The sequence below is a fragment of the Chaetodon auriga genome, chromosome 16 (assembly GCF_051107435.1).
Source record: "Chaetodon auriga isolate fChaAug3 chromosome 16, fChaAug3.hap1, whole genome shotgun sequence".
NCBI classification, from domain to species: Eukaryota; Metazoa; Chordata; class Actinopteri; order Chaetodontiformes; family Chaetodontidae; genus Chaetodon; species Chaetodon auriga.
The window spans coordinates 2,139,673-2,206,489 of NC_135089.1; the positions used below are offsets into that span (position 1 = coordinate 2,139,673).

The window sequence follows — 66,817 nt, forward strand, 5'->3', positions numbered from 1 at the left end:
TCAATCTGCAGGAGGCAGGAGGCACTAGCACCATGTCGCTCTCTTTCTCACTCACACACACACATCGCTCCGCAGAGATCAAAGATGTGGTCACACACACACCCACACACACCCACAGCATCTCTTATCGAAGATCACAAGGACTTTCCGCGGCACAGACTTCTACAAACTTGCCGTCACGCACGTAAACTTGCTGCGAATCGCCCCCTCGTCTTAAATCACAAAAGTACATTCCTATAACGCGTCTGCTAACGGACTGTGTCGTAGTCACACTCAAGACTTTTCAAGGGAGGTGTGAAGGAGCTCATGAATTGCCAGCCAGCAGTCCTGCAAGAGCAGACAGACTATTATCATTTTCATGCCGGCACCCATTTTAACAAATTTTATGTAATTAACATAAAATGAGTAAACGTGTCAGCAAGAGTGCCAGTGAGAATAACAGATGGAATAAATGGAAAATGACTAAATTAACACGTACTTTTAAAGAAGAGGACTAATGAGACAGAACTGCTTTGACTGTTGAGTCACACTGATGGCACCAGGTGCTGAGATAAAGATATAATGGCTTGCTCAGGGGTGCTACCTACATATGCAAAAACAAAGATGGGAGGCAGATAGCTGGAGCTCGCTGAGCAGGATGAAAGTGGGTGTAGGTGGGTAACGAGAGAGGGTAAAGGAGGTGGAGGTCGTCTGGCCGGTGATTAGCGAGCTCCCATGCTGGTTGAGCCTGACTTGTCACAGGTTGACATGGGATGCAATTATAGAGGGGAAGTTTCCCAGCCCCTCAGGCATGTGCCAGCCATGCTGTCAATGCCGGCTGATGTGTGGGCTCTTGGCACTGCCAAAGGTGTCACAGGCGCTTATGTGTGCTCAAAACTGCTACCCTCCCATGAAAATTGGCCTCAGCCTTCCCAGATGCACTGGATGACGACTGTGTGAGAGCTCGTGCCTGTGCACACATGCTCGGTTACCTTTGTTTGAGTATTAGTTAAACCCTACTCCACTCCCAGCCTTCCCTCGCTCTCACTCTTTCTTATTTCCTCTGAAGCTACAAGGTAAAGCCACAACACTTGTGATTCTGCTGGCTTCTCATGCTGTTCACACATCTTCTCCTTTTCCCGTATCAGCCCGCATATGACTCTGCCAGCAGTGCGAGTAAGCTCTATAAGACCCAAGGCAAATTACCTCAGCGGGACACTACACTTCTGTTCCCCATGCTTCCTCTTCCTCTTCCTCATCGTCTTCTCTTTTCCCCCTTCTCTGCATGTCACAAATCAAAGTGTGTACCTCAGCACTGGCTGCACATCGTGGGAGTGTAGCTTGAAACAAATTCAATATCCTCCACTCTCAGATTCATGTCTATCCTACAGTGTGAGAAAAAAAACGCTCTTCGCTACGAGGGAAGAAACGAGAACACGGTCTTTTACCAAAGGACACAGATGGTCATCTGGACTTTTGTCCGACCTTTCTTTTTTTATCATAACCCCTTTTTCAGAAAAGTGATTTGTACAAAGACTTCCGTACGACCATCTAGTGGCTTGAAAGCCGCCATCAGGTGTGATTTTCCACTTCAGATAATTTTTTAGTGGAGGAAATGGCCTGAAAATGGATCCTCCGGCAGCTTGCGGTTCCTCTAAACTAGCTTGGGCGACACAATACTTCAATGCACCCCTGCTTCTCTGCTATCATTTCCTGAAAGATGCCAGCTCTAAGGATGCTAACTAATCCTAAGAAACCGGGTGCAGGGAGGGTTCCGGGTCTCACCAACACACATCTGTGCACAATCCCACACACAGATAATTGTATATCATGTTCAGAGGAGCGTAATTAGGAGGCTAACTCTTGGTAAGTGAAGCCAAGAAAGGTGTTAGACGTCAACCTGTTAGCAGGCCTATAGGAGTCACTGGGGTCTGCTGCTGTGCCCTGTTAGTGTTGTTAGCAATAACTGTAGTCAGCTGGCAGGACGTGTCCCCGTGTCCTCTACCTGAGGCCCCGCTGTGATCACACAGCAGGCGAACATATGACTCTTCTTCGCCCCTCACAGTTCAGAGCCCAACACCCCAACCAAGAGGGCCTGATTAAATCGGCGGAACAAGGGCTAATTAAATAGGGTCTGATCAGGGAGGAGTAAATTATTTAACACTGCCCACACATACTGATGTCTCATCTTCAGATCCTGAACCACAGACTTCTTCTGTCGCATTTGTCTCCTCTGTTTCATTCTCTCTCTTTGTCTGTCTCCTTCTCTGCTGGTTTTACGTCATTTGCACCACTTTCATCTCTTAAATGGTGCCACTCAGTGGCAGCAGCACAGTCTCCAAACAGCCACAGAAACAGATGCAGGCCGGCGATGGAGGAGGATAACACTGTGTGTTGATTAAAGACGTGAAGGGAAACACCTACAGCATCCTTTCGAATGAACACTGAAGGGGTGACAGAAATATCCCCCTGTGGACAAATATAACAATGGGACAAGTGAAGATGTTAACTGTCGCTTCCTCCTGCTCTCACACTGACATTTGTTATGAGAGGAATACCCCCTCCTGCTCCTTCCTCACCCTAACCTATGCATTCTGAAATAAATAACCCTTCCTGTTTTATTATACCCTTTAGAAACCTGTAGACTGTTCAGAGTGCTTTTTGCTGATGCTGTGATCCAAGCAGTATGACCAGAAGTTCACACAGAAACTCATGTATTCATTCACTCAGCAGGGGATGGCATTTTCCATTTCTTTCCTTCAATGCTGTGGTCTTTTTCTGACAGCGGTGCTCTCACTGGGCCAATTTCAGACTTTCTGATCACCCACAGCACCATGCACATCTTTCAACTGCTACAGCGGTGCTAACTACAAAACCTAGAGCCTGCAGAAAAGCACTGACCCATGGCAATGTGAACTGGAGGAAAAAAATGGAGTCCATTTCCTTGTAAACATTGCATTTTGCATTTACAATCCGTTGTCATGAAACAATTAACCTTGAGGAAAGCTGCAAACTACCGCAGCAAGGGAACGTTCAAAGGCAGCACTCCATATCTGCCATCATTACAAAGCTTCTACCCAACAAACCGAACGGATCAATTAGTTTACACACCAGGCCGACTGTAACTCCAAAGAGGGAAACTGTGCAAACTTCACAGAGGAAACTAAGGATACACATTTGTTAGTTTCTATAAAAAAGGACTGCATTACAGAAACACAAAGGGCTGTGTATTTGTTGCTTTAAGTACCAGACAGATGAAGAGATACGACCCAGGAAGGCTAGACTGAGTCGTAGATCCATGAACTTGAAGGCTTCTCCGTTGCAGAAAAACACTGGATTTTACAACTGCTCATTCACCGTTATCACAGCATCAATTGATTTACCCTCCATTGTAAGGATTACCCTGCTCATGTAACACAGTAATAACCAGCACAGTGTGTTTCCACACAACGACACATTGTGTTGCTGCCACCTTTTTTTTTTGACCTGCATGTTTTTGCTGGAGCTTTCTGCATCAGCACCCGCGCTGCATCCATGCAGTAATGTACTGTCTGTCTGTCTGAAGGCTTTACTGCGCTTACTTTTACTCTCTGTGGTCTCTGCGGAGCAACTACATGAGAACTGGGAGAACACTGGGATGTCAGTTTTTTTTAGAGGATAGCTTATAGGCAAACTGGTGGGGGAAGGAGGGGTGTTCAGCATCAGTTACTCCGGGCACTTTGTAATTATTTATGTTAACGCAGCTGTTCTGTTGCTGCTGAGTTCTGTAGATTGGGGATTCTTTCTTGTGAAATGGGAGTGAAGACCTGGGGACAGCTCCATGCCACTGCCTGCCATCACCAGTGCCTGAATGCCACTGGGACTTGGAGCCTTGCCCAGTTTGCTTGTTTTCAGTTGACAGTATTCAGTACATCCTCCTGCATACAGCGTGCAGGGCTCTGTGGTCCGAGCAGCTCCTCATACTGGTGTTAACAGTTGAGGGTGCTGAGAGATGCATATAAAGTTTTTCGGTCTTTAGGGAGGCCAGACTCCACCCGGTGCACTCTGTCTGCAAACGGTCAACGATGCATCCAAAGGTGCTAATCGTCACCATTCTAGACAATGTGTGCAATTCCACCGTGCACGTTCTGTCTCCGTTTCAGAGGTGTCCTGGAAGCGGCTCTGCAGAGAACAACAAAACTGAGCAGGCAAAAACGCTCTGCTCTGAAACGCAACCAGCTTGTGTTGCAGCAACATGGAGGACGGAACGAAAACACGTCACGATGCACCTGGTGGAATCTCTGGGTTATGGCAGGATAGCTTGTTTTGGGTGATTAATGTTTTAAAATAATATTGCACTAATACTACTTTTAGGGACTCAAAGTAGAAGAACAATATGAGGAAAAGTCCGGAGTAATCCCAGAGGAACTGCTGACTTTGTCTGGGTTTCATTAAGGATGTTGTAGGTTAACATACTTTGGTCTAAAGAAGTACAGGTACATGAAAAACATCTTTAGAACAACCTCTGCAACTCAGCGTTGCTTTGATTATTAATGGGTTTTATAGCAGCCAAAGGAATAACACAGTTTGCAGTAAAATATGACAGAAAACTATAAAAGGGAGCAACTTTGAAGGTTCTGTTAAAAAAAAAGCATGCAATCGCTTTCTAATGTGCTTTTGTTCTCTGTGCTTCAATGCACTGCACTGACACTGTATGGGCTGTGCTGGCTCTGTGTATAATCTAGGGCATATTCATTATGAAAACAACACTTTACTCCAGTGGCAAAATGATGTTGACCTTTGCAAAATCGAATACTAGCAAACCGTGTCTCATTGTTCAAAGATAATAGCTGGGCAACATTCCTTGTAAGGCAGATGATGTTGCTGGCATGCTGAGTGCCAGCCTCGCTGTTGGGTGGGAGTCGGACTGCTGATGACTCATTCTTCATCTGCTTTAGAGAGACCTGGGTGACAGGTTTCTGTTTTAGCAGCTGTAACAAAGTGTTTCCTGTCGTCGCTGAATTTTACTTCTCTTAGATAAGTGATTGAGCAAAATCTCCTTTCGTCTCTGCAACACCTACCTGAGGTTTACTCAGCATAGCATATAAAAGAGGAGGAGGAGGCAGGAGAGAGGAGGAGAATGAGAATGAAAAAGAGGGGGAGACAGTGGGCCCAGGCACCCTAAAGAAGCCTCGTGCATTCCCCGGGGAAATTGCATCACATATTGATCCATGCTCCCTGCATCTAATGGACACAGAGGGTGGAATTGCTGGTGGCAATTGGGAAATAGCTATGAGAGTAACAAGGAGTCATTAAGGCATAAGAGCCAGGTTAGTCACCTGAGGACCTCTCACCTGCCTTCACACAGTCTTCTCGGTGCAGGCAGCCTCAACAGCGACATAAAGCAAGGAGTTAGATTGCCAAAGCAGCAGGTTCACAGGCTCAGACGAGCATTTGTCTCCATTACAGCCCTTACACTGGCAAATAAACAGGGGAGACAGACAATCATTCTACATTACATCCATGACTATAGCACTTTACATTTTCTATCAGCGTAACAGACTCCCTGGGCCATCTCACAATCCTCACATTCATTTTTTACTGCGTCGCGCGAATTCTGCCGCTCGTGTGCACAGATGGAGCTTTAACCAGGCAGGGATTTCCGCTCCTGCTATAACATTTATGGCCATTTCTCCAAGGCAAAAATGCCAAGATTCAAAACAAGGTCCGGATCCTAACCCAAATCTGTCACACCATTAGTGTTGTCGTACTACTTCAAAACACAAGACTGAATGCAAAACATAGCCTTCAGCACCAATCTGCACCTACATTATTCTTTCTCCTTCAAGCTCAATGTCCGACCCGTCCACAGAAAGGGCAGCAGCTACATTTCACCCCACCGTGGCTTAGCTTCCCTCAGCGACAAATGTATTCAAAAGGATTTTTCAGCATCGTGCTAAAGCAGCAAAAACAAAATTGAAGGCTAAAGCAAGAAAAAAGCAAGACTGGAGCAGCCTGTAGAGAGGGAATCTGTGATTATCATTGAAGTAGAAGGAAGTGGGAGGACCAGCTTCACAGTGATTTTAGTTTGTGGGTCTCACAGTCTGATGTAATGCAGAACATTCGGGCTGCACAAAAGGAAGACTCTTCATTTTTTTGTCCACTATTCTCTGGCTTTTTCACACCTAAACACGCAAAACTAAATATTCCAACGACATATTTTCTAAACTTAATCATGCACCTCTTAGCCATAAATGCACAACAAAAGGACTCGCTGCCCTGTACGATTTCAATTTGATTTTTAATCAATTTTTATGGCTCTTTGCAGCCAATAACAACTCTCACCATCTGCACTGCAATGCAAATACTTCTCCATTATTCTTAGAGGCATGTGGACAATTTCACAGATATAAGGCCCTTACCTGCAAGTAAATTATTGATCACCTTTCAACCACTAAAAACACGAATGGCGTCTGTGCATGTAAATAAGGTGCTGCACTGAGCCAAGGTGTTTCACCCCGGTGTCAGACAGGCGGTGATTTTGATTTGGTGCCATTTGGATATTAAGTGCAGTGGATATTGAGTGCTGTTGCAGCCAGGGACGGGCAGCACATCAATCTCTGTCAAAGAAGTGGAAATCCGTATCCAGACAGGAGAAGCCAGGAAGGAGCTACAGTAGCGAACACCAGCTGCATAAAAACTGGAATCCCAGGAGTGATGGGCAAACTAGTTCGGTATAATGAACTGTGTACAAGCTCAGATACAGCATCTTATCTCGGTCTTGGACAATGAACTGTGTACAATCCGAGCTACAGTACCTCATCTTAGCCCTTGGGCTCTAACAACATGTCAGTTAGGACAGCAGGTTGAACACGGACTCGGCTCATTTGAACATATCACATGTCACTTTAACATCTGTCAGGATACGTGTCACATGCACATATTTCAACAACATTCTTTCACGTCTGCAAGCTTGCCTATTTCCACTGTTTGTCAGCTGAGCTGCAGCATCTGTGCTGAAGGCTGTTTTACGGATATTTGTTAAACAACTATGAGGAGCTTTCATTATGTGTTGATTTTGGTGGCCCTTGTGGACAAAAGCGGTACTGTTTCCACCACCTCGTGTCTTAAAGGTCTTTATCTGCTAGCGCATGCATTTGTTCTGGAAGTGAGTTAAAAAAGATGCAGCCTATGTTTTTTTAAACAGCTGTTTGCAGGATGCACAATGATGAGGTAATATATCATTTGTAGTTATGTACAATTAATAACTGTAACATCACGATGGTGAAACTTCACCGAGCGTTCATACTTCACGTCGAACGTAAGCCCACAACTAACAGATCAGTAACATACTCACTGTCAAACGTTGCCTGGAAAATGTCAACAGACGTTAATTTTGGTGTGTGTGCCATAAATCATTTCGTCTGATTTTGCAGGGAATCGAACTCGGTGACAAATACTGAGAATAGTTTTATAGGTCAGATAGAGGCATCATATTAAACTGGGACTGTTCCATAGCCAGATACAAACAGCTTCTCGTACTTTTAAAGATCTACAATGCTCTGGCCCTCCTCTTGCAGAGCTACTTTTGGCTTCGAGCTGCCTCTCACGGGATCCCCCCCTAAAAAGTTACCTGAAGAGCCACCGTCCTCACAGGAAACAGGAGCAGGAGAGGGGGGGAGGTGGAAACAGAGACAGAGAGAAAGAGAAAGCTCTCATTATTTCTCCCTAATTGCCCACGAGTGACCCTCCTGATTCCCCCCTCTGCAACCAGGTACGGTGCCTCATTACAGGCAGCCTCCTCAGTTCTCCCAGGAGAAACCCATGAAAAGGCCATGAAAGGCCTCGTCTGACAGGGGCCAGCCAGACTGGACCAATTAACAGGGTTTTTCTGTGCTCTGACTCGCCACACTGCAGTTTGCAACTCATCTATGGTGTGAGACTTGCAGACGTCCGAGGTCAGGTTGGGATGGTTTGTTCAGAAGGTAGAGGGGATAAGGGCGGCGCCATCTCGCCGGCGCCTCTGTTTCATTTACATGTTTCTCACGCCTCCGTCACGTTCTTTTGGGAAACATGGCTGACTGTAACGAACTGGCACTTTGAGGAGGAAAATTAACTGAGAATTAATTAAAGTTGAGAGCAGAGCCATTTTTAATTTTCTAAGCAGAGCAAAAAAAATCTTGTTTATTAATTCTGGATTACCACTCAAACTGTGACAGGTCATTGAAAGTTTAAAATATAGATGCTTTCTGGTGCCCTGGCATCATCGCTCCATGAAGGCTAAATGCAATTGTCTCTCAGCCACCCAGTGCCAGGTGACTTAGAGTGCGTCTGAATAAATGGCCCAGTCAAGGTGAGTCCTCGTGTCAAGCCAGGAGCATCAAAGACAAACCACGCAACCTTGCCAGAGGGCCTGCTTTCCTTTCACCTGGAGAACTCCATTTTCACTCTCCAAGGCTTGATGCATTCAAGCCCATCCTGATCTTTGTAATGACTGGCCAAAAAAAAAAGGTAATTCAGACAGCCTTCTGTCTATTAGTGACATGAAAGACAAGACTTTCAAAGAGCGTTCTCCTTCCTCTTCAGCTTTTAAAGGCACAGACATTCTCTTCAAGGTCACATCAGTTTCCGCTGGAGTGATTCAAAGCAGAAATCACCTGAACGTAAACAGCGCTGACTGATAGAGTGGAGGACAATGATGGGGCCAGAGACAACGATACCACTCAGCGAAAGAGTCTATGACAGTTGCAGCCAGTTTATTTGGGCAGAGGAAAAAGAGAATGAGGCAAAGAGGAAGGGTTGTGAGGGGTGGGGCTGGATGGGAGAGGGGTGCTGATTGGCTTGCCGTCTCATGGGGTGCGTGTTTGCCTGCAGGGAAAGGTCACAGGAGGGAACAGGAGTAACGAGGTGTGAAGGGAAGGCACTGTCCTCGGCTCCTGGGCCCTAGGAGACATCCCCGGCAAGGTGTTAATGCAGATGCTGCAGCCTCCCAGGTTCTGTTTATTACACCTTTCGAGGGAAGCCAGCCTAGAGTTTCACCGTGAGTCAACACAGCTGAAAACATGCTAATCAGAACCACGAGCTGGCAGCGAATTTGACTCCTCGGCCCAGAAACACGCGATCTGTGGAAAAGCTTGGCGGTGCTTTTTAGTTTAGTGTGAACGCTTCATACCGTGAACATCTTTTTCTCAGCAACGGTTCAAAAGGATGTAAGCCTGATGTGTTATTTTTGTTTTTGTCTCAGTAATTGGGCACGTCACAAATCCAGTTGACTTGTCCCTGAAGCTGTCCACTCCTCTGTCAGGGTGTAACCTTCAGTCCCATAACGTGAGCTGTGAGTGACTGCTCAGCTCATACCCTCATACAGATGCTGTGTTTTTAACATCAGCATTATTATTGCTAAATTAAATGTGACACCTCTGTATATTTACTGAACGCAGTGAGAGAACAGAAGAGACAACTGGTTGGCTTTTATCTCCCACTAGTGGTGTCGTTAAGGCTTATGCTTCTCAGAATCAGGACAACATTTCCCATGAAACTTAATTCCTGTCGTAAAGAGGGTGTTCGCTAGCAGTGGCCTGTGTGTGTGTGTGCTTCTTTATCTCTGGTCTCAGTGTTTCCTCGACAGCACAGAGGACAAGAAGAGATTCGTCAAAGGAGATCTGAAAACTTGAATTAGCACTGAAACAGCAGCACCCTCTAAAGGTCTAATTTCAGAGTTATATTTTATATCCGGTAACAAACGGACAAGAGGAGGATGTTAAAGCAACATTTTAAAGTTCATGTGGTTTCATGATTATTTAATAGTACATGGTGCAAATAGAGGATCAGACATGCAGGTTTGTGTGACTGAATGAATCTGAGGATGGTGGATGAAGTGGATGTTCAATGAATTATGGGTGTCGTATGAAAACAGTTGACAGTGTTGGTGTGTTAATGGTGTTACATTTACAATGCCAGTATGTGTCTGGTTTTGTGTTGACCAGTTAAGATTTGAACTGTGTTCTCTGGTCTGTAAACACTGTTGCCCTTGTTCCTGTTGAATCTCGGTCTTGTTTTGAGGACACAGTGATTATGAGCTAAATGTTGCTCTCGTGTTGTGTTGGAACAGGATCATGTGGTGCATTTGGTTAATTAAGTTAATTCTGGCTTTGCCTTATGTTTCCATTAACCTGCATGTGGCCTATTGTGTGTCATCTATATGTCTCAGGACCTGCAACAAGATGATTTCCAACCAATCTGCATTTAAAAATTACTGTGAAAAAACTCGTCAACGTTAATACTGACAAGTGAATAACTGTTAACATATTGATTTGATATGAAGAATATCTTTCATATAACAACTCCGTCCATAAACCAATCAACATTAGAGGCTTACGTCAAGGAAAACGTGTGTTTCAAACAGACAAAGTCATAACAGAATGACCTCAACACAACCTGACACAACCCTTGTTTGGTTTCCAGAACGGTCCCTGCAGCAGCAGCAAAACTGCTGTCTCTCCATGAACTCAACCTGAGAGAGGACCACATGGGAGACCGACCCTCATTATGTATAAAATATCATTAATTAACTTTATTGAATGAGTCACAGTATGGTTTCCACCACATGGTTCCCTCAGGGTCCCTTGCCCAAGACCCCACCTTGCCCTGTTCGGAGCCAGTGAGCCAGCACCCTTCACATCAGCCTGTTCTCTTAGCCGGGGCTGCTTCTAGGTGACTTTCTCCCCTCTTGTCATTGCTTAGAGAGCTGCCAGTAATTTATAATGTTGTGACAGTCAAATAAACAGGGCTGCTGCTTGCTGGAGTGAAAAGTCCTGTATTAAAGGGAATCAAAACAGCTCCAAATGGTGCCTTGAATGGAAATAATCTTGGTGTAAGATCTGTTCTGGGCTGGCTAATTTAAATTTGTTCAGGGTGACAGCTTACTGGAAGAGGGACATAATGAAGTCCATTATCATCAGTGGTGCAAATTCTAAAGAACGAGAACTCTCATTATCAGCGCTTTCCTGTATACGACGGAAATATGTTCATCCATTATGAAATGTGCTGAGAACGACAACATGGAGCAAACATAAGACAATGTAAGCTGTGACTCGCCTCTGGAAAAAAAATGGAATGGAGCTCGCTGGAGACCGGACAAGTCCTTTTTTTTGCACAATGCTTTCACTTTATTTATGGATGAGGTGATGGTGATTTTCACTGCACACAAGAAGGCCATGTATTGGATTTTAGCACAGTCAAGACTGTAATAGGCTGATCATTTCGATATCTCACAATGTTGTATACAGTGGTGTGCAACTGCAAGACCGCCTGTGCTTTTATTTACAGTGCCTTTTCTTGTGGTAATCTGACATCTGGTAGAACATGCCAGACCTTGAGCAGTGTCTTCCCAGGCATTATCTCATAAAAACAGAGCCTTGATAATGCTGTTCCATTAGACAAGCAGCGGAAATAACAATAAGTCATTTTGGCCAGAATTAACTGATAAACAGGGAAATGAATGAAGTCTACAGATCTGTAGCCCATGATAACCACAGCTTCACTAAACTTAGCGAGCGAGGACTTCAAGCTGTTTCTAAAATACATTCACTTCAAAGAGTATAAAAATATGTTTGGTGCCAAAATAATCATCAAAAGTAAGTTCAGTGCCAGCAAAATGTGCTGCTGAATGAACTGGAGTGGAGGAAATGGGAAAGCCAGGTGCTGGGGGGGTCTGACACACACATACTAATGTGCCATTAAAAGTCAAGTGCACACATTCAGGGACCGAATTAAACACAAAGCAATGCACTGATAACTACGAAACGCCGTTTTTAAAATCTGTACTTATATCAATATTTTGTTCAGTCTTATTCGCATGCAGGACTCAAACAGCAACACGTCAAACTAATCCAGTCAGACTGATGTTCAACCTCAACCAAACAACCCAAACTCCCCCTTCTGGCAGTGAGAGTAATTACACAAACTTTAATATTAAACAAACTCTCTAATGTTTCTAACCCCACTTATCGATTTTCTGCAGCGTCCAAATTGATGCACCCGTCATACAAAACTACAATGATGTGACAAAAACATGCTGAGTGTGCGTCTGTGATGGTGAAGATACTTTATATCATCATCATTCCTGCTGCGATGGCCTGAGACTGAAGATACTTTTCATCAAAACAGTAGTTTGACATCTTGGAAACATATTCGGTTTCTGGTGCAGAATTAGGCAAAATGGTCCAGACCAACACCATATCTGTCCTTTAAAGGCCACTACCAGCAGCTAATTAGCTTAGCTTAGCAGTGGACCAGAAACAGGGGGAAACAGATCTTTACAAAACCAAAGTGTAGAAAAGCCACATTTGGACAGTTTTACAAGAGGCTAAGTGTTGTTCGATTTCTTCGCTTGGGAACAGTAAAAACCTGTAAAACCTTTTTTTCACTCTGTTTGTTTTGGGTCTTACAGCGTTTCCATGTGATTGTCAAGCAAATTTTAAGCAAACTTTTGCAAAATGTTGCAAAAAAGCAACAAAACAGAAAATGCTAATTTTGGATGTAGAGCGGTCGTCCACCGATGAGGAGGTCGGTGGTTCGATCCCTGGCCTCAGCAGTCCACGTGCCGAAGTACCCTTGGGCTACTGAACCCCAAAACTGAACCCGATGCTGCGCCATAGTGTGTGAATTCATATGTACGTCACTTTGGATAAAAGCGTCTGCAAATGACTAATTGTAATTGTAATCTATCATCTGATTTAACTCTCCGTCAGAAAGCCAATAAGCTTGATTATAAAACTGACAAACTGAACATTTGAAATCAAGCTTTAATTGCCCCCGAGGGGCAACTTGGCCTGCAAACAGCAGCAGTATTTATTAGCATTCAATTAGGATGTGTGAAGAAACTTAACATGCAGTGTTTACGCATAATTTGTCTTTAAACTACAAATGACGTAACACTTGTGGTGACCATTTCGGAAACAGTGTTTTTCCTACATTACTAGAATCCATTAGTGAAGGTTTTGCCTTGAAGGTTTTGTAATCCATCACAGTGAAAATCATGTCTGCATTGTGTTTTTTCTCTGCAAAGTTTTCCTTTTTTTAATTATTATGGCATTATTATTATGGCATTACTTTGTAATAATACTGAAACTCTGGGGGAAAAAAACTGCAAACTTAACATTCTCTGTGATGGATTACACATCTGAGAGAAGTCTGGTAATGAATTTTCAGACCCTCCCAAAATGAATAGAAATCAACGGCTGCAAGAAAGAAAGAAAAAAACACGTTCAAAAGTGTGAAACACGGTTTTCAAAATAGTCAGCAATAGGCATGCACAATTTATTAGGGGCCGATATAACATCGTTTGATGAAAGAAAAAATGTAATTATTGCTCCGACAATGGAAATTCAGGTGGTACACCAATCGCACGGAGCCTTTTCTTAAAACAGCTGTGCTCCTCTGTCACTGTGAGTGGACGTACGTCAGATGGAACTCATGCCATGAAGGACTTCATGTAAGTAAGCCTACAGAACATGCTGGGGTTGCGCACCAAACAGTATTTTATGAAGCATGTCAGTAAAAAATTATGGTTTTTACATTTATTATAATTATAATGGGAAAATGAAGGGCTTGATCTAAAAAGTCAATATGGATTTATTCACATTTTCTGCTGATACAAAAGTCATCTTATCATATTGCGTTGGCATTGATCGCACATATGCTTGATTGATCATTGTTATTGGCCCCTAATTCCATATCTGTGCCTCTCTAATCAGCAGTAATCCCCTCCTATAAAATGCAGCATGAGGTACATGGTACACTGTGGGACGTGTCAGCTGAACTCTGTGACCGCTTCATTTGGCAACCTCAAAGCAGCGCTGAAAGACCTGAAAGTAGCTACCATCATCTTCATAATGAAAATCAGATGCCAAACAAAAGTCTTGCATACGGGTGACTTTCAAGGCAAGAAAGACAAAGGACACATATCAAACACACTCGTCCTCTAACAATGTTCACTGCATTCAGTCCCTGTTCCATCTCGGAGGGATCTTCATGTCCCACACGTTCCTTTTCACCCACTCCTTCAGGTCAATATTAGCACAAGGAACTCCAGCTACTTGATGTACCCCAGTCAAATTTACCAAACACTGTTTGACTCATGCTATTAAATCTGAAGATGAAAGAATCGCCAAGGGCAAACAGCTCCTAAGGCTATACACCAAATACCCAGACTCTCTACTTTTAACAGTAAGGCACAATTAAGAATTTAAATGAATCCTGCATAAATGTGCTTCTGCTGTGAATCTGACAGACTTTGAAAATATCATAATTAGTGTCAAACCTTGCTGACATTGTGCAAAGTGTAAAGTCCAGCTATATGTTCACTGATGTACTGCAGCGATAAGTTCATCCCTGTGATTACGGGGTAAAACCAGGAAATATGACACAAAATGTACCCAAGAAAGAATCACATAATGAAGTCAGGAGCTGTGGATGTGGACCCCCGGAGGAGCTTGACTGAAACCTACATCTATTTTACCTCAACACTATTTACTTTCAAAATATAATTCCAGCTCTATTACAGGAGATAGAGAAGGACAAATATGGCCGAGCAACAGACAAATGGGAAGGAGGAGTGAGGGAGGTGCTGTGAGAAAAAGAGATGGAGAGGGAGGGGGGAGCTGCAGGAGATAGGCAGAGTTGGGGATGATAAGGAATCACAGATAAAGCCTCTCGGGTGCAGACGTGCTCCAGAGAGTAGTGACCAATCAAGATAGAGTGAAAGAGGGGGTAAAATTGTGATAAGAGTGATGACAGAGTGTAAAATGACTCAGTCAGCCCTGGCAATGGCATTGGCTCTGACCTCGCATTCCTCATCCCAGTTCAGTGGAGTCCTGAGGTTCAGGGCTGTGCCAGCTGGTTGGAGGACACTGTTTGAACCTGCTGATTTCGACAAAAGCTAGAAAGCTGTAAACCCTCCAACACAAAGGCCCCTCCAGACTCTGACAGCGTTTCACACGCAAAGGATAGATGTCAGCAAGTTGCCCGATCTAAACGGTCACACCGTTTCTTTCTGCCGTCCAGAACTCATGCGACCGTCACATTCATACTCTATGTTTTCAGATGTGTCACTGTTTGCAAAAGATTAACTTGTTCTGCTTTGGTGAAAAACTTTGGTCACAGTTCAAAGAAACCAACGCTGACTGTTGGTAGAAAGTGTGATCTGAGCATCGGTCTCTCTCGTCATCGTCTTCCAATAGATCTTATGATCTTTCTGACCTGTTGGCAGAACTGTTTTGGTCAGTGCCTTCCACGTGTGACTTTAAAAAATGACTGTGGTCATTGTTAAAAGAATCCTTCCTGTGTCACAGTCACCTGCTTTGATGACCCGTCCAGCCCAGCCCTCCTCTCCAAAAGGTTTTCTCAGCCATGTGAAGTTTGAACAAACGACCAGTACTGTTGTTTTTCTGGTGAGGGCGGCCTGTAAACGCTCCAGCTGAACGGCCTCTCCACACCTCTGCAGTGTTCTACACACACAGGAAACACTCCTCAGCGCTTGCTTTCCAGGTCAGCAGACATGCAGCTGTCAAGTCCTCCGGACTAAATGACAAAATGTTGTTTATCATTGCATTTTTGATTTTGCTTCCCAATTGGCAGGACAGTGTTTTTCTCTGCTTTCCATTACATTTAGTGGTTCATATGTTTCTGATCTAGAGCTGCTGTGGTATAGCTTTATTTGGGGGAGCAGCTTATTTCGATCCATATTTGTGTTTATTGTTCAAACTTAGGTAACTAATGTACTAATTTTAACCAACGAGTACTTTGGTGCCTAAATGTCATCAAACTACGGCCGTTTCACAACATTAACCACCTGTTTGTCGGTACGCCTGCTGCTGGCACTCTTCAACTGTTATATATGTTGTTTTGGGAGTCACTGACGAACAACCTATTCCATTGTTTAGGTATGAGGATGTGTTAACAGTAGTCTCCCAAGCCACAGTTTCCCACACCGACCCCGTCTGTAAGAGATTTTCTTTGCTTGTTTTCAGTTTTTCAGCAGACTAGCAATACCGCTGTGCTTCTGATCTGGACAGTCTTTGATTTTGCCAGAAGCTAAAAAAACTAAACAGTACAAAACAAAGGCCTCTGCAGACCCTGACAACGTCTCACACAAAAAGGATGTGCTCTCATTCAGCACTGATTTGGAGGTCAAAGACATTTTGGTTAGAACTGAGCAAAATATTTCTACGGTACATATGTTCTGTATTACCAGTTTCATTAACTCCACTTTCAGCTACAGTTAGGACCTGAAATATGGAATGTACATTGGTAAGTGGGTTAGGAGCTCCTTACTGAGGAGGCAGGTTTTATTGCAAGCTTTAGACACATCCATCATGGCAGCTGTTACGTAAAATCAGATCTTCAGCTGTATCATCTAGACCGAAACTGTCGCAGGACCCTGTCAAATGTACCTCACTGCACGGATCAGAAAATAGTTCGTAACACATGTACGCGCAGCACCGTGAAGATTTTCTGGACACTAACCTTTTCAAATAAGCAGCTAGTGGAACAAACAGGACAGGAATGTATGGATGTCACCATAACAAGGAGTGGGTGGAGTTTGAGTAGCCGTGTTCTGTGGCGTCAGGAAGGTGACATCTTGAAGCCCCTTAAAAAGATCCTGGAAAGAAACTGCAAATGAAGGCGCCCAAAACATTTTTGCTGAAGGACAGTGGAGACACAGTTGATGGAAATGAAGCTGACCTGAGGCGACAAAAGAGAAGTTGTCTTGTCTAGAACTCTTTATGCTCGAGGAGGCACAAAGACTATAACTCGGTAACACTTTATATTAAGGTTCACATGTCCACCATCAATTAGCTGCATATCAGTAACATATTAGCTCCTTATTAGCCATCAGGAAGCACTTATCAAGGCCTTATACTGTATGTCTATATTCTACAACTACTAGGCCATCAACTACAATTACAATTAGTCATTTTTGCAGACGCTTTTATCCGAAGTGATGTACATATGAGAATCAACTAAGAGCTTTCACTCAATAACCTCTGAATCTCGGACTGAAAGTAAGGAGGCTGTTGTGCATAATTACAATCTAATGACCTAACCCCCAGAAAAATTAATACCTGCTTTTTGATTCTTCTCGTATCTTGGTCACCAATACAGAAAACATACTGGTTAATAAAAGCTCGGTGCTCACACTGGTTTTGTGCACGTTAAGCCCCACCTTCATTTGAAAACAATTCCACTGCTCAAGCTTAGTGTAAATCTCGGTTAAATACGGTGGGAGCTCTCCATTTCTACCTGCATCATACATTTTCATAAGCAGTTGAAGCGGGGGGCATATTTTGTTTTCTGAATAGTTGACAGTTGCAAAGTGCACACATATTGACAGTGATTAGAATCTGTGAGGGCTCGCTGCCAATGAATATTCAAGAGCACCTGCCTGCAGCTGAACCCGCGGTTCAACAATGCGTGGTCGGAGCGTTCAATTGGAGTCTCTAAGATGGAGTCCTGCTCCACTCTATGAAATGAAAAATCACAAGCGTGTGTTGGGGTTACACACTGCTGTGCACTGAACCCAACATGCACTTTCTAGATCTAATGGATTTATCAATGTAATGGAAGTTTCATGTATTTCATTTGTTGTCATTTTGCTCACATCTCAGTCCATTTTGTACACTTTGCTCATGAGTTCATGGAGGAAGTGTCATCTTTGAACGCTCACCTGAAAATGTGCCATTGTTCTGGTTCACTTGATGAAATTATATGTTCATTCATGCTCTCTAAGTTTGATTTTGAAGTCTAGACTACTGTCAAAACAACAAAACAAGTGAATTGTATTTTCATGCTGAGGTGTTTTCTTGAATTTTATATTCAGACTCAAAAATACACGACATGCGGCAATTTTGTGTCGTTTTGGTTTCCAGCAAAGGGAAATCTCAAAGGTTAAGGTCACAACATTTTAAACAAAAGTGTGCTTCCAACTTTGCGGCCACAGTTTTGGGAAGGTTCTGTGCATGAAGCCAGGTCCATAAAGACATGGTTTCCCCCATTTGGTGTGGAACTGGACCGGCCTGCACAGACCCAACATCACAGCTGGACCTCAGTAATGCTCTTGGGGCTGAATGGGAGCAAATTCCTAAAGCCAGTTTCCAAAGTCTGGTGGAAGGCCTTCAAAGAACAGCAGAGGCTTCCCACAGCTTATTAAAGGCCGTGGATATGGAAGGACACTTTGCACAATTACAGAACGTGGCAGTAACTTATGATATAAAGAAACAATGGAGATCAGGCAGACGAGAAAGACACAGTCTTTGTTATTCTTGACACCAATCTGTCCCAGTTCTGCTGACACGCCCCCTGCCGTGCCTCTCCTCCACCTTTGGCGCAGTGGAGTTTACAATGAGTCACCAAATTACCAAACGGGAACAGGCAACACTCTGCCTGCGAAACAAATACAAGAAAAAAGCCACCTCAGTGGTGAGGGCCGAGGAGTAATTCAGGAAATCGAACACTCTCACAGGCAAGAACACAATTTTACCTTTCAACCAGATGGAAAAAGAGAGCTGCTTGCCATGTTTGTGCATATTATAGGCCTGAGAGACAATGAGGTCTTCTATCATTACATCAGTTTAATTTTATTTTAGTTGACTCATGTACAGTGATATAACCTAGTAAATATAAATCCATGTTTTGGATCCTTGCCTGACAAAGCCAGCTGGTACAATTAAGTGTGTGATGCTTTCTCTGGCACACAAAGTGAAATAGGTGGGTGGGTGGCAGTGAAGCAGTTTCAGGGTCTGGAATTGATATCATTGTTTGTGCAATTTAACTGATGATAATATTTGATAAACAAGGCACAAAACGCCGATGTAAACCATTGTCAACAGCACTCCACCGTCATTTATGACAAATATTCAATTTGTCAAGGCAATCTTTGGAGAATTTGATCACAATTTGGGAATTTGAGCCTCACACTGCTGAGTGCATTAGTGTCCAGCTGCAAAACAAGCAGCACTCACAGAACAGCACCTATAAATCAGATCATCATGAGCCGTTTGTACAATTTAGCTGCTAACCGCCGTCGTCTGTGAAAATGCAGTATTTTGTGTGAAGTGAAAGCCGCTATAGATAGGAACTGTAACCCTGCCATTCTGTAACTATGGAAACAATAATGAGGTCACTGTGCTATTTTAGCTGGGTTTACTTGGAGATGATTACTGACATCATCGCACTTCCAGCTGAAGTTTGTGGAAGTTCAGTAAGACAGAGCCTCGACGGAAACGGGGGGAACTTGTCACACAGCGAGTCGCATTAAGCTTCGATGCTGTCGGCCGCAACCATGAGCGATCTCACGTGGAGCTCATTAGTCACAGTTCAATCCTATTATCGGCCATGTCGAAATCAGAAAAGAGTCAAAATAGCAATTTTTTCATTCACACTAATTACATTTCGTTTGGCCTTCGATCTTCTGAGGAATTCTTCATCTCTGAATTCTGAATTCATCACTTGTTCGGTGAAAGACAAGCTGTGCCACGAATGTGAGAGGTCTGATTCACGGAACGTATCTGAAGGTGTTTTCTGATAAAAGGTTCCCATCGCTGACTAACTGAAGTGTTTGTGTTGGGACTAAAAAGTCTAAATTGGAGTAAATTCCTGCTGCAGCTTCTTACGCTCACAGCGGAGGTTCGGCATCATTTCAGCACCCTATGATAACGTCTCCATCAATTAAAACATGCCCATTTAATAAATAGCATAATTAAAGGGACACACTGAGCCTAGACGAGCAAACCCAGCATTATGCTTCAAATTACACCCTAAAAAAAGACTCGCTCAGCCTTCCTTCATAGCCTTAATTTAGACTTCAGAGTAACCACTGAAATGTGCAAACTGAAGGCGAGACAATGGTCTGATTTCGTGTCACACACAGTTGGACGGATCGCTCTGCATGTCATAGAAGTGCCTGAGCGTCAGCATGAGTTAATGATGAATACATGATCCCACACCGCATGCAAGCGGATGTTTACATGTTCGTCATGTATGTAACAGCGGTGTCCTCAGCAGAATCTGCTCCTGATTGTCTTTGCCTGAAATGACCTATATTTATGTTTACCTGACAAGGACCTCTTGTGGCCATACAAATCATGACAGATGGTCAGTAGTGTGACATTGTAATAGCTTTGGAAAACATAGCAGGGAGGACACGGCGTGAAGGGCTGAGTCGACAGAGCTTTTAGCACAGGACTGTGAGTCTGAAGCCTTCCTGTGAAACCTAACGACGATAATCAGTCGGCTGATCAGAAAACAGTCATGTGAATGATTCTTGTGACGTTTTGGAGGGAAATGTCACGTGATGAAAGCATGTGTGTTTGTTGCTGGTATAGAGTGAAGATGTCATTGACTTGGCCCTGACATGAACATGAAAGCTGGATGTGCAGGGCTCATTATCATCACGTTTAGTTCATCTGCCTGAAAATCAAATATCAAAGCTTATCTGTGCTGGTAAAACTGGTAACTGACGGTCAGATCAGGGTGAGAGGCAGTGAAGCACTTTGAGGGTCTGGAATTAACATCAGTGTTGGTGCTTCTGAAATGAGAGTAAGATGTGAGGCAAACAAATTTGTCAAAGCAATTATTGGAGAATTCGATCATAATTTAGGAATTTGAGCCTCACTCTGTTGAGTGCATTAGCATCAAGCTACAAACGAAACAGCACTTACACAACATAAATTATAATGAGCTGTTTAGCCGTTTGGCCAATTTAGCTGTAAATGAAAATGAAGCACGGAGGTGAAGAAAGTGAATGCATTCCACGTCTGGAACCGCAAATCAGCGTAACCTGATCAGCATTCCTCAGCGACGGAGGCGACGAGTGTCTCCAAAGATGGGAAATGAGTCATTTTAGGGGTTTCGCCACAGTCCACCGTTGCGATATATGCAGCAATAAGACAAGAATTAATTTAAAAAAAACACGATGGAGTTCATATTTTATTTGCTGTGCTACAACTATGTTGTGTTTGTCAACAGAGGGTAAATGAGACGATGTTAAGGAACGCACTGAAACTGAACACATATCCATCCCATCCTCCTCTCAGCTCACAGATCCTCCGAGCATCGGAGTGAACGCTGTCCCCCATGTCTCAGCTCTGTCCTTAACCATTTGTACTCTGGTAATGACTCCAACATGCTGTGTTCACTAGATCGAAAAGCAAGAGAAGATGGGGGGGTGGGGGGGTGGGGGGCGGTTAGAGTGGAGGCTTATCGTACAGTTAAGCTGCAGCTGCAGTTTCCATAACAACTACCTGCAAAAACCCTGCTCCCTCGACCGTCATTAGAATAACATTTTTACTCGTCAAGTAAGCATTAGTGGAATCTACATGAGCAATGAGAAGGGAGTGACGCAAAAAAAAAAGGTGCCGGCGTCCGTCGGAGCTATCGTTTGACAGTCGTGGCGGGGACCTTTTTTTCCTGCTCAGGACATCTAACGGTGTGATTACAGAACGGGAATTGTCGGCTGTGTAGTTTCCTGGAAAATGAACACATGACGTGTGAGACTTTCAGAGGCCTGTTGTGCAGGAGTTTAGCAAAGCAATTATTTATGCCCAGGCTGGGCTCACACTGAAACACGCCGAAATATGAAAACATCCTGCGCGTAGCTCAGGGCTTAAGAGGCAGGCCCTTGATCATAACCTTTCCTTTTTCTCTCCCAGCAGGAACTCCGGCAACCGACTCAAGGAGAAACGCGTCTTTCCCATTCAGCCTCTCCTCTGATCATGCATTACAATATCAACTTGAAAAGGGGATAATCAAGAGTTTAAAGAAAAAGTAAAGGGAGAGGGAACACATTAAGTGGTGGCTAGTCCAGGGTATCATTTAAAATCAGTCCTGATGGCTTCATCGCTGCCAGGCTGTATGGGCTGTAACCTTGAGCGAGGGCTGGTGGGGCCCTGGTGACCAGGGAGGGGATGGGGAGAGGGATTGGCTCTTTTTGCATTCACATTCTGCTCAGCAGGCACCCGGGGGCTATAACCCTGAGAATCCGTATTAGGTGAGCCAAAGTCACCATTAATATAGAGCACTGGGCCATACTATAACCTTACACTTCACATCTCTGGGGTGTCCTGAACTGAGAAAAAATGGTGCTTTCGAACAATCACTTGGGAGGACTTTCAAAAGTGACCTCTTACCAAAGTCAATCCGTTTGCTTTTCTCTCTTTTTTTTATTCATTTTTATCTGTGTTTGCTGTTCCCGCTCAATCTCTCCATCTCTCTCTGGCTTTGCGCCGTGGCTCTGGCCTTGTGCTCCATGGCCGGTCACGTCGGAGAGGCTGTTCCTCCTTCACTGGATGCAATTACAGATTAGGGCTAAAACACAGGTTGAGGCCATGCTGCTACCACATCTTCATCGGCTCCAGCCTCCGCTCAATACGTGCGAGGAGGACTGAAAATAACACAGACCGAGCAGCAGGAATGAAGTCCTCCACGTTAGCTCGAGAAATGAGCTAAAGTTAAATCCACTGAAGAGGTGCTGCGTGCAGACTTAAACTCTAAGAAGTGACATTTGAGAAAGCGCTCGTCCTCACAGTGTTTATGAATGACTCATCACTCCTAACATGTAGAAAAACGTTGACAAACAAACGTTGACACCGCTGCAGATTCTGACCTTTTTAAAGGTTATTTAATTCTTCACACCGACGTAGAAACACAACTCGCCGTTCGTTTTAATAAACTGAGTTTAAAGTCAAAATTTGTGTTTATAGTCTTGTGTCACACAAAGAAAAACAAATATTTTTCTGTCACTGCAGACCATCGACCAAACCAACCATCCCTAGCAGACAACAATCCAATAAAAATGTTTTAGCTATTCCATAATCTGTACACAGGCCTTAACGTGAACTCAGAGCTCCAAAATCTCAGAATTTAATACCAACAGTGTCCTTCGCTGCTGTTAAACTGAATTGTATAATAAGTGATTTTCAGACTGTGCAGACTATACAGAGGAGCATAAGCAAAATTTAGAGATTGGCTTTCACCTTTTTTGGGATCAAATTCAGTTACTTTATTCAATAAAGTGACTGAAAAAGATTTTAAGGTGTAAATTCATGTAAATATGGAGGCAACGGTATAAAACAACCTCACACTCATTCTGGTTAACTATGATGAATGTACACCACATTTATTTTTACATTTTAGTACAATCACCATGAATAAATGAGATCATGGCAGAGGAGCCTGGAAGCCTTCCCTGGCCTTCTGACCACACTGTGGCACCAGGCTGGAAATTTGGCTGCAAAGTCGCTGGATGGATTTTAGGCAAAAAGGGGTTCTGCTTTACAGCACAAGAGATGGAGAGGGTGCTGTTCCTCTGGCAGAAAGACGACTCGAGCTTCTAGAGTTTCTGATAATAGCAGATGGTGGAAGGAATGTGTCCCAACGGTGGGTGGGCAAGGAGTCCTGTATGTGACAGGAAGCAGCGTGGGTTATGGGTAATTCAGCGTTTGAGGAACGACTTGGAGTGGTGCGAGATAGCAACAAGTTCTCGCCCCACGCCGTCAAATACTGACGCTGCCTCCCACGCTCCGCAGGTTCACATTAGGGGGTGCGACGAGCGAAGCCTTCCTGCCAGAACGCCTTCCTAACACGTGGTCGACATTGTCAAAAAATTACTTTGTTCAGTTTTGATTGAGATTGTCGACTTTTGGTCTCACATGGAAGACAAACCCCAGTCTCCCGGGTGAAGGTCTGTGTGACACCCACCACCCTGACCTCCATCCCTCTGTGGACTTTATCACTCATTCTACTACGTCAGGTGGAGCAGTTGCTCTGAGCCTCTAATATTGCTGTGAATATTGCCAAGGGGCGTTGATGATGATGATTTCCCGTAATAAAAATAATGCATTGCAATGGATTTGACAATATGATCACGTACAGAAAAACTCAAGCAATGACACAGGAATATCTGGAAAGTCATACAAAAAGGAGTGTCTGAGAAGCCATACATGAGTTCTATTATCTGTGGCCCTCTCCAATAGATTTTATTGCAGGATTATGCCCAGCTAAAAAACATGAGAAAGAAGATAGAATACATATTTTCATATGGTTGGTTCACTGAATTATTTTCATATTTACCGTTCAAAAAGACTGCATTAAAGGAAATCAATCACTTTGTGGCAGAATATAGATTCCTTTCCTATGTTACATGGAGAGTATAAATGTGAACCATATGATAGTCGGCCCTGGGCAGGAATGAATACATGAATAAATAAATGAATAAGCAGTCCTCTGCTGATGTGATATATTGTAAATTCAGTTTTTAATAAAACAAAAGAAGCACCTGGTGTGGGTTTGTTTGCATAGAATTTTCAGGTGTAACACAGAGAAACTGTTGTTTTATATTAGAGTAGCTTCTTTAATTGGTACATACACTGCAGCAGTGGATGGCAGAGACTGTGGTTTTGGTTTTACTTGATGAGCTTTTGATGCATTGAATTTAGTATTGGAGCTTTCCAAAAGCACTGCTCTCGTTTCTACAAGTAATCAGGTGCTTCATTTGTGATGTGAGCAACAATCACACTGAAGCATTCATTGGCAGTGAATGGCAGTGATCTTGTTTTCAGGTACTTCATTGCCAGCCAGTCTTGAGTGTGAAGAACGGTTAGATTTAGGCTACGAACACGCTGGTTTGGCTTAGAGGACGATCAGAAAGGTGGTAGAAATACTGAAAACTGAAATGCCGTCTGGAGCTTCAAGTCAGGACTGTTTTAATATTTCACTAAGACCACAATCTTTCCCCAACCTTATGCAGGGGAACGAAATGAAACAGGTTGGCACTGAGCGTTTTGCAGATAGACGCACAGACACGTTCATTCAAATGTTTCATTGATTTGTCGGTAAATGAACAATCCGGGTGGTGTGAAATTTGTTTCAAACTGCCTTTTCTGTTGTAAATTTGTGGTGCATAAAGGTCATATTTAGGGGACAGGGATGTTTACCGTGCAGAAGGAGAATGGGTGTGGATAAATCATAAATCACTGCTGATGACATGAGATGCAGCGACAAGCTGATAACAAAATGTGAGATGTTTGGACGTTACTAACAACAAGCTAAATTTGGCAATTTCACCATTTCTTCAGAAATGTAACAGCATCAGAAAATGTAAAAGAAAAAGCAGCAATCAGCTGGTCTACCAGTTTTCATTAAGGCTGAGGCTGCCTTCGGCGCCTGTTTGCCCTGATTTGATCACCAGTTCAATTTGATTTCTGTCTTGCTGTCATTGCTTTAACACTGACCAGTCCGTTGGGGAGAGCAATAAAGTTAGTAATTCATCTCAGAAAAGGGCAGACCCAGCCAATCGCTAAATATAATCTGGAAACCGGGCTCACTTTTGACCTCTGGCCTTTTTGAAATAGGTAACCTTTGCCAGGTGACCCGTTTGAATCCCACACCAGCTGGGAAATGTGTCTGGGGTGCATGAGTGGGGAAAGCTCTGCCTTCCAAACCCATTAGTTCCTACTGTCATGATGCCCTTGCACAGTGCAACTGCTCTCGTGTCAGAGCATGCATGCTTAACAGAAATTTTCAGTGATTGGTTTTGAGAATCTTTTGTTCAGAACTGTAATTCTGAAGAAAGCTGAAATGGGAAATGAGACCGCCAACTGGCTTTAGAGAATGTGGCCGATTTGCCAGAGTAGGGGGCAGATTAAACTCTTCTTCCTCAACACAACTGCTGTGAGAAGGCACCACGTGGCCCCAGGGGCTGGGCTGGAGATGGTGTTGGGGCTGGAGGTTGGGGCTTGATTATAATGATTGGCACCTGTGAAAGAGGGCTTGGGCAAGTGCATGGACCATATCAAAGAGGATCAGCCAGGGCACAGTGTGACCTGACTGTTATTAGGTGCCAAAATGAAATGGTCGCTCTACAGCCCTTCAAGAAATCATTTAACCAGTCACAGCTGAGAGAAATACACGCATGCATGCACACGCTCACACTCATGAGGTCAGACAAATGTGCACACACATTGTATAGTAAAGACCAAAGGTGGCTAATATACATTAACACGTGCTGAAAGTGGAAGGTTGAGATATCAGTTGGTGGAAATCTGTTTGTCTGGAAGCACAGAAAAGCTGCGTCAATGAAAACCTAATCAAACCACGAGTTTCACAACATTAACCACGTGATGACGAAGGTCAACCTGTCGTTGGTACTCTCCAACAATCACATGTTTTGTGAGTCATTGGCAATTGACTATTTGTTGTTCAGGTATGAGGGCAAATTGAGTTATTTCAGCGTCTGATAACAAACAAACAGGCTTTTCACAGAATCTCAAAGTTTCCATCAGCAGCTGGAGTTTGCTCAGTTGCCATGGAGACAACAACAACAACAAGTAAGCAAGGGATGTTCAACGTGGTTCTTTGTCCAATTGGTGTGGATTTTCCAAACTGTGGGAAATTGCCATAATGTAGGGAGTCGGCCTAAATCGTGTGCATAGATTTGTCACAATTTGATCAAACAGTGGAAGGTTATATAATGCAAAACAGAATTTGCATTAATTTTGCAGCAGTGGGGAAATGTCAGGTCTTAGATAAAAAAACTAGTGTTATAAAAATGTCTCTGTGCTGTAAAGTTTACAAGTTACTGACCAAAGTCATGGTAGACATAATTAAAACAGGACACATTCAGCTGAAGGGCAGGAAACTGAAGCATCTCAAAACAACACTTTTAGTCCTACAAGCTTGAACATTTCAACATGTATATTTCTTACCGCTCAGCTGAAGCACTTGTATTGCCAAAAGGAAGTCTGGCACCCATCTTGGCTACATTAACTTCAGCGGTTCATCTCAGATCTCTGTCCTCTAACCCTGATAGTCGATTCAGAAAGTAAAATAAGTTGTCGGAGCTGGAACACTTCATGAAGGGTCAGATCCTTTAGAAATACACAACAGGAGCGCACAATTTCAGATGGAAATACTAATTTCACTCTATTTTCTGAAATAAACAAAGCTTTGAGGAAGTATTAGAGCACATTCAATGTTCACTTCCTCTCTCAGGGTAGAACTGGACCGACTTCAACGAGCTCATGCCAACATATTTCTTTGCATTTTGTCCATTCTGTCTGGAAGCCTGGACTTTTCTCTAGTGTTCAAACGGCCTACAGTTTGTTCATAACAAATATTTCCTGTCACTTAGCAGCACCCCCACACTCCCAGCACACCCCCTGCTCATCAGCCATATCTCTGTTACCATTTCCTCATTTGTTGTGTCTCCACATTGGCCGAGCCCGCCGTCCCCTTGAGGGACTGCTTCACTCATGACTTCCACTGTTGTGTCTCGGCAGTCCTCTGCCTTTTGCACAAACATATCGATCACTTCCACCTCTCCTCCCTTGTCACCTTTTCTGTCCTGAGCTAAAAATACTTTTTCACAACGACCACGACCACCTCCAATCCTCTTGCCTTCATCCTTTGACCCCTCTCCTTGGGCTTTAATCCTTTTCATATTTCTATCTAAAATGTTTGTTTCATCAAAATCCATCTGGCGACCCCCTTAAGGCTCTGTGACCTTAAGATACTATCGCTGTTATTCTGAGGTCAGAGGATCTCCTGTGCATTTGGAGACGTGTTTCGCATTGGATTGTGAAAACCGCAGATGTAATAAATGCTGATTGCTGTGTTATTAGGTACCTTTAGCTAATAAAAGCATGACAGGCCCCAGATGTTTACAGAGCCAGGCACTTTACAGGGGTCAATAAAAGGAAATTGCTGCTCAAAGAAGCTGTGGGGGTATGACCTAAGACATACAACTCAAACTATGACTTGATCCAAACAAAACTAAATAAAAAAGAGCGGCTGTCAAGGCCCCCAGGGAAAGACCGCCGCCATCGTTTAATTGCACAGCCACGCTCAGTCTTCTGTCCAAAAAGTGTGTCTTAAGTCTGCCCTCGTTTACCCTCATTGATGAAATCTCACATGTGATCCTCTTATCTCTTTGACAAGACTGACAATAACAAGCACGAAGGTCGCTGCAATGACACTGCTTTACTCTTGAAATAACAAGTTTGGGTTTCATAAGGCTAAAGTAGTGGCAATAATGTCCAGATCAGTGGACCACACGCGTACCCTTGGCAATACAAGAAAGGTCTATTTGCAGGAGGCTTCCGGAAGGTCACAGCAGCAAGGCCTCAACTGAAGTGTCACAATCAAGGCGGTGCAGAGCCAGGGTCACCTGATGGCTAGTGCCGTCCGTTCCAGAGGGCACTTAACCCTGGATGAGTAGCTAATGGAGGGAGTCATCCAGAGCAGATTCATCTAACCGATTTAAATAGGCATCCACTCACAAATGCACGGATAAGCGTGGAACTGCTGAGTGCTACTAAGCCAAAGGTGTTATTAAGGGGACAAAATAACACTCAACAATATCCACAGAGGCTGTTTTGGTGTGCACTAAGCAAAGTTTAGGCAGGCGATAAAGAAAAAACAGGCGATTTTAGATTTAGTATTAAACGCTCGACTGTCTGTGATTTTATCTTCACGTGATAAAACAAACAGCAAACGATCTAAGATGAACTCAAAATGTGGGATAAGGCACAAAATTTTTTGTAAGAAATTTTGCGGATTCAGAGAACAGCCGGCGCCGACTTAACCACACTGGCAGTAGTCGACGTAAAAAGGGGCAAAAACATGCAGTAAAAAACTCGACAACATATTAAATCTGATCGCGCTGTAACGAAAAGCGAGCAGTGATAATAATAAGCTCTGATGGGGCCCTCTTATGGCCCATCGATTTCCAATAGCTGAGATCATAGAAAGCTGGGTGGGTAATTACACTGTGCAAGCAGAGGTCGTCCTGAGCAAATATCATTATCATCAGATTAGAATGAAAGGCTGGCGCGGGTCGAGCACACGGGGGTGAAGGAGACCCAGAGGAGAAGCTTCTCAGCACACATTTCTGACCCTTCATCTGTCTCAATGTCCCCACCTTGCTCCCACCTCCACGGGTCAGCCCTACATCACAGTGACACAAACAAGAGGAGGGGGCCAGGTCACCGAGGCACAACCATTCATCAGTGAGAGACAAGGCTTATGATGAGAGCGATGCCTCTGAGTCGCAAACAGATAAACAAGGGGACAACAAAAAAGCAAAAGTGAGCTCTGTGCAGCAGGAGGTCCGGTTTTCTTTGACAGTTCAGGTACGAATTATTTTTAAGAACGCATGGAGGACAGATTGAAGGCTGGACTGTTGAACGTTCTCTTCAATCATATCAATATACAAGAATATCTGCGATTGATTGATTGATCCCTTGCTCAATTCTTTTTCTAGTAATCATTTAGTCTTTAAAATGACATGGTGAAAAATGGTGGCATCTTCAAATGGCTCATGTTGTGTGATCAACAGTCCAGAACCAAAGGATACTCCATTTAAAAGGATTCAAAGCACAAAATGTCTGATTAGAACCAGAAAAGGTTTGATGACTTAAACGAGTGGTGAATTATTCTACTGTAGTGGAAGCATCAATTAAAATAATCAGCTGTTAGAATATTTGTTCCACCTGCGTGATGCTTAAATGCTCAAAATGAGGTTTTATTCTTTAAAAAGACATAAATAGTTCTTTTTTCTTTAACCAACACAGTTAAAATATCCGTTTCCTGCATGTTGTTTGGTGCCAGTTGTATGAACAACAGATCACGTGTGAAGAAAATACAGCCCAAACTGGCAGCGCATGGCTAGTTTTGATTGGAACTGTCAGAATCTGACCTCATCAAAATAAAACAGGATGTAGACGAGTCGGTGTAAAAATGCACATTTTCAAAGGCGCATACATTAAAAGCAGAATCCTCTCCCATTCTCTCCAACATGTCATTTGTGGTTCAAACGAAGTGTGGAGAAGGAGATGAAGCATCCACAGATGATTAGGTGGGAGGGAGTCCCAGCAGGCCCGCCTCACCTCGCCCACCTCCCTCACCCTGGCTACTCCTCCACAGCAAACCCCCCGACATGCGAAGGCAGAGATCCGGGCAGTCCGAGTGCCACTCTGACGAGCCTCTGACGTCTCTATCTGCGGCGCTCAGTGTGGGAGCTGGCCCTGGCCACCTACATTAACATAAACAAGGCGTGCTGCTGGGGTCCGCCTGTCAGGGGCTGTCACCGCCGAGGACAGAGGAGAGACGCCTCTGCATTAACCTCCAGGCTTATCTCACTCTCTGTGCGTCCCACAAAAAAGTGGGGATTAGTGCTCAGTCAGGAATGGCTTTTGGGTCCTTGTCACTCCTGCACGATTATTGAACTCCCTCTTCTGTACTCAGACTATTATTCTCAGCCTTCTCTGCCACTTTCCCAAAGGGAGGGAATCCCTGGGGTTTAAAATGGCCACCCACGGGATCCGTTTCTTTGATTTTGGTGACACCTTTGGTGGGAAATTGTCACTGCAGCGATTTCTGTGTGAGCCAATGAAATTCACCCGTGCCAGTTTCTGGACGATGAAACGCTCATTTAACATTTTCCAGTCTGTGTGCATAAGGCTTTTATAGTTTGGCACTCCGCCACTAATATAGACTAAAACAGAGGTGCAAGAAATATATCCAAGGATAGTTTGACCACATCCAAAATGCAGTGAACCTGAACAAACCCAGAGAAAGAACACCAACGCTGGCAGCAGCATGATGCTCCACCAATTAAGGAGCAGCCGTGGTCGAGAGGAGAAGCAGCCTTCCCTCTCCGTCTCACCTGTGAAAACACATCATTATGACCAGCGACCCGAGACCCAGTGGAATACAATGGGACCCCACCCTGACCCAATAAGCCTGAATACAGTTTGGATCTGGACCAACTTGGATCTCGTTCCAGGTCTTGGGCACAAGGAAGACCAGTGAGGAGCTCTAATTTGCATCATTTAAACAGTTAGTGAGCCTTCCACTAAAGAAAGTAACGTGTCCACGTCATATAGACTTAATGGGAAAAGTTCAAATACACCTTTAAAACAGAATTCAGTTTCTTTGGAAATAAACCAGTTCTTTTTTATCATGAAAGTGTTGGGCTGAGGCTTTTAAAGTATTCTGACTGAGTGACTATTCTCTCAAATAAAAGGCTCTATGGAAACACAGCTTCTGTGGACAATACCACTGCACAAGTGTGAAACAGAAGTGAACCTCGAGAAAAGATTTCTGTGTTAAATCGCTGTTTCCAAGGTCAAGAATGAGCTTTCACACGTTCTGTTGTAGAAGTTTGGAGCTTCTTTTCTTGTCTGTTCGCTCACTGCTTCATCTCCAGCAAACTTTTTCATTGAGAAACGTTCAGAGTGTGATAAATCCCCAGACATGAGATTTCTTTCTTTACAGGCCTCTCCTGAAGTTCAGCTGTATGCACAATACTTTTGTTTTTCCTCCATCGCTGCCGAGCCAAAGCTACACCACCACCACCACCACTCAGTATTTGTTCAGCAGATTCTTGACATCCCTGCGTTGGTGATTTCCGAGTCCTCCGGCTCCGAGGAGGCGCACACCCGGGTGTCACCGCCGATGATGTCGTGTGAATGGTAAACATGCTCCAGCTCCTCCATGATGAGAACGGGCTGACGGCCGACAGTTAAAGTAAGCGGTTAACTTCTTCCTCTTCTCCAGCCTCCTCTTCCTCAGTCTGTATCTATATGGCCACATGGCTCCCGGCCAACAAAAGATGGCAGCGGTCTATGGCTGCAGCATTGTGAGAGCCTAATCCATATCTCCAGACCTCAGGCCTAATCAAACAGACTGAATGTAGGGAAGGAGTCAATAGCTGCTTAATTACTAACGAGAGTAATGACAATAACAATCACGTTCCTTTCTGGCTGACGTAATTAAGGGAGGCATGAAAGGCACACCGAGGGAGAGCTGCCTCCAAGCAAGGCAGCAATTAGGGCAGAGGCTGAGGAGGCAGCTTGTGGCAAAGACGCGCGATGAGCTGCAAACGCTGCCTCAGCCTTGTCTTTCGTCTAACACCTTGTCCTCCTTTCAGGCATCAGTATCATCAGTTGGTGCCATACTCTGACAGCGCTGGGCTTCATTATATCTGTCCTGCCCATCGGTGGTGCGAACGCTGTGCTGTTCAACCGGCTTTCTCCGGCACGTCGCTGGCGGCTGCCATGTTTAATGACCCTCCTCCTCCTGTATCCAGCACTCAGTGGGCACAGCGTGAGACGTGGGGAAACACTCAATTTCTGTAATGGCTTGAAATGGAGTAAATATCACTCGTCCCCCTGCATTTGTTCCTCATTCAAGCCCCGTTATCACTTGCTGCCTAATTTCCTGGTGCACTGACAAAGGCAGAGGGCGTTTCCATGGAGAGGGAACCCTTGCGGTTTTCGTGCTTCTCTCAACTTGGCACTCTGTTCATTTCACAGCAATTATCCTGAGTCATTCCACACATTCTGCCACAGAACTCAAGGGAAGGACCTTTCAGCTAATTGCTTTCAAATGGAAATAAAAAATAATCACACGGCTACTTTGTCAAAATGACTCCTGTTATGCAGCATTTGGTATGGGAAATTGATGTGGGATTCCTTTTAATGTCCCATTTACAATGCCTGCCGCTCCATTTCCAGATGAAAACCTTTCTTTAAATGTATTCGGGATGAGGTCCTGACATTGCATGCACCATGATTCTTCAGAAACCAACATGTTTGCGTGGACGACGCCTTTAAAGTCAAAGTAATTCGCTCTTCTTCACCTTCAGTATTTGGGTCGTTTTTTCTGGAGCAGCTCTGCAGTGTGAAATTCACTTGTCAACGTATAGAAATACCGATTCTCATTTATTATGAAATTAATATTTAATGATGTGTTTCATAGTTATTGACTTTGCTTCTAAGTCCATACAGCGCACTTGTTTTTCTTTTTTGCTCGTTTGACCTTTCAGAAGTCTGTGAAAGAATTCTACAGTTTTCTTCCTGCTGATGTACAGTAGCCTGTTCAGAAATACACATATAAAATGAAGATTAGACAGTGGCTGTCTACAGCAATTAAGATGAGTTAAGTCCAGCCAGCATCTGTTATCACATCAATCAGGAATGAGCTGCCAACATGTGTTCAATACGCCTGTAAAACACAAAGTATGTTGCCAACAACTCCAAACAATGACTGAGATGCAGCTGCTGAAGGAAATACTCCTTGAAGAGGCTGAAATGCTTCCACATCCATTCATTGCACATCCAGGTTTAGGCTCATTCCACCAAGATCCTCTCTTTGTCTAACAACAAGAGCTCTCAACTCTTTGTGCGATGCCATTGACTTTCCTTTCTTAATGTATGCTCAGTTGAAACGCAGACCAAGAACATAAGGTCAGAGAAAGAAAAGCGATTTGTATTTCAAAAGGAGAGCAAACAAGGAAACAGGAAGAGTTCAGCCACTGAACTCAGCTGCTCCGTGATGTCACACTGAGGAACAGCTGACATGCTCACCGTGACGATGACACACGCTGATGTATGATGGTTAGCATGTTCGCCATCATGTTAGTATGCTAACATTCGCTAATTATCACTAAAAACAGAAAGCACAACCGAGGCTGATGGGAATTCTGTTAGCTTTGCAGGTACAAAGAGATATTTTACTCAAAACTACAAATGTCATGGTGGTGCGATAAAGGAACGGTTTAGGGATCTGCAAGTTCATTGAGATTCAGCTTCTGGGAGCCAGAAACATCTGCGCAAAGTAACTAATCAGACCAGTTGACGGTGAGATATTGCATTAAAAAACGAGAGAGTGCGAGAGGAAAAGTCAGAGTGATCGTCAAAGTCAGCGGCCTTCATCTCTGGAGACTAATAAATGAATCCAAAAGCTATAAAGGATAGAAGTAAAGGGCCGACCTAAAGCCATGCAGCTGCCGTGGGTTCATTCGGACCCAGTCCTCGTCCTTTTCTGCCCCCTGCTCCAAAATAATTTTCATACATTCCCTACATTTTCCACTCAATTCCACTAGTATTACACAAAACCCTGCTCTGCAAGCTCAGTCTGGCTGTAACTGGGGTATCTGCCAGCAAAAATATTTTCGTCAATACATATCAACCACTGTAATATGAACTGCAGCAGCCTATTCTTTCGGGTTTAGCGAGCCTCATATTTTTGGGTGTTTGAAGGCAGGCAGGCAGGCAGAGTGGTGCTGATGTGTTGACGTATGGTGGGAGGCAGGAAGAGGCAGCTGCTGTTCATCTCCATGAGAGGAAGGCCACTCTGAGAGGATGAGTGGAGAGGGGCCTTTCAGAAGATCTCTGAGTCAGAGCGAGTGGGGAGGCATCAGGATATTATTAGGGAGGTGTGCCTGCTGCCCTGCTATTATGGCTGAAATAAATGGTTCTGCAGCTTTAGACCGAGGATACACCTGCCCTGTGTTGTTTCATCAGGTATTACATGTGAGATGTAAAAGAGATTTGATACTATTAAACCTGTAATTCCCGTCAGATTACAGGGCTTAAACACTTCTGATTGTTGTGGAAGAGGCGAGGGCCGTCGGGATGAAACCTGTTCACCACAAACAAAGATTAATGGAGCCGCCACCAGAGTGAGATTCAAGAAAGTGAGGAACATGGAGCTGAATCTTTGTTTGACATTGACTGCACTGAATTCTATTATCTGTATTATCTGAAGCAGTTACAATATATAACAGAGCCTCCAATAAAAGACATCCAACTGGAGGCCTGCTGTTTCATTCTCTTGAATTCCTCAGCTGACGGAGGCTCTACAGACTCTGTATTATCTCAAGTGAAACAGCCACACTGCACTTAATCTCCAGTTTAAATGCACTTAAATAAATGATTGAATGTATAGCGCGGGAACCGAAATGTCACTGATGAGCTCCTTTTTGAAGCTTTGTTTAAAACATAAAGGCAGAAACGAAAATGTTAATGAATTGTCTGAGGAGTAGAAGATCAGAGGAGCCAAACGAATTTCATATCACACCTAAAGACCTGGCATTTAATTAAAGTGGCCTGAAAAATGGCTGCCTAGTTGGCTGACAACAGTTTCTCTTGAAGCAAATTAAAGAAATCAATTACTGCTGTGTGAAAGTGTAATGCCAGCACACTGGAGCCCCACAGCGCCACAATGAGACACCAGGCCAAGGGGAGAGGAGCGAGGAGGAGGGCGCCTCCACTGTGCCACATCTGACTGGCTCGGCTACAGAGTTTATCACGTCAACCTGTTACAGGCAACAGAGCCTGAAAGGGCCCACGCGCTGGAATGAAGCCGCAAATCAGCCTAGCTGCCTCCACAAGCCTGAGCCTCCTCCACTCTGCTCCCAGCTCTTACTCATTCCCTCACCTTCGTTCTCCCTCTCCGTCGCACGCACATATGGAACGCAGGCTGCAGTCAGAGATCTTTCAGGGTAATAATGGCCATTTGCTTCATATTGCTCGTGTGTTGGCCCGTGTGGTCCTCTTCTAATACGAAAAGTGATCTTTGCAGGCTGATATCTGTTGCGTTTTGTTGTTGCCCTGCAAGTCAGGAGGCTGATTCGAGCCTCTTCACCACCGTCAGGCCACAATTTCTGCACACACTCCCACAGGAAATGTAAAAATCTAAAGGTTGCCATGAATTCAGGCTGTCCGGGTGGAACCTTGTGCACTTTGGGCACTCTAGTGCCACCCTCAGGACGGTTTGTGTATCGTAAGACCTGCAACTGCTAATGAAAAAAAAAACCCATGAGAAGACCGAAGCCGACGTGTCTCAGAACTCTCTGACCCCCCAACTGCTCGACATCAATCTTTAAAAAACAAATGCAGAGGCTCAGTAGTTTGTGTCGGGGACTATTTTCAGCGGCGGATGATGGTCACTGATGGTCACTGATGGTTTTGGTCTTTTCATTGCTGTTTCGTATAGAAATAAGAAGATAAGAAAAATAAGAAAATAAGAAAAATAAGAAATAAGAAAATGTTAATCATGGCTCACCTCATCCTTTAAAAGTTTCCATTGTAAACAAGCATATTTCATCTCTATTCAAGGTGTCCTCATTCCAATGCACCGTGTGTTCCCTCATTGCCAAACAAACATGTTTAATGCATTTCCTCCCTCACGAAACATTTGTCATGCATTTTATGATTTGAAGCCAACATTGTTTACATGCGCTGGTTTTCTTTTCAACCTGAGCATTGCTACCTGTTTACGGTGCATCACCACCTCCAAGAGTCAATATGCATACAGTCCAGCGTGGAACACGATCACATTACTCTTGGCACACATGTGCATCCTCAAGCACATGCAAATAGAGCACAAGATATACATATAATAAAGAAATGCGAATGAAAACGCTGCACTACTACGACTGACAGGCAAGAACTCCTCAAGCTATCTTTACTTTTTTTTATTTAAAGGCCTCCACAGCTGGAGTTCTCTCTGCCACTGAGCAGAGAAGCCCTGAAACAGGCTGATGAGACTGAGTTACGATGGAGTTTTAGGATCAGAATTCTGCTTCAAAGCCCGTTTGATCCTGACAAAAAAGTAAGGGAGAATAAGTTCGGCCGCAAATACAAGAATTCACATTGAAAAGTGCACGTTTGCATGGAAATGAATCAAGATATTCACAGTCAAGATACTGAATGTCATCAGAAAATACTGGCATTTATGTAACCGATATCAATTAGAAGCACTATCATTCCAGGTAATCTTACTATTAATAAGGTTATGGTTGTATCATGAGATGTGAGGTAAAAGTACATATACAGAGTAACCCCTATTTATGGTATCTTTTATGGTGAAGCCTTTAGCTGATCATTAACTAGATTACACATTTTTCAGCAGCTGGTGTCACAACTACACATAGCAAAGAAAGAACATCATATTTACTCTGCAGACGGCTGAAGAGAGCGAACGAGGAATTAGTGAAGAGGAAAGCTGATACGCCGGGGTTAGCAGCTGTTCAGATTCAGGACACTGTAGAGAAAATGATTACATGTTAGTGGCCAACCAAAGGAAGAGCCACTGTATTATAGGAATATCTGCTGTCATAGTCCTGCTGTTCAATTTTAATACGGTGTGCTTCGTACCCTGAGCCGTTCAGGCGGAACTGACTGCCACCCACTCTAAATGTTAATCTCATTGTTATCAAATCAACGTCAACACGCAGAACAGGAGCACCATTCACATATAGACTTTGTCCAAGGATACAGACACTCAAGGTCAGCCGGAGTATAAATTCAGTTTGATTAAGTGCTGATATGGACATTAGATAGTTAAAGCTACCGCTAGCTAGCAACAGGCACAATGGATATGAATGAAATGGATTAAATTTATTTTAAAAAACATCAGCTTTTCCTGTGTGTTCACGTAATGCCGTCCCTCTGGACCTGGGAGGCCTGTGCGGTCATCACATGTTGACCATAGAAACAGCAACACCGTCCTGAGCCTTCGTCAGATTCGGTCCGTTTCCCTGATACGAGACCCCGTAAGGGGGTCTGTCGCAGCCTGCAGGTTTGATCCACAGCGGATCAACGTACATCACAACATGCCAAATACAGAGGAGTGGGGACGAAGGAGCAACTCAGTCTTCATGAGTGATGTTCATGTGCTGCCATTATGGGTCAGCTATTTATGTTCAGTGGAAACACTCAGTGCCAAAGCAGTGACAGGTGTTCAGGTGTTTAAAGGAGTCTTTTGTTTCTTTCCCAGTGCCAGAACAGCATGTTTAATGGAGCATGTAGGAGGGGTCAGTGGTGAAGGAATTACTTTGTGGCTAAAACCTACAAAAAGTGCATTGTTTGGGCCACTCGGGGGCATCAAGCGGAAACAAGTTGCAAACGCACTGACGTTACTTTTAAAGCTAATACAGTGAATTTGTTAGGAAACTGTTCCTTTTACACATTCATTCCAACAGTTATGGGGCAACATTATCATTTATTGGTGTTTGTGGTCACCTCATGAATGTAGGTTATTTCCACATTGTCAGTGATATTCAGTTAAAGGTGAAGGATCCGCAGTCACAAGATTTCCAGTGTAGAAGAGAACAAATACCAACAGTCATTAAAATATCAGTCAAAGCACTCAGAGTCAGTGTTGAATTATTGATGCCTTAACATGCACCTTGTACAAGCCCATCAATAATGAATCATTAAAACTGGAGAGAGTGATGAAAATCAACAAAAATGTAGATGAAAACGGGGAAAAAAGAAATGTTGATAAATGTGCGTATCGACAAACGGATCGTTTGAAAGATGTTGGCCGTGAATGTTTCGGAGACCTTTATGATCAACGTTCATCTGATTTGTGTTTCTAGATGTCAGTCGTCAAAGGAAAATGGTTATTAAATGACCAAAATTCAGAGGGAATAAAAGGAAAGGATGCTGACGGTTGCAAAAGTCCATTCACTCCTGAATATTTTGGCCACAAATTGCAATTGAAAAATTGAAACGTGTGTGTTTACAGGTTACTTTGGATTATGATCAATATTTTACATTCAGCCTTGTTTGAGCTCTTTCATTGCTTCCTACCAAATTGCCAGAACGCCATACTGGGTTTCTCCGATATGACAGCAATTAACTACGCTGGACCGACTCTTAAAAACGTGGTAATAGCAAAGAAAAGCATTTGCAGCAGTGATTCAGTGAGAACTATATGTGAGAGCGCAGCGCACCTCCAGTGGAGTTTTCCTGTGGTTTGAAGTTTTACGCTTGGACTTGCTTGCATGTAACCTGATAATAAGCCATTCATGCATTAAAAGTTTGTTTGCTCACAATTCAAAACACATCGATCTCGGCACGCTGGCATGAACTTGATGGTCTACTTCCAGTCGCAGCAGGGAAAGAAGCAGCTTGCCATTCAAACTCCAAAGTGAGCAGAATACAGATGAAGTAAAGAATTTATTTCCACCTCTAAAGGATGGTTGTGTTCATGTATTTTACATTTAGAGCTCACTCTTTCATCAGCAATTCTGATTCAGGAGTAAACATTTTATGTTCACTGTGGAGATTCAAATGTTAAACAGTTTGCTTGTTCGTGAGATGAGTTGGTTAATGTTTTTTAACCTGACAATCCTCACAAATACTGCATTTGAAAATGCTGTGATTTAGCAGACTCCAAATGTTTAAAAGAAATGCTGAATTTGGGATGAATGGGATGAAAAACAGTACAAAATCTGCTCAAAAAAAGCAAGATTTTAGTCTGTTGACGTAGGGTCTATTGTATAAAGATTAGAATAAATCCTTGTATGCAGGCATACGGCTCTAAAACACCTACTTACATTTTCTCAGGCTGAAACTGAGCAGCTTTACTCTGCATGTTTGTTCAGAGGCACTTCATAAAAACAATATATATAGTGTTTGTGTTTATCCAGATCTCAGGGGACTAATCTTTAAAGAGTCGACAGTTTGTCATCAAATACATAAAAAAACACATATATGAAGAAGCATTACTTCCCTTATTCTCTGGACAGCGTGAGGTTGGTAAACAGACAGATTGTGAATATTGGTGGTTTCTACCTGGTGGTGCCATTTTCTATTTGTTTGTGTTTTTTACAGTATATGGATGTCGATGCTCATGTTCTATGAAATAGTTTTAACATTATTTATCTATGGTCTTCATCAAATCTCCCAGCGTGCTGTTTTAATATAATATTATTATTATACGGTTCAGACCTGCTCTACATGGAAAACACTTTGAGATAAATTCTGCTGTGATCTGGAGTTAAATAAATAAAACTGAATTGATTTTTAGGAGTTTCTTAAGTTGTTGGTTCATTTACTAATTGAGCAAACTTGTCTTCATCTATGGAACTATTGTGAACACCCAATACAACAAATGAACCAATGGGAAAGGCAGATGGCGTGTGGGAGTTTGTCACTTTTAAGAGTCCTAAACATCAAATAACAAGAAAAAACTTAAAAACAGACATGAATTATGATATCTACTCTATCTAGTTTTGGTTCGATTGGTTAAGTTCAAAAGATGTTTGGGCTGCAGTGACAGTTCAGACGTTTTCAGAGGGCTTACGGAGTGCACTGATACTGTATCTTGAGCCTGGGAAATACCATGTTCTTATTTTGTGTATCACTGATGTACATCCTCTGGCTCAAATTGATGATGCTGATCTGGCTTTCCACCCAGGCGAGCACACTGCAGCGGCTGCGTGTGGGCAACAGGGAGTGCTAAAGGCAGAAAAACTCACTTTTCTTCTTCAAGAAAATGTGGGATTCCCTGTGGAAATTCTGTGCAGGACTGAGAGGGTCAGATAAAGTTTGCTTGCCCCTCAAGTTCAGAGTGTGTGTGTTTGATAAAGTTCTCCTGGCAAAGATCTGAGACGAGCTCCAGTCTCAGCAGTCCAAAACACTCCTCCAAATCTTGCTGACAGTGGATGACGAGCAGATAGAGTTAATATGAGAAAGCTAATGAATATGAATGAGGTAAATGAAAGCTGATGAATGTTATCCCTTATCTCCATAAAGATTGGACAATTCCCTTGAACCTCTGCCAAGGACACACAGTATAAAGAACAAATTTGAAGAGTTAGCTTGTCGAGCAATTTGATGGACGTTGATAAGGTTACATCACAGCGCAGTGATACGTAATATCTGGATGAGAACATTGAGTATGATCTGAGCTGAAACACTGAGGAGGGTGCAGATCACTTTTTAATAGTTTGTCCATCGCCATGGCAATTGCTGAAAAAATCAATGTCGATTTTTTAACAATATCCTGGGGCTAATATACACATTAGAGTTATTAAAATGAATATGTCTATTAGGGTCTTTTCTTCCCGAGAGACCACTGCCAGCTGACGAAGAGATATATACTCTCATTTTCCTCTTCATTTTCCTGGTGTCAGATCAATCATGCACCATCCAAACTCAAGGTGAAACCCATCAAAGTGTCATTCCCCCATTGTCAGTGATTCACAGGGAGCTCCGACACACAGACGGGCAGGCAGACAAACAGAAAGACAGCATCAACAAGCGAGTTAGGGGGAAACAAACAGCCATGATGCCCGGAGAGATTAATCTGCTTTACTGCCAGTCCTCAAGAGCAAAACAGGGGGGGAATTCACCGCGAACACAACTCCCAGCCGTAAAATTGGCTCATAAACATCATGAGGCCGCATGCAGAAAGTGCTGAGATAAAGTCCATCCAATCTACCAGATAAGATAAGTTGATGAAACTTTGCTCAGACGTTGTTGAGGTAGGTGAGGTGGAGAGGTGGATCTTCTTGGCTGGTAAATAAGCGTTTGTGCTGGAGGACCGAGTCAGTTACGATCTGCGTGTGTGTTCACCATGCTGTGGACCGCGAGTCTCTGCCTCCTCTGGGCCGCCTCCGTCCTCGGAGCGCCGGCGGTCAAACAGAAACAGAAGGTGCTGCTGATCTCCTTCGATGGTTTCCGATGGGATTACGACCAGGATGTGGACACGCCAAACCTCGACGCGATGGCCAAGGATGGCGTCAAAGCTCTGTATGTCACACCTCCTTACCTCACTGTCACCAGTCCTACACACTTCACCCTCCTGACAGGTAAAGTGTTTCATTTTCTACAACAGTGCTTCTAGTTGGCAGGGGATCTGCATATCATGGTGGAATAGGAAACTGCTCTGACTTTGCTTTGGAGGGATTGAAAAAAGCCACGGGAAAAAGGAATTAGTTGTAATTGAATGTCCCAGGGTCCAACAGCTTTTATAGCTGAGTAAGATAATTATGCTTGGATGACTGAGGGAAGAATTCCGTGCTTCCTTTCTTATTTTGACTCTCAAATCATCAGTGCCAGCTAAAAGAAATTTAACTTCCTTGAAATTAAATTCCTCTAATCTCCGAAGTTGGTCATAAGACCTTGTCCAAAAGCGTCATGCCACTCAACCCGTTAAGTTGATAGAATTTTTAATGTGAATGTGTCACGCTATGAATAATGAGTGCAAGCAGACTGACAGTGAGTCTCTTCCGTAGGCCGCTACATTGAGAATCACGGGGTAATTCACAACATGTGGTTCAACACAACCACCTCTGCGAAGAGACCTTACTATCCCACGTTGTTTGTGAATGAGTGGTGGGACAACGGCAGTCTGCCTATCTGGATCACAGCGCAGAGACAGGTCAGTGTCTCCATCTTATCACTATAACAAACTGTTTTACTACCAGAAACTATTTCTCTTGACAAAACAACTCTGAAAGCCTGCTGAATCATTTCAGGTAGATCACCGCAGTTATGTTGCAAATTATTTTTCGGGTATCCTTTAGATGTTAACTGCATGCAAATGTCAGCTTCTGTTAGGCTGCCTAAAATGTTCAGCTGTAGATCTAATTGAACACCCAGCATCTACTGATTTGGTTTCCTTGTATGTCGACACCCAGTATGAACTGATGAACCCTTGACACACCTGTAAACATGTCAAGTGCACGTGTCACATTTATGAGTGTGACCTTAACATATCCCTTTTTTCCCACCCTTCCAGGGCCTAAAGGCTGGCTCTCTTCACTTTCCTGGCACAGCTTGTACTTACAAAGGAGAGGCTCCCATGATGACAGAGGTGGAACCAGCGCTTTACGACTACAAGAATGAGGACTATTGGCATGAGAACACAGACAAAGTGATGAGCTGGTTCAGAGATCTGGACCTGGACTTCATATCCCTGTATTTTGGTGAGCCAGATAGCACAGGCCACAAATTTGGTCCAGACTCCCCTGAGCGTCGGGCAATGGTCGCGCAAGTGGACCGACAGGTGGGCTACATTCGACAATCAGCAGAACGACATGGGCTGACTGACCACCTGAACATCATCATCACAGCAGACCACGGCATGACCACAGTGTTGAGCAAAGATGTGGTGGCAGAGATCACCCTGTCCAAGTTCCCAAATTTCTCATTCAAGGACGTGGAATTCCACCTGGTCGACTATGGCCCTTCTGGGATGCTGTTGCCCAAGCCAGGCAAGCTGGATAAGGTTTACAACGCCTTGAAGGGGGCCCATCCACACCTCCATGTGTACAAGAAGGAAGAGATGCCAGAGAACCTCCACTTCTCCAAAAATGATCGTATCCTCCCCATCATTTTATGGGCCGACCCTGGATACCTCATCAACGGGGTGGGTTGACAGAAAGAGTTGAATTTTTGTTACATCTTCATTGCTCAAGAACTGGTTGTCAGAGAGACTCGTAAGGCAAGAATTTTACAGAAATACAACTGTTCAGTGTTACCCAACCACGAAGAGGCTGCAGCAGTGTTCAGACATGCCAGATCATATGTTTTCTCTGTCAACACTGTTCTGGTTTGGCCAGAAATGAAACATGCTGCAAAGTTTAAAACCATAAAGAGATGTGGAGCAGCAGTTTTCTGCCCACTGCAAGTCCTATTGATTTACCCTTTAAAGTAAACAGTTACCTCGGGTTGCCATTTGTGCCCCATCAACGTGCCAAGTTGCCAAGTGCAGCAAAATGTGAAAACATTACTCTTACAGAAGCTGCTACAATATTTATTTTTACATTTCCTGCTGTCATGGTATTGGTAACTCATTAACAACAGCCAGTGATTTATGTGATTATGACCCAGTGATGTGGTTATAAAGAAATCTAATGACGTGCTGATAGTGATTAATAGCCACGTGAATAATCTTTACATGCCATCCAGTTTATTCTAGAACTCTCCACATCTTGACAACGTAAATGCTTAAATTACCAGTTGCAGTTTGCTCAAAGGAAATGGTGAAACTGGGCTCTTTTCAACCAGAAACAAGGAGTTAAATTTGAATCTTAATACATTACAATTTTAATCAAGTGCATTTGCACGTCCTCGGGATAATCCAGGCCTGGCTGATGACATGTAGGGCTCTCAAATGCCTCATGAAGCTACTCATGCCTCAAAATTCAAAATTAGCGTTTTCCTTTGGCTCCACACTCACTCAGTCACTCCGCCGCGGGGCGACAGCCAGCAGCGAGAACCATCAAATCATAAATTAATTTAGAGGATAAAATAATTACATCATAAAATGTTAAATGCTGAAAATGAGAAAAATAATCAGTCACGTGAATCAACTGATGGCACATGTTATCTAAAGTCTACAGGTTACCGCCCATCATGATCACAACTGTATCGCAATCCTTCTTCTCTCCCTTTATGGCCACTTGAACTCCTTTTATTTTCATCTCAGTCACAGATAAACATGTTGTGACTGTTACATAATTGCTAAAAGATAACCAGATTTTCTACTTTCTACATACTGATGTTTGTATCACATTCTGTTGATAACAAACATAAACTACACATTATCAAAGGAATTCATCTATCACAAGTATCTAATTTTAGCAATGGGTTTCAGCTCTCATGCAGCCACATCCATGGGTTGACAGTAGTCACAAAGAGAAAACAGGCTTTCGTTCTACAGTATGGAACAGCAGTCTTTCACTTGGCCAATGCCACCCTCTGCTGGCGAAATAAGAGAAGGCCAAGCTGTGTGGACTATGTTGCTGATAAGGTTGTTATTGAAAGTTAAAATCAATCTGACAAGCTGGGTCACGAGAGTCATGTTGTCCATCCCTGCATGTCTTTGCAGTATTTCCCAGTTCAGTTCAACAAGGGTGAGCACGGCTACGACAACAAAGAGATGGACATGAAGCCCTTCTTCAGGGCGGTGGGTCCGTCATTTCACAAGAACCTGGAGGTGGGGCCCTTCGAGACGGTGAACATCTACCCCTTGATGTGTCACATCCTGAACATCCACCCGGAGGTCAACGACGGCGACTTGAAACTCGTTGAGCACATGCTGGTTACCAGCGACACACCTCGTAGTGAGTTTACATCAGACTAATGAGTCTCTCCCCATGGCCTCGAAAGTGTGTCGCTCCAACACCTGCTCCTTCATTACTAGGCCATTCATCCATCATCTCCTACTTCACACACATCCAAATCAGATGCAGAGCTACTGTAGGTTGAAACTAGAAAGCAGATCTAGCACTGCTCATGATAAGTTTGGAGGGAGCACAAGGAAGGAGGTCTAAAGGTCTGATGTTGAATAATTAAAGGACAATGCTGGTAATATTGTACATTTTATCATTGTTGACAAATGCCACGAAAAGACTAAAACCAACAGTGTCTTAGTTTGTCTCTCAATATTTTATGACTTTCCTACGCTGTCTGTTGAACTCAGCCCAAAGCCTGTTCGCCTGCTGAATAAGTAAAACAGCTCAGATATATCATTTTAGTACTTTTTTAAGGTTCAGTAATATCCTAAAACAGCTGCTCACTGTGGTTTTTATCAAACAAACAGGAGGAAATGGTGCATTTGTTGGGGACTATTTTTAGCAGCGGATTAATCCATGTTTGGTGCTGTAGTGCGTTTGTGTACATTTTTTTCTAATATTCACCGGAAAGTTTAAATTACATTTTCTAAAAAGCAGCTGTTTAAATCAGTGTTCACAGTCAACACGATCTTCTTGTGCTCAGAACAAACAGAAGAATCTTGTAACTGAGCTACGCAGTTACGACGTCATTGGACAGAATGTAGGAGCTGTTATAGCGCCATCATGTGATTAGCTGATGCGACTTACTGCCTGAGTAGAGGCAGCGCTTTGGTTTCAAAAACACCAGAAAAATGCTTTGAATGTGAACGTGATCTGGCTGTGTTTTTTGTTGCAGGTGAGAGCACTTCGACTAACGACACGGTGAGACAAGCCTTCATTGGCCTGGCTGCAGTGGTTGGATTTCTGGCATTAGTTTTCATAGTGGCAGTATCCCACACAGCAGTTAAGAGAAAACGCAAGAACAAACGGTAATGACTTGATGATGAATGAATGAATGAGTACTTAATAACTATTTTCATTTGTCATGTCCTGTTTGTCCAAAGCTCGGCAGAACAATAACGGCAAAATAAGAACACAAGAATACTTTAAAGAATATGTTTTAATATTAATATTAATGTCACAATGTGGAAATTATATTCAAAATCACTTAATAATTATATTATTTGATTGTAATCATTAACATCAGACAAACCTCTTTACACCTGAAAACCAAACTAAACCATTAACTTTTGACTATTGCTCATGTTCAACTTGAAAGCTGAGGAACAGTTATATTTCTTTCTTTCTTTGTCCTGCCTTTCAGATCCGGAGGTGCAAAACATTTTCCGGAGAGCGAACCGAATAAACAAACCTCATTTTGATCATCGCACAGAAAAAAGGGAAACAAGCCGCCTGCTTCTCAATGATTTTTTATTACATGTGGGGAAATGCTCAGAGAAATGTCCAAGCAACCAAAGAGCAGAATTAGTGGCAGTGAATGTAATTAATAAAAATAACTTCTCGCAGCTTCATTTTTGTCTATTTTGTTTAATATTTGCTTGAAAGGCCTGATGCAGTGTGTGCGTGTACATTACTGAGCTATCGGTCTGTTTCACAACATGTAATTAAATGCTTGAATGAACACGCTTCATTTAAATATCATGTCATTACCTTTACTTCTGGTCATGCAGTTATCTTCTGTGCTCTGCTGTTAGTTGCCTTGAATAAAAGCATCCCACTGAAAATGTATTTCAAGATTTGATTTGTGAAGAAAACAGTCGTTTCATCCATGTCTGTACTTTCACCCACAAGTGAATATGGTTCGCGCAGAGGACGGTGGCTTCCAAGGGTCATTTTTGAGCAAGCACATTCTCAGTTGCCGCCTCTCCCTGTGTAATACTGTCAAGTTACGCACGTACGCACTAAACTTCCGGTTACGACTTTCAAAATAAAACAGCGCTTGCCGACTTCGTGCGATTTCCCAAACTGACATTGTGTATTTTTTTTTTATTTCTTGTGGGCTAAACTTAAAAATCTATACATTATTATAAATACTTGCATTACACAGTCTCTATGAGGTAATATTACTTTTTCTAAAGGAGGTTTTGTGGCCACGTCTGATCGTTAACCTATTCCTAAAAATCTTTATCCATCCTCCATTTCATTAACTGAGCATTTTAATCAACTAGCCAATAAGAATGTTTACATGATAAAGTTGACAGCACTTTTTATTAAATCTAATTATCTTTCTAAGCAGCTTACGAATGTTTACAAGTCATTGATAAACACTTCATTGGCTAGTTGGCTTACCAACGGAGTCAAAAACCATGGACATTGCTTAAGTTACCCAAGTTACCCAATCATGATCCTCTCACCTGTTATCAATGAACCTGTTTACCTGTGGAATGAGGAGGAGGATGTGGAAACAGGTGTTTTTGGAGTGTTCCACATCTTTCCCAGTCTGTGAAACGTGTTGCTGCATCAGATTCACAATAAATAGATATTTACAGAAATCAATGAAGCTGATGAGGAAAAACATTACATATATTAACTTTGTCACAAACCCTCTGACACCAAACATCTGCTGACTGGCCAGTTATCATCCAGTAATGTGCATTCATGGGTCACTGTCAACACTGCAAGTTTCATTGGATATATTGTTTACTGCCTCATTATTCTTTGTATATATTTTATATTGTTGTGCTACTTGTTTTTTGTCTGTTTTGTCCTCATTGAGCTGTAAGTCTTGTTTGTCTATGCAAATGCACTGAGTGCAGTGTTTAAACTGGAGTCATCTTCCTCGTTCGTGCACACACATTTGACCAAGGAAGCCGATTCTCATCCTGATTTGTACTGTTTTCATTTGAGTGTATGCGGAAAAGGATTGTTTCACACAGAGTCTCAGTTCTTCGGAAATGGATTGGTAGTATACACAAGTGAAAAACAACAATGTCCACATACAAGCCAAACAGTTTCTGTAAACTGTAAACAGGAACCAAGCTGAGTCACTCCAAAGGGCTAATTTTCCACTCGGTTTTGACATCGCTTCAGCTGAGAATCCTCTATTTTGAAGGCAACACCGTGGGCATCCGGTCCTGTGCGAGCGTAATTGTGATTGGCTGGACGCGCCTCTGGTCTTTTGATAAAGGCTTCTTATTCGGGGCGAAGGCAGACATGGAGGAGCTGAGCGCCGTGGGAGAGCAGGTTTTTGATGCGGAATGCATTTTAAACAAACGCCTGAGAAAGGTCGGAGCCGTGAAACATGGACGCCTCCATCCGCCCGCCGTCCAGAGCCTCTTTTCTAACCTTCTCCCTCTCTCGCTTCTCTTTTCAGGGAAAGTTGGAGTTTCTGGTGAAGTGGAGGGGATGGTCGTCCAAGTAAGTGCGAGCGGTGCTGCTCAGCCAAACAATGAAAACAACAACAACGTGTCGCTTGTTGCTTTGGGTCAAACTGGGAGAAAAGCGTCCGTGTTTCGGGTCTAACCGACGGATCCGGACCTCGGCGGCGGATCCACATCAGCACATTCGGTGTCTGGTGGCAGTTTGTTCAGTAACAGCTCACAAATTCAGCCTTTTCATTCGCTTTCTTTTGTTCGTAACACCTCAAATTTGGGAAGTTAACGGAAAGCCAAAGGAAACACTTTTAGCTTTTACCTGTTTGATTTATTTTCCTTCTATTTATTCACACAGTCGTGATGTTTAACTCATTTTATTGATGACTTTAAACAAGTTTTTTGTGTGCGTGTGAACCGAAAAGCGACCAAGCAGTCAAATTTGCGACTGTTTGATATTTGATCGATAACTTCCTTTTAAAACGTCGGATTCGGCACATAACTCACATTTTAAAGTTGTTTTTCTCTCATTTTAATCTGCATTTCTGCCTCTTCTTCTGAGGCTCCATTCTGCCTTCATTTCTTGTCACTTGCCCTTTTCTGTTCACTCCACATTGTTGCTGTAATCCACCATCAATGCACACTGTTGCCTGCCAGCTCCATGGCTTTCTGTTAGAACCACATCCTTTGTGTGTGTGTGTGTGTGTGTGTGTGTGTGTGTGTGTGTGTGTGTGTAAAGGGTGGGGGGTTGATTATTTCACTGGTGACTGCTGATCAGAATAGGCTATTCAACCACAAGTGATGATGAGGAGAAAGGTCATTACACATGCATGTAGTTCAGATCACTTCAAGTGAAACAATAACAGGCTGTTTTCAGTTTGTTTTTCCAGTTTAACAGTTTTTGTTCTCCTGTCGAATTATTTGGAGTCACACAGTACAGCTGGTCTGAACTCACACTCAGGAACGGAGCTAACAGATGCTTTTATTTTGAAATGAGTACAGTTAAAATAAGGCAAAATGGGACACAGGAATTAAACAGCGCTGGATCTTGTCATGGTGTGCAGGTGCAACTTATTTTTGCTCTGTGGGAGACACTCATCACAAGCACAGCAAATGTTATTTCCATAACTTCCCACGAAAGTCAGAGCTCTTCCATGACCTAAAAATGTTCTTCCTTCTTGGTGCCTTCATGTTTTTCCACAGAGATCAACTGCTAGTGAAAAACAACTGAATCTTGATTTGGTAGCTCTGGGAGGCGAGTTGTGAAGTACCTTCTGCTGTGTTTTGGCAAACTTTCCCAAAAATTCCCCACATATTTGTGTAACAGCCCCAGAAGAGGCATCACTCCTCCCTCCTCCACCCTCTGCAACCTCAGAAAATTGATCATGAAGCTCGATCCATTTCACTTCTGGAGGAGGAAGCCTCCTTTCTCACCTCTGCACAGCTGGATGGCCGCTGCCTAGCGTGGGTGTCTGTTTTGCTAAAAGAAAGCAGCCATAATTAATAGTATTGTTTATTACTGTTAACGGGTTTTAGTGCTTGCCCTGTTTTGATCAAATTCGAAAGGTGTTTCTCAGCCGACCCTTTAATAACTTGTCTCAGGTAGCAAACAGGCTGCCTTCAGTACACCTGTGGCTGCTGGAACCACAGAGTCCTCTGTTTGTGAGTGAACAAACTGCTGAAAGGTCATTTTCTAAATTTGGGGTCACTGCTGAGGCTGCAGGGTGCTTTTAACCTCGCCGGGCCACCTTGCTTCTTTATTTTGACTCATGTGTGACACTCTTCATGTCAATTTATTTCAGGCATAACAGCTGGGAACCCCAGGAGAACATCCTGGACCCGAGACTGTTAGCTGCTTTCAACAAGAAGTGAGTGTCCTCATCGAGATGTTAACACATCAGTGTATGAAATGATTGAGTAACTTTTGCAATCCTATAGGCCTGTTGCATTTGTAGCTAGTACTCTGATTGCTGATTGTTTATATCTAAATCTATTGGCTGAAAGGGGAGAAAAACTGGACCTGTTGCATTAGTTGATGAATACTTAATAATCGCTCATTGAACTCTTTCGTTAAAGAGAGCAAGAAAAGGAGCTTCTGATACGCAAGAAAGGGAAGAGGCCGAGGGGACGACCACGGAAAATTCTGGTGAGTACAATTCACAGCTGAATGATTATGGGATGGTTGTTTGATGGCGTAGTTCACGATCTAATATTTGGTCTTAAATTTAGGAAAATGTGCCAGAAGCTCCGAAGTCCAGCAGCTCTTCATCTGGATCATCATCATCCTCCTCTGATTCCTCATCGTCGTGCTCTTCCTCTTCATCCTCATCAGAGGACGATGGGGACGATATTAAACAGGCAAATCCAAGCGTCAGAACACGAGACCTTCATCCCGTCCCCCAGAAGAAGGCACAGATTGTGGTGGCGAAACAGGAGCCTCCAAAGAAGCGGAGCAGGAAGCCTCTGCCCCCTGACGGGAAGGAATTCCAACAGAACAAGGGCCCTCGCAAAATCCTGAAGACGTCCAAAGATACAGATCTTCCAGGAGCGATAAAGAAGCCGGTTCACCTGGCAAGCTTCACCTTCATGGGTTTTCATCGGGGCTCAGCCAGGGATCCAGTGGGTGGTCAGAACAGGGGCTCTCTGACCCAGGGTGGGGCTGTTAAAAACTCCATGAGCTCCGTGGGACCTGGCAGGTCAGTCCAACCATCCAGCCAGAGCAGGAACGTCACTGAGGGTAAACTGTCCATCTCCAGTATGAACAGCGGGACCAGTCTGGATTTGAAAGCAGCTGCTAGTAAATCAAAAGGGGTAGCAGCACTGAATTTGAATACATCCAAACACCCCATTCAGGGAACCACTCAGCATACACTAAGTTCCCCTAATGGACAAAAGAAACCCCAGGCCCCTGTGTCAACACTGCAGCGGATACCCAATACTAAAGAAGTGGCTTCCTTACCGTCCAAGAATGCCTCCTCCAATCAGAGTTCTGGTCTTCAGCCTCTGAACCTTCAAAACAAACCTGTGCAAAGCAGTGATGCTCCTGGAAATGGCACTACTCCAATGTCAGGCCTGAGAAATACTACAAACCCCACAAGGAAAACTATTGTCACACAGAATCAGGAGTACAGTCCTCTGAAGAATCCAGCGACCCCTGGAAGACTGCAGGCCAGAAAGAACCAGTCTGGAGCAGATAAGCTTAAGGAGATGACTGAAATCCAGACCCCCAGAGTCCAAGGCAGGCTGGAGAAAAGTGGCGTGCAGAAATCCTCCACTGAGGTCCAGAGCCAGCAAGAGAGATCGGCCTCCAAAGACGGCAAGAAGGCCAAAATGAACGACATGAGCACGGGCGAAGACGAGAGCAGCTCGGACTCTGACCAGGACTACGCTGGACAGAACCGCTCGGTCACGGTCCAGAACCAGGACTGGAAGCCCACACGGAGTCTGATAGAGCATGTGTTTGTGACGGATGTCACGGCTAATCTAGTGACTGTCACAGTCAAGGAGTCTCCAACCAGTGTGGGCTTCTTCAGCATTCGCAACTACTGACAGGACTCCAGGCACTGCAAACCAGATGTGAAGCAAACTGGTGGCTTTTGGGTTCTGGGTGAATGACATAAACCTTTGGCTGGAGGATTCCTGAGAAACACATCAGGGAACAGAGGTTCATTTGCTCTTTGTCTGTGTTTAGGAAAAGACTGATTGTAAGGTTAAAAAAACACCATCAGTTATTGACTGTGATTATTTATTTGCTCATGTCTACAAGTTGTTGAATAAGCGGCAGTGGAGGAAGGATGCTCGCAGACACGCAAAATGTTGACTTGTTGACGGTCAGGGAGAACAAAAAGGTATCCACCACATTCATCCTTTAAGTATGAAGATAACCGTCTACCCCGTGTAGGCTGCCGAATCCGTGTGAAATAACGTTCATTCATGTTCTCGTCTGTGTTTCTCTGCTGATGAGATTTGTTTTAACATACAAGAAGAGGAATGCCAGTCATAAAATGGTAGATGTGAGCAGGAGGCTTAGCTTCTTTTGAGTAGCAGACATTTAGTTCATGATGTGTCAGTGTTGTGAATCCATATCAAGCAGTAGCTAATGTAAACCAGTTTTTAATTCCTAGTATAGTATTGTTTATTTTTTTAATGTTTCAGAAATTAGCTACCTCCATTTTTTTTTCAAAGTTTTGCTGAATATGTATATTCATTTCACATGGGACAGGAAAACCTTTCCTTCTGGGGTATACCATCGATGTGCCCATATAATAGTTTTTATATAGCTCTAAATGTACTGGACTCTGATGCTGTATAAACTTGTGTTAGTAGCAGCAGACAACAGCTTCATCAGAACAGCCTCTGACTTCCACGCTGTGTCGATCTCCATTATCGCCTCAGAAATAAGTTCCATTCCACGGTGCAGCCAGTTATCAGCGCCGTTCTCCAAACGGACTGAAGCATGCGGGGATTCAGATACAGTATCTCTGCTCCTCCCTGGTGCTCAGATAAGACTCGGCCTGGCTGAGGTTTGCTCTTCTGTCTCTGCATCAGTTCTGTCACCAGCAGTGTGAATCTTCTCAGACTTGTACTTAATACAGACAAACACCAGAGGACAAGTGTTTGTGTTGACATGGCAGGATGATCACGGACGTTACACCTGACGATGCCCTCCCCCTGTTTGTCAGAGCCTTTGAGGTCACTGAAGGCAACGGCTTTGAAACCACTGTGGGAAAGGTTGGGTGTGGACCAGGCTTGACAATAAACCGCTCAGCATTGTTTGTTGCTGACCACAAAACACCAGATTTCATTCTGTCAGTCGCTGCTGGTGTTACAAAACGTCGAGTACTGAAATACCAGATTTTTTTTTTAACTTGCAGCTGCAGACGTCTCACTTCACCCGCCTGCATGGGTTCAGGAGCTGCAGGCCCAGCCTCCCAGAGAAAAAAGGGTTTTTATCTGATGTAACGGAAAAGAAACCACAACAATGTGCGCTACTTTCTGCTCCCCTGAGAGGAGTTCAGCAACCAAGCACTTCGACTGAACTCTTCTGTCTAATCCTGCGCTGCAGACTGTGCCTTTCTTTCTTTCAAAGACTAAACACAAAGGCATTACCCCAAAGATAGCTAGAATTTCAGGTTGTTCAATAAAAGAGTACCCCTAGAGCATAGCATGGAGACTGGACCAGTTTTATTGTCTTGTCGTACTGTTTTTGAAAAGGGAAACAAAGCCCTGCTGGAAGACTCATCACAAATGCGTGGAACAGACGCACATCTGATGCCTTATTGAAACAATTAGAGTTGTTTAGGTTAAAGTTAGAGAAGTAGTCTATGTTCAGGATCAGCTGAAAAACATTTCTCTTATTACATGTGTTACCGGTGAAAATGTTTGGTGTCTCCAGCTTGTATCTCTTTCAGAGTGCACCAGTGGCAGATAAAGATTAGTCATTTATCGCCACCTGTGGGGTGGTGTGGGGTAGACTGTGGGGTAATGCAAGGCCTTTATATGATTTTATTTTAATTGTATCAGATCTCTGAATTGATGAAAAGACCTTTGCAGAAATATGTTTCCACTTGTGGTCTCTTTCTTAGATCTACTAACCATCTCAATGGAATGTTTTCTTTACAGTCTATTTATTTCAAATCAAGAGCCTTTCAGGGTAGGACAGTGTCATCAATCCTTACTGTGCCACTTGTCAAGTTGATTAATAAAAGGTACAACCTTAATGCCTGACTTGGGTTTTTATGAGGGGAAAATGCCTTTAAACGTTTGCTGTTCCAGCATCTTGTCTCTTTTATGTCACTGTTAATCAAATGTTTGGATTTTGGACTGTTTTGTCGGACAGAACAAACAATTTGAAGAAACCACCTTTTGTTACTGTTTTTAGTATTTTTTTTTTTTCCTATTTCCAGTTAAATAAAGAGATGGATAATGAAAGCAATCGTTAGTGGTAGCGTTACTTTCAGCAGGTTAGCATTAAGCTGAAGTGAGTCAGAATGTGTTTAACTTCTCAAAGAGCCTCACAGACTTAGTGATTTATCATGTCGCTCAGAAATTCACCAGCACTTAGAAGATGTCAGGACTGATTAGATCTTTCGTTCCATCTCAAGCGGTGTAGTTTTAGTCTTCGTTAGCATCACTGCTAAATAAGTCACATCCATTAAGGAGGAAACGAGATAAGAAGCCAGTCAATAACGCTTCATATCTCACCTCCACGGACACATGACCTGCAGCAGCCACTAGATGGTGCTGTTGCCCTTGAAGGTAAAGACACCCAAGAGTACTTCAGTGTCTTAATTAGCCATAATTATATAATCTGTTAGTTTACACACTTGAATTTGAAATCCATAAACTTGATGTATCTTATTATATGCAGCAAACACACATTTTCTGACATTACAGGCTGCCAGTACAGCATCACATCAGTATTCTCTATAATAACAGTACAACAGAATACACTGCAGTCAAAGATGTACAAAATTTTTTTCCCCAACGACCAACAAAGTTTCTGATTTCTACAGCTGGCCAAGACCAATGCAAATGCCCTGTTTCCACTGCATCCTCACCTGATGTTCCTGATAGCACTGGAAACCCGTACATGCCTCTGACATGCCTCCACTTCGACTGTACGACCAGTGATTAAATTTCAGCCGCTCATTCCATCTGATTCGCCTCGGCTCTGTACAGGTATTGGGTGTGTGTATGGCTTGGCAGTGCAGAACGTTGTGTTTCCAACCCACAAACTTGGAGTCCAGGGCTCTACTGAGAACAGTGGAGCTGAACCGCAGAATAACTCGGCTTTTGATTTGGCACTTAGTCGTTGAAATCGAATAATCTCTCAGTAACAGCAGAGTGGCCGTCTGACGGGAGGGAGGACGATACTGCCAGTCTGACGCTTTCCCATCATCCCTCAGCTGCAGGCAGCCCCCAGCGCTGAACACGTATTAATCCTTGACAACTATCGTCACATTCGACCCGTGTGCAGTAAGTGTGACCAGTAATATCAGGTGAGAAAACTGCTACACACTTCATAGTGAGATGATTGGTTGTTTAGTCAAATGACAGAAAAATAATCAATTTAACAATGAAAATGCCAAACATCTGTAAGTCTGCAGCTGTTCTATAACTCATTAAACACTGAGTCTCTGGGATTTTTTAAACTGTTCAGAAATTGAAGATGATTTTCCAAAAGTTATATTAAAAAATGAACCTGCAGCATAAGTAGTGACTACCACTGTATGTCAAGGAGTCGGGGTATAAAGTAGTAAACAATGGAAATATCTCAAAACTGGACTTAAGTACAGTACTTGAGTAAGTAATCACAGTACATTCCACTAGTGGTTCTCTGCAGGCAAAGTGGTGTAAGAAGCTCATTTGAAAGCATTGTTATTGTTCTGCTGAGTAGACTAAATGAACAAGAAAGTCTGCAGCACCTTTCAACACACAGACACCCCTCTCCCTCTTTCACCACCCCTGTATTTACACACTCTTAAAAACACTGTCACACAGCCTGACGAACTGACAGAAGTTATCATTACACAAAGCGCTCGATTCCATAATTTATAGAGATCCCCGTCCCAGTCATGTGGAATTCTCCCAAAATAAATTCAAGTAAACACTTACGCGACAAAGAGGCACTCACAGTGGCCTGGTATGCATAAACAGTATGAACAGTGTGACAGTGTAATCCCACCCCCCAGCCCTGCGCACACGCACACACACACGCACACACACATACCCGACAGCCCAGCCCAGCACTGACTTCAGGCTGGGGTTGGAAATGAGCCTAAACCCCCACCTCACCCCCAGCGCCGATGCGCCAACCCCGATCCCCGACGCCCCCCCAACCCCACACCTGACTCCTGGCAAAATAAGCCAGACTCCAATCCATCTTCCATCGCAATAACACACACCCCAAACCATGTTGTTTTGAAGAGCATTCAGCACGTTCATCTCCGGGGATGTTTTTGTTTTTTTCCCCGGGACGTCTTATTGTTTTAGCAACACAAGATGCCGTAAATCAATCAGCTCTTTGCTTCACTCCGGCCTTTGTTTAAAAGCCAGAAATAAGCTTTTTCCATGATGCATTGCTGAAAGTGAGCATTTGATAGAAAGGATGCAACCAAAGGCACGATTCGGGTCGAAGGGGATGTTATTCTACAGATATTTCTATTTACTTACCTTTGCAGCAGAAAACATGAACAAATTGTGCAAAATGTAGACAATAAGGCTCCTGTATTCACACACATACACATTAGTGCTTCTCATAAGCTTGTTTTCTATTGCCTCATGATGGCTCCACACCAAACTAAAAGCAATAATTTACCCACTTTATCAGAATCCAGGCTGGATGCTGACTAGCATTTAAAGGCCAGCGCTGATGTTTAAATTCCTCTGTTTGTATTTGTGTTTGGGCTCCTCTACCTTGAGGATTGTAACCAAGCGGGGCTGGTTGAGTTTAAAACGCCTGGGATGGCTGCTATTCCATTTCAAAGGGAATGTTTAGAAACCTGATCCGACCCTCCAGCGAGCATACCTTCTACACCCACGTCTCCCTCGCCCCTCATTCTAAATCACTCCACTGGAGCAGTGTAAACAAACTTCAGTTTGCTCTCTGATATTGAGAGGTTAAGACAAGCGGCAATCCTCCACTATGACAACACGGCCTCAGACAGACGATGTCATCTGTCTTACCTCACTCTCCATCCATCACCACGCCGGAGTCGACATGTCTGACAGTCCCACTCTCGCTTTTCTGGCTGGCACAGGCCTCCACATCTGTCACATTTTCCTCCAAGCTTACTTTTATTACACCCGATGAACTCCGCCTCCTTCCCTCTGAATCCACGGACACCTGAAGGGCAAGCAGGCGGAGAGAAAACCTATTGATTAGTCACGGTATCTGATGTCATCCCGGCTCCACAAACACTTTTCAGTTGACTACCTGTGAAACATGAGCGACGTCAGAGCCGTATCGTACGAAAAGAATTAACCTGAAGCTGCTTGAACACATAAAATGTCAAAGTATGAACATAAAGTGCAAACTGTGAATGAATGAATTAAGAGTGAGTTTGTCTGCAAATAAAGTTTTTCTGCTGCAAATGATTTAATAAACATTTCCATTAACCGTCTTTCCTCATCAAAAGAACTGCTAAATGAGAATAAAATCATGAATAATAACTTGCATTTTAAAGGTTGGAGCTTGGGTCAGCGAGCTTGCGTTTGATTATATCAACGTTTTCTGCTTTTCTCAGCTGCACCAGGAGGCTTTGAAAGCTAATTAAAAGTTAATTTTAAAAGTGTCTTGGCCTTATGGGGATCGTGAGCAGGGCTTCCCTCGATGATTTCGAGGAATTGTAAATGTTATAACTTACAAGCACACCCCAGATACTTTCATTCCTTAATTAAAAGAAAGTTTACAGGCAACACATATAGTGATTTTTAATTAAGAGGAATGTTTTCACTTCCTCCAGTCCAAAACTTTGCATAATCAAGCTGGTTTATTGCTGTTTAGGGAATCAGACAAGTGTGGAAGAGCTTCTCGGTGCTGGATGCATGGAAGTAATACAATAACCTTAATATGTCGATCAAACTTCAAGTAAAAAATGAGTTTTCTGCCTTTTAAAACTTTGTACAGATGACATCGACTGCAGCCCAGCTGACAGCATATCTCTGGACTGAGGAGCCAGTAAGAACCACAGTTGCGTCCTGGTGGAGCAGCGAGATGTTCTTGGACATCGGGAACTATGCTGTCAGTCACATAACATTAGCACAGCTCTGTCTCTAGATGACATCACACATGGAAAATTAAAGGACCTCAAACTGGACCCTGAGGGACACCAAATAACATGTGATACCTCACAGAGAGGTTCAACTCCACACCACAAAAACTCCGCTGGCCAGTTAGAATTGAGAGCACTGTCTTAATCCATCAGTGACTATCAGGCAGGACCACTTGGAAACGTTTGTTGGCATCTAAAGGTATAATCACACAGAAACCTGAGTTCATTTTTTCCTGTTGAGTTTAAAAAAAATCTCTACCTAAAAAGGTTCAACAAGACTCTAAAACTGTAGCGTCGATAACGTAGCTGCAAGCAGGAAGCTCAAGAAGGCAGAACTGTGTTTGCATGTGGCGACAATGCCGAGGGTTCATCGCTGCAAATGATCCTGCACATAATCATGGATTCAATGTTAATACAGAAATATCGATGAATGTAAATCTCGGTGAGAAGTGCAGACGTGACTCATGTCCTTTGGGATCTGAAGCCAGTGTTTACATTCATCCTTATTAGCCCCACCAGCAGCGTGGCTCTGGGGATGACGGTGTTGGTCCACCACTTTGGTCCAGACAGAAATATTGACTAACAGCGGATGAAGTGCCGTGATGATTTATGACCACATGAAATAACACTCCCATCAGCCTCTGCTGTGCTGTGTGCTTTTAGTAATAATGAGCAAATGTTAGCATGCAAACACATTAAATTATGATGGTGATGGTGAACATCGTAAACATTACACCTGCTAAACATCAACAGGTTAGCATGCCAGCATTAGCATTTTGCTCAAAGCACCACTGTGCAGCATCACACAGACACTAGCTTAGGTTCATTAGACACTGTTTGTTGCCTGATAACAACACTAATGATTAAGTAACAATAAAACACGGTAAAGCACTGTTACAAAAGAGCAGGAGGAAGTCAAACAAAAGGTAAAATGAAGGCAGTACGACTAAGAATCGGAGTTATTGTACAAAAGCAGTTTTAGATATGAAAACCCGTCTCTCCTCGGCGAGCAGCGTCTTAACACCCACAGGGCAGGAATCAGGAGGAATCTCCCTCTGCTGTGAAGCCGAGGTAACAAAGTCAAACTGTATCTACCAGACAGAAGGTGCCAGCGGGAAGTTTGCCCTTCTGATCTCTGTATAATCTACTCTGGGGAAGACACAGCTACTCTCCTTACCACCTTCAAAGACTCCTCTCCAGAACTTTCAGCCTTGCGTCCTAATCTGATTGAGGAGGGGAGAAAATATTGACTATTTCACAGGACAAAGCAGAGTAAATATTTGAAACCACTGCTATGATACACGAGTGGAAATGGAGCTCAAATATTGACAATTTAACCAAATAATTTAGGAATAACAACCTAAAATGTTGCTTTTCTTTTTAGCATTTCAAGATAAATTACAGGTTAATTCTTGAACATCTGCAGAACAAGTTTGAAAATCGTCTTCTGCCAGACTTTTCCAAGCTTTGTCTTTCACAAACACTGTATTCATTTTCCCCAAACTGGGCTCCTCTGGTCAGCCCACATAAAACTCCAGAAAGCCAGTGGCACCAGGAGAGGCGCGCTGATAAATCAGCGGCAGGCCGCGAACAGGGCCCGGTGCCGGCGGACCTGTGTGCAACAGGACGAGTCTATCGGTGAATTTCACAGGTCATTACTCTGGCTCCAGCCATCGCAGCCTCCAGTGGCTCTGGAGACGGCCAGCTTTTTCTCAGAGACAACAGCTTACTGGGCTTTGTGCTAGCTAAACAAGCGTGTCTGTCTCACAGCAGTAGATTAATGTCTAGATAGAGGCTTTGCTCCTCGGGGAGACCTGCAGAGGAGCCATCCTTCAACCTTTGGAGGCCATTACACAATAACAAAATAACAGAATGTGAAAGAGGGGCTCATTGACTGAACCCGGTCCTCTGGGGCCGCAGAGAGAGGGGGAGACGGAGAAAGAGCTTTCTCAATTAAAGAGAGGAGGGATGGATTTCCTGAAAACCAGAGCGAGCACATAAAACTGTTTTCTGATGCTGTGCAGGATCAAACGGAGCGGATCTGAAAGAGGAGCAGAAACCAGCAGCTAGTGATCATTTCCATGACTGATGACTCAGAGATTTTCTCCATTCATTAATTAAGCGCTCATTGTAATTTTCAAGGTGACAAATTCCTTCTTTTTTTCCAACAAACAGTCCAAAGATATTCAGTTTCCTTTGACTGATGAACAGAATAGCTGCTGATTGATGAAGTCACTGCAGCTCTGCAGCCGTCATGCAGCTTAAACAGCCTTTTCACTGAGTGTCATCTGTGAGAGGTGGTGTGTGGTAAACACACAAACCCTCAGCGCTTCACATGAATGACAGTAAACAACACAGGATCTCCGGCTGCGCCTCCCCCCCCGACCCACCCCTGAGGAGAAAGGGGTCACACAAACACAGCATCTGACCGGCTCTTAATTTGTTTAAAGCGGCCCATTCAAACAGGATCATCAACAGGGAGAAAATCTCGTTTCCAAGGCTGCCGCCGTGGCTCGAGCCGCGTCGTTTAGGAAGGAGATCAGGACGCCGCTGACGGCTCAGCTGACTTCCAGCGCACACAGCTTCACAGAGGCGCCAGGTTGTAATTAACACTTTGCAGATTACGTTTACAGGACCAACATGGTCTGCCTGAGTTTTATTACCGCCTGGGTTGTACTCCTGCCCTCCGGGGATACAAAACACTCTCTGTTTGGCGCTGGCCCGTCCTGTGTGAGAGTGTTTGACAGGTTTCGATCGTGCTGAGAGTCTTCTGGCTGTTCGCTGCTCTTCACAGATAATGAGAATCTCCCCTTCGCCTCTGCCAGTTTTCCAGCTACGACTGGATGAAGACACACGCGGCAGTCTGACAATATTAATCTATTTCTGTCCTCCTATCTGCAGCTTTCATTCATTTATTTGAGCTCACGCTGTTGGTCTAACAGTCTTATTAGAGGAGCAGTGAAACTAATCTATTTCTTGGCAGCAGGCAGCAGACAGCTGGGCAGTGAGGAGTCGCAACTAAGAGGCTGATATAATTGCGGTGTAATCATTTTCATGCAGCTCCTCGGCTTCTTCTTAGACGGCAAGCGGTGCTTCAGGTTAACATGCTACGGTAATAAAGCAGCCATTAATGTGCCAATGACCTCAGAATATGAGGGCCAAGTCATTCAGCTTTCATCAAACATGCCGTTTAGTGGCCGTTTCTGAGAGCCGACACAAAGAAACTGTCTTCAGAAACACACACAGACACGCTTCGTATTTTAAAAATGTAAATGCAAGGTGTTAAAAAACAGCTTCTGTCTGAAGTTACAAAAGTATATCCTGAGCTCGTGTCAAACCTGGTCAACAGGGTGTCAGTCTCAGGTCTAAATACATCAAACAAAAGCTAAGATCAGTCCTGGTTAACATGCTGAACACTTTGCATGCAGCGTCCATCATCACCGAGACGAGCAGAGGAGGAACTGGACGAGTGCAGCTGTGGAAAACATCTGCACACATCTGCACCACTAGATGGCAGATATCACCTGAAGCACCCTTCAATGCCGCTCAGGACAAAGCAGCTGTCGCTAATATTCCTTCGATGAAAATCCAAAGCGGATGGCCTCTGGTCGGGTCAGACAGAAAAAGAAATGTTCACCGGCTAAACATTCATTTGGACACTTATCTGAAGCTCCAAGCCAAAACAAGACTTTCTCCAAATACTGAAGCAACATGCAGCAAATTAAGCTGAAGCTGTCAACAACTAACTGGCAAACACTGCTGAGAGAGCTCATTACAGATCAGAACACAGAGGTGTCAGTCCGGATGGAAAAAGCCTGGCTTTCCCATTTATCTCCCCAAACCACACTCATGTGTCTCAAACACTTCACACTGAATTAAAGTGAAGTGGAAACCCGCTCTCCAGACGAGCAGCACTTCTTTCCACTCCATGCCTGGGTGATAAATCTGCAGTCTTCCATCCTCTGCCGCCTGCTTCCCTTCTTCCTCTCTTTTATAAGCTTTCTTCTTCCCTCTCCGTTCAGGCAGCAGCTCACAAAAGAAGGCTGAAGACCAGAGGGTTTGTGACTCTGGATCTGCAGAACAACTGAGGGAATGCATGTTTGTACAGTCTGAATGCAAAGTGCATCCATACAAACGGCCGTCTTTCACCTGTGGACTGTCACTCCACGGTCTGGAACACGGCGCCGTTAATGAAAGATTATGTGATCTACAGGAAATCCGTCTAAGTGTAAGGAATAATTTTTGGGAGATGCACTTTCTTTCCGAGAACTGGGTGAGAAAATTGGTACCACCCTCAAGTCTGCGCGTTAAGTACGGAGCTGGAGCCGTGAGGAGATTAGCTTAGCTTAGCATAAAGACTGGAAGAATTGGGAAACAGTTAGCCTGGCTCTCTACAAAGTAAAAAAAGTGCTTACCAACACCTAAAGCTCACTAATTAACATGTTGTATCTTGTTTGTTTAACTCGTACACAAACAGAAATGTAAAAACGCCAATTTGTGGTTTTAGGAGGAGTTACATACTGGAACTATTTTGTGACAAACAATAACTACAGAAACGCCTGGAAAACCAAATGTGTGTCGGTGAGTTCTGGACCCTCCAGGTCAAATGTGAGATACCTGTCAGTCAGGTTTATACGTACAGTGAAGAGATGAATCTTTGTGACAGACATGCTTAAACCTCACCGCTGAAATCTAGGATTACGCCTGAAGTCGGACCCGTCCTGCCCATAAAACATACAGTATTTACATAACATGTTTGTGCAGCACCTTGACAGAATGCAATTATATCAGCAACCCACAGGCGTGTTAATGACGGTGCTCTGTCATCAGGATGGAGACGTGGCGTTGGTTTCGTCTCAGTTTCTGGTGCTGGAGGGCTTTTGCTCCTGATAACCTTCACATTCATCGTGTTCTTACCACAGTTTTCTTTTGACCTTCCTCTTTCCCTGCTCCACTTCTTGTTACCTCCTGCCCTGAGTCGGGCTCATGAGGTCTGAGACAAGCTTGGACAACTACGGTTTTCAGATTTTTTTATCTGAATTTCTACTTAAGAGTTCCACTGGTCAAGATCATTGAAAACATGATAAATGATAATCCAAGCCCAATCTATGATTAGGCCCAAAGGGTGATGTGCAAGCCAGCAAAAGGGCCGATACGACCATGTCTCCAGCCTCCATCCTACCAGAGCAGGACTCAGGCTGTGAACACCTGCACTGACGCTTCTCCAGCTCCAACTGACTGTAAAACCAAGCTGGACATCTTAAAACAACGAGAGTATCCCTGTAACGCTCAACGGCCAGAGAAAAGGGGGCAGGACAGACAGTCCAGCTGAGTCCACCCAGGAAATCTGCCAAACTCATCCCCATTCCCCAGACCAGACACTTCGCCTCCGATACTGAACCATCCTGAACCAAAACCTCTGGGCAAGGATCAGGACCTTAAGACAAGATTCTTTTTTATAAAACAAATCCAGTGAGATGGGAGGCTTCCAGCTTTCTCCTGGTGATCTGGATGCTTCTTCTGCTTCTGTCCTACTAATATTATTTTTCTTTTTTTTCTTCTTTTTTTTTGGTTTTATGACCAACAGCAGAGAATGAAAGAAGCTTTGGTGAAGGAGCAGCAATGAGCAGCGGACTCAGAGCACCGCTGCAGCTCCACGGTGGACCTACATGACATAAATGTGCATATTTAAAAGAGATTTACTGCGTAATTGTTATATTATACAATATTACTGAAGAGCACTGAGTGGCCACATTAGACCAACTTACAAATCTAGACTTTTGCACAAGTCCATGAAAAAAAGGTTGCTGCAGTGAACAATGTGACATAAAAACTAAACGTGATCAAACATCCACATCTGTGCAGGTTTTCATTCACTCCTTCACACCCCGAGTTTCTTCTAATGTCGCACTGTTGGTGGTATCCAGTGAACAGTGAGCGGCATTTGAAGTTACTGTAGGTGAGAGGCTAAATCAGAGAGGGGTGGACCTGGAAACAATTTGCAGAGATCCTGCTGTAAATCTGAGAATCTCACAGACCTCCAGAAATGATCTCCTCAGACACTTAACATCTGATCAAAGCACAGCCAAGTGTGAAGAGAGTGAATTATTAAATATCCTTAGGCAGCTTGTTTAGCTGTGCGAGATGACAGACTGATAGGAAAGACTTGGCATGCACTTGGGAACGGGTAAACCTGCCAGCGGAGGGAGGGGGGGAGGGCAAGGAGGGGCTGCTTGGGAGAAACAGGGAGACACGGGAGAGGAATGATGGACGGCTCACACGCCAGCCATTGTGAGAAAATTATAGCTAGGTGCCGCCAACTGAGGCAGCGTGGCGGCCAGCCAAAGCCCCGGGAGAACAAAGGCCCGGGATCCCTGTGAGAGTGAGCCGGCCTGCCCGCGGAGCCCCAAACCTTCATATTTACATGCGACGCTCAAGAGTTAATTGCAGTGAATTCCTGCGCTGGGTGCAAAGTGGGGGCCGTTGCTGCTTTATTTTACATAACAAACATGCTGTTTCTACTCATTCTGCTTCCAAAGAACCGAGGATGCGAAAAGGGTTTGAGTTCCTGCAAATCAAGTGTGCTTATGAGACGAAACCCTTCATCCAAGATGAACAACTGATTCATTATTGCTTGTTTTTTGTTGCGATGTGATGCGGGGATGGCAGCAGTTAAAGACAATTTTACAGTTTTATCACAAAGACAATTATGGTGAGGTTTAGACAAGCCGTAGGTTAACACCCGCTAATATTTTTTGTTGATATAATCAGGGTTATTGTGCAGCTTTCCTCTTATAAACTGCGGTGATGGCTCCCTGAGGAAAACATACAAGTTCCACACATTCCTCCAATTACTCCGTGTGTTTGGGAAAAGATTTGCATTTGATTCAGCTTCTCGGGAAACGTTCATGTGTGCGCTTTCAGCTGCAGGAGAGCTCGGAGGCCCCTTTAACAAACCAGACCTCGTCCTCACAGTAGTTGATGGACAAAAGCCAAAATGTGTCAGGGTTGCTACAGTTCCTGATCTTTCATAAACGAACTGTGCCCTCTCCACTCTCTAGACTTGGCAGAGGCGGCCCGTGCACATCAAAGTAGGGTCTGACCTTGCATACCAGATGAGGTTTGGATTAACGAGCTCTGGACATCAAACAGCAGGATCACCCCCCACAAGTCATCAAACCCAGCTCGCTGAAATTTACAGCGGACAAAAATGCTGGAAAAATCAACATCAACCTTGCCACGCATCCCAGCCTGAACATCGTGACCAGGACGGGGAGCGGCAGCAGCAGAGAGGATATTTCAAAAGCCTCCAATTATCTGATGTGTGGGAGAGCACAATGAGCTGGGCCGCATGCCAAACAGCATCCTTTACCAAACAAATAGAAACTTTTGACAGGACGTGTCTGCCTTTCAGAGGACTGCACACCAACAAACTGCTCATGCGGGGCAGCGACAAATGCTTCTCATATTCAGCGCTCGCTGATTTCTGCAACTTCATTTAACAAATAACACTCGTTCTGTGATTAAAAAAGCAACTCCAGAGTGAAAATACAAGGCATCCCATTCTTTTTTCTAAAAGCCAAGGTGTTCATCCCAGAAACCTTCTGCAGGCCATGGAACGGGTGATTTACTGTTGTTGCTGAGTCAAAAACTGTTCCCAAAAAGTAGGTGACTGATGGTGGGAGATATTTGTTTTTCACCCAATAACAATCATCAGTTCATGTCAGAAAGGTCTCAGATGCAACCAGTAAAGGAGTACTGTAACTAATGAAGGCGGGAACAACCTGGGGGCAGGTGAGAAGGGGAGGTAGGACTGTAACTGACAATTATGATCATTAGCGATTCATCTGCTAATTAGTTTTTGGCTAATTATTTGGTCAAAAGTCTTAATTTGTTCGACCAGCAGTCCAAAACCCAAATATATTCAAGTTTACACCAATATAAAACAGAGAAAAGCAGAAAATCTGCCATTTGAAAGGCAGGAACCTGTTGTGCAGAATTTTTTGACTATTTTGCTTGAAAAATGACGATTACGAAATGATTATTCCATTATCAAAATCACTGAGGGCTGTTTTTCTGTCAAACAAATGATCAATTAATTGTTCCAGCTCTGCAAAAAAACTAATGGACGCCACCGCCCAACAGAGCCTATAAGCTGACCTCACTTTGCAGGTGTGCAACGAGCTAACTGCTGAAGTGACTGTGAGATTGTCAGAAGAAAGTGTGAAACTGAAAACTGAACAACGGATTCAATGACGGCGATTACAAATCACCAAAAGATGATTTAGGACAAAGTTACTGTAAAATGAAGCAGTGCGGGAAGAAGGAAGCTGGATTTACAGAACGACACGCTAACTGCAAACTAGGTTCAGTGTCCACAACACAAAGAAACAAAATGTCATCAATATCACGTCCTCACAGGAAGAACAACATAGTAATTAATCCAGTAAATATACACAGCGAGTCCACAGGAATGTATGTAAGAAGAGGAAAACACGACAGTTAGCCAACAGTGAATTAACTGAGATCAGATTATCAGTGAAACGTTAGCCTCAGACAGCTAGCATCACAGCTAGCCTGGTTAGCAGAAGCTCACGCTGCACCAGGCATTCGGCCAACACATCAAAAATACGTGTCAGTGTTTTCTCGGATCGGAGACGATGTCAGGTAAACTGCTCGGTGGCACCTGAAGGACGAAGAAGCGTAAAAACGTTCTTTTTGACTATAAACAAAAAGCAGAGGTAAGAAACGAGGCTTTAACTCAGCGACAGCTTCATGTGTGAGCCACAGGAACAGCTGTTCCCTGTTCGCCCGGCGTGAACACCTGCCTTCATTCAGGCCTCTGCTGCCGCCACAGCTGGACGCCCGGACAGCGAATGAAAGCAGCACTTCATATTTGATCATATTGACAGATGCACGCAGACAAACCACTCAGGTCGTTAAAGCAGGGTTTGTCTTCTCTGACCAGCTCTGAAAGGTGAGTTAAAACAGGTCCGATGGGTTTCTGACAGACCTCAATTCACTGATTTAAAACTAAATCTAAAAGGTTC

General features: G+C 43.7%; 2 protein-coding genes across 2 annotated transcripts; both read left to right on the plus strand.

Moving 5' to 3' along the window:
• Positions 1-41,172: 41,172 nt before the first annotated feature.
• Positions 41,173-45,652, plus strand: LOC143333834 (ectonucleotide pyrophosphatase/phosphodiesterase family member 7-like). The gene is made up of 5 exons (XM_076752195.1): positions 41,173-41,407; positions 41,834-41,979; positions 42,340-42,969; positions 44,434-44,668; positions 45,516-45,652. Exons 1-5 carry the CDS (start codon positions 41,173-41,175, stop codon positions 45,650-45,652), a joined length of 1,383 nt encoding a protein of 460 aa, XP_076608310.1.
• Positions 45,653-47,820: 2,168 nt separating this feature from the next.
• cbx2 (chromobox homolog 2 (Drosophila Pc class)) lies at positions 47,821-53,711 on the plus strand. The gene is made up of 5 exons (XM_076751541.1): positions 47,821-47,905; positions 47,994-48,037; positions 49,794-49,859; positions 50,068-50,137; positions 50,221-53,711. Exons 1-5 carry the CDS (start codon positions 47,834-47,836, stop codon positions 51,538-51,540), a joined length of 1,572 nt encoding a protein of 523 aa, XP_076607656.1. The 5' UTR covers positions 47,821-47,833; the 3' UTR covers positions 51,541-53,711.
• Positions 53,712-66,817: the final 13,106 nt, after the last annotated feature.

Bases quoted from the DNA above. Each gene is read 5' to 3' on its own strand.
- cbx2 (XM_076751541.1), top strand. From the start codon at position 47,834: ATGGAGGAGCTGAGCGCCGTGGGAGAGCAGGTTTTTGATGCGGAATGC. The intron at 49,860-50,067 runs GTGAGTGTCCTC...CTTTCGTTAAAG, and splicing joins TTAGCTGCTTTCAACAAGAA to AGAGCAAGAAAAGGAGCTTC. The intron at 50,138-50,220 runs GTGAGTACAATT...TCTTAAATTTAG, and splicing joins GACGACCACGGAAAATTCTG to GAAAATGTGCCAGAAGCTCC.
- LOC143333834 (XM_076752195.1), top strand. From the start codon at position 41,173: ATGCTGTGGACCGCGAGTCTCTGCCTCCTCTGGGCCGCCTCCGTCCTC. The intron at 41,408-41,833 runs GTAAAGTGTTTC...TCTCTTCCGTAG, and splicing joins ACACTTCACCCTCCTGACAG to GCCGCTACATTGAGAATCAC. The intron at 44,669-45,515 runs GTGAGTTTACAT...TTTTTGTTGCAG, and splicing joins TACCAGCGACACACCTCGTA to GTGAGAGCACTTCGACTAAC.